Source organism: Microcaecilia unicolor, chromosome 1 (genome assembly GCF_901765095.1).
Source record: "Microcaecilia unicolor chromosome 1, aMicUni1.1, whole genome shotgun sequence".
NCBI lineage: Eukaryota > Metazoa > Chordata > Amphibia > Gymnophiona > Siphonopidae > Microcaecilia > Microcaecilia unicolor.
Genome location: NC_044031.1, coordinates 721,649,005 through 721,721,093, shown reverse-complemented (window position 1 = coordinate 721,721,093; position 72,089 = coordinate 721,649,005). Strand labels below are relative to the sequence as shown.

The following is a 72,089-nucleotide window of genomic DNA, read 5'->3' as shown; positions in this document are numbered from 1 at the left end:
GTAGTGTTATCTAGATTTTCAGAAAGCTTTTGAAAAAGTTCTGCAATATCCTTCTGTGGATTAGGAATTGGTTACTGGACAGAAAACAGAGGGTAGGATTAAATGGCCATTTTTCTCAATGGAGGAGGGTGAATAGCGCAGTGCAAGAAGGATCTGTACTGGGACTGGTGCTATTTAACATATTTATAAATGATCTGGAAATCGGAACGATAAGCGAGGTGATTAAATTTGCAGATGATACAAAACTATTCAAACTTATCAAAACACATGCGGATTGTGAAAAATTGCAGGAAGACCTTAGGAAACTGGAAGACAGGGCATCCAAATGGCAGATGACATTTATTGTGGACAAATGCAAAGTGATGCACATTGGGAAGAATAATCCGAATCATAGTTACCTGATACTATGGTCCACTTTAGGAGTCAGCACTCAAGAAAATGATCTAAGTGTCAATGTAGAGAACACGCTGAAATCTTTTGTCCAGTGTTGGCGGTGGCCAAAAAAGCAAACAGGATGCTGGGAAACAGTAGCGTAGTCAGACAGCCAATTTAGGTCGAGTCTGAGACCAATGTGGGTGTACCAAAAATTTCATGTCTGCTGCCACCGCACCCCCACCCCAAGCAAAACCCAAACTTAACATCCGCCCCCCCCTTCCTCCCAAAGTAAATAATATACCTGTGCTGGCAGGGATCCCCAAGCCCCGCCAGCCGAAGACCTCCTTCCTGCCAAATGAGCTTCTTGTGTGGCCGCCAACACTGTCCCCGAACCGTTGCTGCAAGACACCGGCCTCCGCCTATGCTCAATTTTGTGCATGCGCACGGTGGAGGGGCTTGCAGCAGCTTGGGGACAGTGCTGGCGGCCGCCCAAGAAGTAAGCTTGTTTGAAGGGAAGAAAGTTTTTGGCTGGCGGGGCTAGGGGATCCCTGCCAGCCACATTAAGGGAGATGACATTTTGGGTGGTGGAAGTATTAGAAAAGGAATGCAAAATAATACCAAGAACACTATAATGCCTCTGTCTCACTCACCTCACTTTGAGTACTGTATTCAATTTTGGCTGCCGTCTCTCAAAAAAGATATGGTAGAATTAGAAAAGGTTAAAAAAAGAGTGACTAAAATGATAAACGGGATGGAACTGCTCCCATATGAGGAAAGGATAAAAATGTTAGGGCTCTTCAGCTTGGAAAAATGACTGAGGGGGGGGGGGGGGCTATGATTGAGGTCTATAAAATTCTAAGTGGTGTAGAACAGGTAAAAGTGAATCAATTTTTCACTCTTTCAAAAAGTGCAGAGCAGGGGAACCTCTATGAAATTACATGGAAATACTTTTAAAACAAATAGGAGGAAATATTTTTTCAATCAAAGAATAGTTAAGCTCTGGAACTCAGTACTGAAGGATGTGGTAACAGTGGTTAGCGTATCTAGGTTTAAAAAAGGTTTGGACAACTTCCCGGAGGAAAAGTCCATAGTCTGTTATTGAGATGGACCTGAGGGAAGCCATTGCTTGCCCTGGGGTTGGTAGTATGGAATGGTGCTACTATGTGGGTTTCTACAAGGTACTTGTGACCTTGATTGGCCACTGTTGGAAACAGAATACTGGGCTAGATGGACCACTGATCTGACCCAGTATGGCTCTTATGTTCTTAATGATTCATGACAACGTCACCAGAACGACGAATAGAAAACAGGCTTTCTTCATGATTTGCTATCAGGGATCTACTGTGCTATATTGATAGATTTTATCATATATGATGGGAGGAATAAGACAGTATGTACATCTAATGGAGCAGAGTTCCGCTGGGTGGTTGGCAAGGGTTTTCACGATAAAGACAGTGGTCTTCTCTCCCTCCTTAAGCCAAAACTCAGCACCTTTGTGGGATCCTGTGCAACGCAGCACTAAGAAACCCTTTTATTCAAGTGTGGTAAATTTCTGCACTTAACACCTGTTAATTATTGCTGTTAAAGCACAGTAAGTGCAAAGGCTTTACATTAACTGTTGGGGGTGACCAGCATGACCTCTGTAGTTACTGCACAGAAATTTTCTTTACCCTGCTACTGAAAAGAATCATAATGCCTTCTCTTCAGGGGGCAGTAAGTGCACTAACTGGACAACGGACAGTGTGAAGTAAGTACCATTTACTAACTACAATGTGCTCTCTATACCCATTCTCCACTCATATTTCACCCAGCTTCCCAGCTTCCCTAACAGTACACGCTGCAATGCCAGCCCAGTAAGTTACTGCAATGTACTAACAGGGCAAACTAATATTGCACATCAACTCCTGGACTCTATATATGGCGACTAAAGTTGCACTCAGCCAATTTGTACGTGCAACTTAGTTGTTTAAACAAGCCAATCGGTGCCGATAATTGGCCAATAACAAGCAATTATCAGCACTAACTAGAATTTACAAGTGCAATTTCTTAACTGTATTCTGTAAAGCGGTACACATAAATTTGAATGTGTGGATCCCAAAAGGAGGTGTGGGAGGGGCATGGGCGGATTGTGGCATTCCTAAAAATCATGCAGTTATAGAATATGCCTGATCTGCACCTAAGTTAGGTATGGGCATTTACACCAGGTTTTATTTGGCGTAAATGGTTGTGCTTAAATTTTAGTTGCAGGAACAGGTGCTACGCATATTCTATAAACTGCACCTAAATTAAGGCAAGGTTTACAGAATAGTGCTATGTGCATTTTTTTTAGCACGATATATAGAATCTGGTCTAAACTGCTTAATGCACTTTAGCACAAAGGTCCTTAAGTGTTGTATATGATAATTTATAGGTGGGCAATATATCATGTTTTCCTGCCTTTTAATCTCGCTGCAGTGTTTTGCTTTTTTTTTTTTTAATATAAGCTGTTTTTTCTTGCCTGTGTGCTGTTATTTTTTATTCTATTGTGTTAAAAAAACACATTCCTTCAGTATGCCTGGTTAAATGCAGACTGCAAAACAAAAAAACAAAAGCCTTAGAATATAATTCAAAGTACTTGCTCAGGGTAAGCGGCAGTGGCGTAGCCACAGGTGGGCCTGGGTGGGACTCAGGCCCACCCAAAATTGTGACATTCTTGCTGTGGCTGGTGGGAATCCCCAAACCTTGCCAGCTGAAGATTTTCTCTCCTTGGGCAGCCAGAACTCTTCCAAATGTCAGCCAGTAGCACTTGCCTTGAGCCGACGCCGAGACGGCCCTTCTGCACATGCTCAGTTTTCGCACGTGCAAAAGCACTGAGCATGCATGACCTGCCAGCAGCAGCATCAGTTTGAGGCAAGTGCTGCCAGCTGCCGTTTGGAAGAGTGCTGACTGCTCGAGATGGAGGAGGAAATCTTCAGCTGGCAGGGTTTGGGGATCCCCGCCAGCTCAAGTATTTAATATTTGGGGTTTATGGGCAGGGAGGGTGGAGAAAGGAACAAACCGGAGGGAGGCTGGGGGGGGGGGGATGAATTCCATGTCCACCCACCTTGGGGTCAAGCCCACCCAAAATTGGTCATCTAGCTATGGCCCTGGTCAGAAATTCTGAAAACTATTTGGGTACCTGGAGCAGCAGCAGTGAGACACAATGGGAGTAATTCAGTTTAGTATATCAAAAGATAGTGCCCAGCATTTTGCACACATTTTGATGCCCAAGTGATATTAGGGCACCCAGATACTATTATAAAATAACACACAAGTCAGTATTTACATGCCATTTGGGTGTGAGCATTTGTGCCTGGTATATGCAGGTGTAAATCCACAAACATTATTATTACACTTTTGCACATAACCGGTAATATTCTATAAATTAAGCACATAAATGTGGGACCTGACCATGCCCTTGCTCATATAAACATTCCTTGCAAATATGCACTATGCACCTTGCGCCCACAATTTACAGAATAGTGCTCAGCACACACGCATGAATGTTACATCCATGCACTTTAACTGCTAGTACTCTGTGACCTTAGCATGCAAATGGCGCTTACATTTAGGCACTAAGATTACAGAAAGAGGGGAATGGTCTCTGTGCCAGCCTGCCTACCACGCCTGCACATCAAAAATAATTGCTACTGAGCAGTAAGTTTGCTATCACAGAAGCAAAACAATAACAATTTTTGTCTTAACAATTCTAATGTTGAAAGATCCAACTGGTTCTTTTCAAAACCTTCATCTCTTTTTTAACCCCCTCTCTCCCCCGTCCTATGAGAGATTAAAGCGTCACTAGAAGTTAAAAAAAAAATGAAAACCAAACATGAGTGAGATCCTAGTGGCTAGTGCAGCGGACTCTGATCCTGGGGAACTGGGCTCGATTCCCACTACAGCTCCTTGTGACTCTGGGCAAGTCATTTAACCCTCCACTGCATACAGCCTCTCGCCCCCTACCTGCTGCATCTTCTTCTGCTCGCATCGGCGCAGCTCCCGCTTGCAACGAGTCCACGGTACCTACGTTAGTCTCCATGGGCCCTGCCCTTTACGAACCGCAAGCGGAACCGAGCCGTACCCCCTGGATAGTTCTTCCTCCCTCCTTCCACAAGAGAGACTCGCAGATTCCGGAAGAGCAGCCTCTCCCGAAACAACACCATGAAAGTACTACAATGAGGTTTAAAACCCTCCTTGGCAGCTTTGACACCGTACACAGACCACTTCCGGGCTTCAAGTGAAAGTCTGACTGGTTACCACGCAGTCACCGAACGCTCCTATGTGATTGGCTAACTCTCATCCATCACCCCCAGCAAAAGATCGCAAAAAGGCTCTTTGGCCCCCTCTAGTGGTCTTACTCTTTTCACGAAAAGTTGGCGTTCCGTCCCTCACAACGGGAGGTCTGAGAATAAACCTGTTTGTGGTCTCGCCCATTGACAGTTGTTTTCGAAAATGACCTCGAGGCTGTGCCACAAACTTTTCCTCTCCCACAATCCAGCATATTACTGTTCCCCCTCTCTTACCTCATTGAGGAGTGGCCTAGTGGTTAGGGTGGTGGACTTTGGTCCTGACCAGGGGCGTATCTGAGGTTCGGCGGTGGGGGGGCATGGGCTAGAGTGAGGGGGCACATTATAGCCCCCCTACCGCCGTCAACCCCCCCCACACCACCGTCAACCCCCCCTACACCACCGTCAACCCCCCCTACCGCCGTTAACACTCCCTCCCTCACCCGCCTACCGCCGTCACCTACCCCGAGGTCCGCTTCCTCCGGCTTTTTAAAATATTGCTTCAGCTGGCGGGGGACCCAACCCCCCACCAGCCCAGCCGCGATCTTTAACTTTTTCATCCTCGTCGTGCAGCGCGCTGTGAAAGCTGCATGCATCTTTAGATCCAGTTGGATGGAGTCTGACGTCGCAGCACGTTGTAACGTCAACGTGCTGCGACATCAGACAGACTCCATCCAACTAGATCTAAAGATGCATGCAGCTTTCACAGCGCACTGCACGACGAGGATGAAAAAGTTAAAGATCGCGGCTGGGCTGGCGGGGGGTTGGGGTCCCCCGCCAGCTGAAGCAATATTTTAAAAAGCCGGAGGAAGCGGACCTCGGGGTAGGTGACGGCGGTAGGCGAGGGAGGGAGGGTTAACGGCGGTAGGGTGGTCCGGGGCAAAATCTGCGGGGGCCCAGGCCCCTGTGGCCCCACGCAGATACGCCCCTGGTCCTGACGAACTGAGTTTAATTCCCGCTTTAGGCACAGGCCCCATGTAAGCTGCATTGAGCCTGCCATGAGTGGGAAAGCACGGGGTACAAACAGGGGTGTGCTGGTAAATTTTTAACAACAGGCTCTTTCTCCGGACGTAGCCAGCTCTGCAGTTGGAAGGGCCAGGGGTGGCCGGGGGGGGGGGGGGGGGGGGGTTGTGAGCAAAACTTGCCTCCCTTTCCTACCTCCCTTCGTGCGGGCATGCTAGGCATACCTTTGCTGGCAGCCAATAAATGGACTGCCACCACTCCCAACATCTTGCTCTGAGCAGCATGCTGGAACTTCTTTCACATGCTCGAGAAGTCCCAGCCTGCTGCTCAGAGCTGGAAACAAAGAGTGGGGAGCAGCAGCAGTCTATTTACTTGGCTGGCAGGGCTCAGCATCCCCACCAGCAAAGTAAAAGAGAATTCAGAAGGGGGCCCAAGCCCACATTTTGGGAGCCAGTTGTTAAAGTAGCCATGGAGGGCCCTATTTAACAACCGGCTCCCAAAATTCTTAAAAACTTAACAACCGGCTTTCGCGAGCCTGTGAGAGCCTGCTCCAGCACACCACTGGGTACAAATGTAACAAAAAAAAAAAAAAGTGTCCAGCATCTTCTTGTCACCCCCCTCGTGGATCAGCTATCACCCCCTATTGTCTCATTCCCCAACCCCCAGTAGTCCAGCATCACAAAGTATCCCCTTACTCTTACCCATCTTTTACCACTGTGTTGAGGTGCGGGAACAAACAGGCAGCCAGAGAAGCATGGGGGGGCCTCAACACATGCACACACTGAAGGCTGCCATATGGCTGCCCACTCCATAACAAGAGGGAGTGGGCAGGGACACAGCAGATCTTCAACACCTGTGTGTGTTGTGGCCTTGCCTTTACATGTTCTTTAGCTTCCCTTTGCCTGATTATCCCCACTGATCTGCCACAGGTTCATAATAATGCAGTCACTCCTGCTAAGTGTGTAATCTTTACTCCTAGTGGTCACTGCTTTGCATGTGACCTCTTCTTCCCTTTCAGAGAAGCCCAGGTCTTTCCTGGCCCTGTTGTCATTTCCTGGTTCTGTCTTCAATCTCAGCTCTGATAAATCAGCCCCTGACAACTGCATGTGACCCTCTCCCTCCAATCAAGGGCCACCCTCACTGCTTCGAGTGGCTTTCACTAAGACCTAGGCTCAGGCTTTGAAGCTATTTGGTCCCCTCCCCTTGCCCTCCAGCCTTTATGGATACTTCTTGCTCCTTACTAGGGGGCTGATGCTCAAAACATAACACTAGCATTAAAAATTAAAAGTAATTAGCGCTGGAGTCAGGGTTTTTGTGTCATTACGTGCTGGTACCTTTTTTTTGTTTCCTTACCTGCTCATCCTCCCATATCCTGATGAGCAGCATCAGGAAAAGCAAGCAGTAACATTTTATTACATTTGTACCCTGTGCTTTTCCACTCATGGCAGGTTCAATGTGGCTTACATATTGTGTACAGGTACTTATTTGTACCTGGGGCAATGGAGGGTTAAGTGACATGCCCAGAGTCACAAGGAGCTGCCTGTGCCTGAAGTAGGAATTGAACTCAGTTCTCAGTTCCCCAAGACCAAAGTCCTCCACCACCCTAACCACTAGGCCACTCCTCCACTCCATGTGCAGGGCTGCAGTGCTTGGCTCGCACTGTTGGCTCTGCCAGGCCCTGCCCTGCAACAAGAACTTGACATCAGATGGGCAGGGGATTGGCAGAGTCTACAGTGAGCACTCAAGCACTGTGGCCCCACACACCTGCTACTGCTTGCTTTGCCTGCCACTGCTGCTCATTGGGAGAAGCAGCTGTAGACCTGGAGAGAAAGGAAGGAGGGAGGGAGGGGGAGGAGAAATGATGGACAGAAGAGGAGAGAGACATTGGATGAAAGGGGGGAAGAAAAAGGGAAAATGCTGGCTGGAAGGAGGGGAAAAGGGGGATATTCTGGATGAAAGGAAGGGGAGAGAGGAGAAATGCAGGAAGGATGGGAACAGAAAGAGGGAGATACTAGAGGAAAGAGGGAAAATTCTGGATGGAAGAGAGGCAGAGAGAGGGACAGACAATTCAAGTGGGGAGGAGAGAGAGGGGACATGCTGGATGGAATTGGGGAGGAGAGGGGAAATGCGGAGGAAAGAGGGACAAATGATGGAAATGGGGAGGGGGGAATGCTGGAAGTGGGAAGGAGGGAGGAAATGCTGGATGGAAGTGGGGAAGACGATGGCAGAGGGGAGGAGAGAGAGAGGAAATTCTGGATGGGAGGAGAGAAAGGGGCAGACAAAAGAAGTGGGAAGAAGAGGGGCAGATGATAGAAGTGGGGAGGACAGAGAGGGGAATTGCTGGATGGAAGGAGGGACACAGTCAAAAGAGGGAAATTAGATAGTAAGAAATAATTACATGTGGACAGAGGCAGAAAATAAACTGAAGATGAAAGGAAAAAGAGGAGAGAAAAATAACAAATGAACAGGAATCCTGGCAATAGAGTTAAGAGAAGACGATCAAAGTAGTGGTGTTGTCCTGCATGTCAGAGTCTGGTTTTGGGGGGTTTCAGCTGCAATTTTGTCTACATATTTTATTAGTTTATGGTCTGTAGGGATATTTTCAATGATGCCTTTTTATATATTCCATGGCTAGTAACATGTATGTGGTTACTGTAGGGGTGTGGCTACTGTAGGGTGGAGTCATAAATAGTGACCTTGCCCTTAAGGTAGACCCTGTATGAGTACCGGTACCTATTTTCCTACAGAAAAAGCACTGGCCGGACTAGAGCTGCTCCTAAATGTTCTAATGGTTTCAGTGTAGCAGGGGCATATATAGAGCTGACATTTTGAGGGGGCCAGAGTTAAAATGGGGGGGCACTAACCCCACATCACCCAGCATCGAGTTAACTCTGCAGTTCCCACAGTTCCACAACCCACACACACCAGCCCAACCCAGCATCACTTCACCAGTGTCCCCAAAGTTTTTTGTTTTGTTTTGGGTTTTTTTTTCCTGGAGAGTCTGGATTCTCAGTCTGGACTCTGGAGTGGACAGCAGGCAGGGCAGTGTGGAGCCTGAAGGACTACTGGTGCTGCTGCTGCAGTGGTCGGTGGTGGGCTCTTCAGTGCTCCAGTCCTCCTCCTCTGGTGAGTGGTAACTGGCTGGCACGAAGTTTGCGAACCCGAAGTTGTGAGGCACGAGGTGGGTCACGGTGAGCAGCCAGCCAGGGTGGCAGTGAGGCACAATGAGGCGGTGAGCAACAGGGCGGCAGCGGGAAGAATTGTGGAGTCGGACGGCCGCTAACCTGGACTGGACTAGATCAGGCCAGACTTCGGCAGAAAGGACCGTGTGGACGTCATGTCGTCACAGAAACAGAAGCGTGCAGCCGCGTTGCTGATCTGCAAGGGCGGGATTCTGTTTCTGTGAGTCTGACGTCCTGCACGTTGTACGTGCAGGACGTCAGACTCACAGAAGCGAAGCCTGCCCTTGCAGATCCGCGCTGGAGAACAGGACTTGTTCGGCTGGCAGCACCAGCAAAGGTATCAGTGGCGGCGGGGGAGGGTTGGCGGCGGGAGGGGGATCGAAGGCGTTGGCAGTAGGGGGGTCCAGGCCCCGTGGCCCCATGCAGATAAGCCCCTGCAGTGTAGGTACTGAAACCATTAGCACAGACACATTAAAATATGGTCATTAAGAATCCCACAGAAATTCCTCTCCCCCCATAAAAAGGCTCTCAAGCTTATTTAGTGCCAGATACCTAAATACCAGGTCCACCAACCCGACCACTCTGCCCTGCCTGAGGGGCTTCCCCAACAAAGCTGCCCCCTCACGAGCATCAGCCCAACCCCTTCCCCCACTAAATTAACAAAAAACCCTGGTGGTCCAGTGGCCCCCAACCCCCCTCAGCACCTCCCTAAACTTAGAAAAAGCCCAGGTGGTACAGTGGGACTCCTGGCCAGGCCCAGACCCTCCCCCCCAAATTCATGCCTGGTGGCCTTACAGTGGCTCACCCCCCCTCCCAGATCCCTCCATACCTCTGGTATGAGGGATGCCTACTCCCTCCTGCCTCTGGGTGCCATCATCTCTAACTTTTTCCATTAATTTTATTTATATTTATTTTCAGTACATTTTCTGTTTTCCTACATTTATTCTCTTCTCCAATTTCTGCATTTTCTTATTCTGCTACCCAGGGAGCCCAAACATTCCATGAATAGGGCCACATGGGACATTTCAAATCACTCAAAGAGCTGGTTGAGGGAGAAGTCCCCATGGGAGTTTGGTGAATTTACTGTCATGCTGTAGAACCATCGTCTTGAGTGGAATCTGGGAATCTTGCCAGCCTTGCCTCCTGACTGGCTGTCACATGTGGGGAAAAAAAAACAAGAGTAAAACTTTCTTCACAGACCGTATTTAGCCATGTGTGGAAAGAGAGCATAGCAGCACAACAAAATGAGCCACTTCTAGTCCACAGGCCTTAGTCTGGGCCCTGGGGACCCCCTACTCTTGTTTCAGACTTTTTCTACATTTTTCCAACCTGCTGCTCCTTTTGTCCTGCCATTCATCTCAGGCTTACATCCCTTTTTTTCTGGATTTTCTACAAAACCTTGCATTTTATTTATTTTATACAATTGACAAGGGGAAAAAAAACATTATCTAGATTGTACATTATGAATCAGTATACATTATTCACAGATCTAACAAAGAACAGTGATAACAAAAACAATGCTTACTAAGGAAACACAGTAATGGGGTGGGGGAGGGGGGTACTAATGGTTATAATGCACTGTTAAGTGACATGTTGATGCTGGTTGCGAAGCATTTCTTTTAAGTTACTGTTGGTTCTGAAACAGTTGCCAGCGAGTTAATTATTTAAATTATTTATTGATGTTGACATGCACTATCTATCTATCTATCTATCTATCTATCTATCTATCTATCTATCTATCTATAACGGAATTCAAACATGCGTGGGATAAATATAAAGGAATCCTGTTCAGAAGGAATGGATCCTAAGGAGCTTAGCCGAGATTGGGTGGCAGAGCCGGTGGCGGGAGGCAGGGATGGTGCTGGGCAGACTTATACGGTCTGTGCCAGAACCGGTGGTGGGAGGCGGGGCTGGTGGTTGGGAGGCGGGGATAGTGCTGGGCAGACTTATAAGGTCTGTGCCCTGAAAAGGACAGGTACAAATCAAGGTAAGGTATACACAAAAAGTAGCACATATGAGTTTGGCTTGTTGGGCAGACTGGATGGACCGTGCAAGTCTTTTTCTGCCATCATCTACTATGTTACTATATATATATATATATATATATATATATATATATATATATGAAAACACAATAGCTGAATGTTATCCAGGTCAGTCCAACAAAAGGAAAAGATTGTATACAAATGGAACCTTTAAAAAGTGGCCTTCGCTATCCCTAGCACAGGTTTGCCACTTTTAGCGCTGCCGGGAAGCGGCTGATTTTTCTATTTTGCCAATAATGGCCACGGGCAAGCTTTCCCGTTAGTGCCTGAATCCTTAACTACATCTATTTTCTAAGCACTAAGGGCTCACATGCTAATCGGTTAGCGTGCGGCAATGTAGCTGTGCTAACCGATTAGTGCAGAACACACCTACTCTCCACCTCCAGCGATAAAAAAATAAAAACAATTTTTTAGCGTGTGGGTAGCACATATACATAAAAAGAACTACCGTGGGACACCTGAGTGCATTAGTGCTTACCGCAGCTTTGCGTAAAGGGCCCCTAGAGTTAAGGGCTGGCCATTTTTCGTTTCGATAATACGGTTGGAGCCGGCCAAATCTCAACATCTGGGCCGGCTTTAGAGATGGCCGGCATTGGTTTTCAGCGATAATGGAAACTAATGACGACCATCTCAAACCCGGCGAAATCCAAGGCATTTGGTCGTGGGAGGAGCCAGCATTTGTAGTGCACTGGTCCCCCTTACATGCCAGGACACCAACCGGGCACCCTAGGGGGCACTGCAGTGTACTTCAAAAATTGCTCCCAGGTGCATACCTCCCTTATCATAGATACCACGGGTAGGCTCACATCCCAGAGCCACTACCCAGTCAGTTAACATTCATCCATTCTGCCAGGCACTAGCCACATTCATTCTGGTTTACCTTCCCAGGGGAGGAAAGTTAGGGGCTGAGTTAGAGAGGGCCATGCAAAGCCATTTCTTGAAAGAATTGTGCAACTGTGCCAATAGTTGGAGATCAGAGGAGAGAGGCTGCCTGCAGAATGAAGTCCAGTGACCCACTGCAGACTATAGTGGTCAGGCTGGCTGCTGCTGCTGCTGGATGCAGGAGACAGTAAATGACAAATTGGGATGGAAGGAGTAGCAGCTAACAGTCAGGCCTTGGTTTGAGGATGTTTGCGTGTGCATGTGAGGAGGGGGTGTGGGGAGGAGGGGTGGAAGAGTGCTACATGGTTTACATCACTGACAAGGCACTGAGCACAGTAGTTTTCTGTTCTGGCTCCTGAGTCCTCCTTTACTGCTACAATGCATGAGTTGGTGTCTCTAAATGCTGCGGGTCTGTAGTTTTCCAGGTCACCTCTTGAGCCCTTTTTAAAACATTAACAACTTCTTGCAAGCAAAGTTTTGCATACTTAAGAACACAGGAAATGGTCTTACTGAATCACAACAAAGGTTCATCAAGTCCAATATCCTGTTTCCAGCAATGATAATTCCAGGTCACATGCCTGGCAGACTCCCAAAATGAGTGGAGTGGAATGGGTAGACATGAATCGCTTGTTTACTCTTTCCAAAAATACTAGGACTAGGGGGCACAAAATGAAGCTACAAAGTAGTAAGTTTAAAACAAATCAGAGAAAATATTTAGTCACTCATCGTGTAATTAAATTCTGGAATTCATTGCCAGAGAATGTGGTAAAAGCAATTAGCTTAGCGGGGTTTAAAAAAGGTTTGGATAACTTCCTAAAACAAAAGTCCATAAGTCATCATTAAGATGGACTTGGGGAAAATCCACTGCTTATTTCTAGGATAAGCAGCATAAAATGTATTGTACTGTTTGGGATCTTGCCAAGTATTTGTAACCTGGATTGCCCACTGTTGGAAACAGGATGCTGGGCTTGATGGACCTTCAGTCTGTTCCAGTATGGCAAAGCTTATGTTTTTATGATATGTAATGTTCTAACTAGATCCCAGGCTGCTTACTCCAGGCATAATAACTGGATTTCCCTAAGACTAGTCCCCCTTAATAAAGGGACTTTTCTTCCAGGAGATTGTCCAAAGACCTTTTTCAGACCAGTCACACTAACAGTTTATATACCATATCCTCTGGCAATGAATTCCAAAGCTTAACTGTGTGTTAAGAGAAAAAATATTTTCTCTGATTTGTTTCAAATGTGCTTCTTACTAGCTTCATGACAGGCTCCCTTGTCTTTTTAGTTTTTGAAACAGTAAACAACCAATTTGTGCTTTTACCCGTTCCACTCCATTCATTATTTTATAGACCTCTGTCATCTCTCCCCTCAGCCATCTTTTTCCAAGCTGAAGAGCCCTAACCTCTTTAGCCGTCCCTCATAGAAGAGTAATTCTATCCTATTTATCATTTTGATTGGCCTTCTCTGAACATTTTCTAATTCGGCCAGGGGCAGCAGAACACCCTTTTGGATGGAGGGCCAAACAAATCAGTCTCCAGCCCTGCATCCCAAGCTTTCCAGTTGCTGATGTGGAGTCCTAACATTCCATTTTGTTTATTGGCCACCACTGCACACTCACTGAGCAGAGGATTTCAACATATTGTCCATAATGGCATCTAGATCCTTTTTCTAGGTGGTAACTCTTAGGCCCTGATGCTCAAAGCTTGCAACAATTGATTTAGACTGGTTGTAGCCAGTCTAGCACAAACATTATTAAGGGGTTCTGCATCGCTTTCACTGTTTGCGGTAACAGTAGGGCTACCATATGGCTCCAGAAAGAGGAGGACACGTTGATCCAGTCCGGGTTTTGCTTCCATTGAAAGCAATGGAAGTAAAACCCAGAGAACCAGATTAAGATTCCAATCCAAGCACAGGTTGGTGCACCATAGGAGGCTTATGCCGCATCTCCCCTTTGAGGAAATGGACCATATCCGGATGTGAGGCAATGGAAGAATGAGAAACCTGGCCCTGTAGCACACAAGGGTTGCAACTTGCACCCAAAGAGAGTTGACCGCCAAGCTTTTCTGTAAGCCATCCCACAAGAAGGTCAAAATCACTGGTAAGAAAGCTTGAAATGGCGAGACCACCTGATCTCCACACCAAGACTCAAAAACATGCCAAATGCGTACATACATTGCAAAGTTAGACCGCTTCTTTGCCTGAAGCAATGTAGCAATAACCGAATCCGAGTACCCTTTTTTTCTCAACTTTGACTGCTCAATAGCCAGGCCATTAGAATAAAAGGGGAGAGATCTTCCATTTGAAGAGGCCCCTGGCAAAGAAGTTTGGGAGCCATGGGAAGTCAAAATGGTTTGCCTACCAGAAGCCGGACAAGATCCGTGTACTACAGCCTGTGGGATCAATTTGGAGCTATGAGAATCACTCGGCCTCGATTAAAGCAAATCTGATGAAGTAACCTGCCTATCATAGGCCATAGAGGAAGCAGAGCATCGCGATCCTCAAAGCCATGTTCCCTTTTTCTGCTGAAAAACTGCAGAACTTTGTAATTGCGGCTGGTCATCATCAGGTCTATCCGCAGTCCCCCATTTCCCGACGATCAGTTGAAAGGCTGAGATGGAAAGTTTCCACTCCCCTGGATCCAAGGTGGTCTGGCTCAGAAAATTCGCCTGAACATTGGTCATTCCTGCAATATGAGCTGCAGAAATCTGCACCAGGTGAGCCTCCACTCACCGAAGAAGCAAGTCCACCTCCTCTGCCAAAGCAGGGCTACGGGTGCCGCCCTGCCGGTTGATGTAAGCTACTGCCAACACATTGTCAGACAGAACGCATTCCGGTGTGCCCTCCACCATCAACTGGAAGGCCAGTAGAGCCAGATGGACTGCCCTGAGCTCCAACCTGTTGATGGACCATTGGGCCTCCGTCGTGGATCAGAGACCTTAAAAATACAGAGAGCGGCAGTGCGCCCTCCCATCCTAACAGGCTGGCATCGGTGATCACTGCTGTCCATTCGGGGGTAGATAGAGGAGCACTGCACAACAGATTGCTGTCGCGAAGCCACAGGCCAGACTGAGATGAGCCCTGGGCTGCCAAATGAGACACTGCTAATAATCCTCCAACACTGGAGACCAACTCAGGAGGGACTGCTGCAGAGGCCACATGTGAGCCCGAGCCCACGGGACCACCTCCAGGGATGCAGCCATGTACCCCAAGACCTGGACATAATCCCTGACCCGAGGCATCGACAACTGTCACAAAAGCCGAACTTGACACTGCAGCTTGAGACGCCTTTGCTTTGTCAGAAACACCCTACCACAGGCCGTGTCAAATAGGACCCCCAGATATTCCAGCGTCTGAGTGGGAACAAGGTGGCTCTTGGTCACGTCAATAACCCAGCCCAAGAAGTGTAAGAGGGCTATGCCCTGTGAAGTGGCCAACTCCCCCTCGTGCGCTGATGAGTCTCTGATGAGCCAGTCGTCGAGATAGGGGTGAACCAGGATGACTTCCCTTCTCAAGGCTGCAGCCACCATCACCTTGGTAAAGGTGTGTAGGGCTGTGGCCAGGCTGGATGGCATCACCTGGAACTGAAAGTGAAGACCCAGAATCACAAAGCGGAGAAATCACTGGTGTGGCGGCCAGATAGAAATATGTAGATACGCCTCCTTGAGGTTGTGCACCTTGAGGAACTTGCCAGGCTGAACCACCGCTATGATCAACTGTGGAAGAGGAGGATTTTAAGAAAGCGGTTGACGCCCTTGAGGTCCAAAACTGGACGAAAGGAGCCATTCTTCTTTAGCACCACAAAATATATAGAATAGTGTCCATGATTCCACTTCTGCTCGAGCACGAGAACTACCACCTCCAACCGCAGCAGTGTAGAGTGCATGGCCTCTCACTTGTGTGTCGTGACGCACAGGGAGACCAAGAAATAATCTATGACAGGAGAAGAGAACTTGAACCAGCTCCAAGACCCACTGGTCCATAGTAATCTTGGCCCACTCCTCGTAGAAGTGGGATAGCCATTCCCCTATGGGAAGCGACAAGTGGGTCAAGACCCCGTCATTGTGATGCCCAAGGGGAAGGGGAAGGCTGTCCCGAGGTTCCAGAAGCGTGCTTGTCCATCTGAGAGGACTGCTTCTGCTGATCATGGGACTTGGAGGAAAAGGAAAGGCAACCCGGTTGATACCGCTTGTTATTCTGAAATCGAGATCTCACTTGATCCCCCTTAGCCGATGCATGGGGCTTGTACTCGGGTAAACGCCGAGTCTTCGAATCCATGAGGTCCTTGACTAGCTTCTCAAGTTCCTCACCAAACAACAGCTTGCACTTAAAAAATCAAGTCAGCAAAACCATGAGGAGAGAAGCAGCAGGAAGGACATTTAGAGGCACACTCACTCCAACAGAAACAGTGCCAGGCCGGTCTCCCTTAGAAGATCAGGCAGGAAACTGAAGCCGAACTCACTCTCCTTAAAGGGGCTGACAAGCACTGAGGATAGTGTGAACACCCACCATATAGAATGCCTGAAATAATTAAAGTTTTTTTTTAATTAGGTGGCAATTCTGTGAGGAAGGAAGGGCCGGTGGAAACAGCCAGGGAGAGGACACTGGGGTGGGGAAGGGACCTTGGGTAACCAGGTATACCCCCTAAAGCTGGCACTGCTTAGCCAGAACACCCCCGAGCTCTACTGAACCAACAAAGCCATAACAGGAGCATTAAGCAAAAGAAGCAAGGAGCCTGTGGAACACGTCAGTCTGCCTGCTGGAAACAGAGAATACTGGCTGGCCAAGTAGCATTATGTGCTATAAGGCACAGTTTAATTCAGTGCTCTCTATCTCCACCTGCTGGTAAACGGACACAACCCACAAGTCTATGGATTAATCTGCTGGTGACGCAAAGGAATTAATAATTTAACTTCTTTGTTTTTTGTGGTCCAGACTAATTTGGGTTGCCACTGGGAAGGGAGATGCAGCCTGTGAAGGACATAGGGCCATATGCAGACTCAGTGCAGGGCCTTATTTGTTTGTCATTACAGGTTGAAAAGCGGGGCCATGTGCGAAACACTAAGGGCTGGTCCTTGGGGAGGGATATGTGATGTGACAAGATGCTCAGTTTCTGGCTAGAGACTGTATGGTAGTTCTAGTGTTCGAATTTGCAACACAGTGCACAGTGCATCGTGCCATGTGTAGTCCTGTTTGTGATAAGACTTATCTGTTCTGTGTGAACTAGCGCTGGAAGGTAGACGGTACTTTCTAGTCACTTTGACTTCATCAAAGAGAATCAAAAATTCTCAGAGGGACAAGCAGTTGCCCTGAAAGTCCGCTCAAATACATAGAAAACAATCACCACTGTACTACAACCTGCATGTTACCCAGCTCATTAACTCAGCTTTGACTTCACAAAGGGAGCAGAGTTAGCCAGTCAAATACATTGGCCCTGATATTCAGACCTGCCTCCCACGGTTGGCGCTAAACCCAGATATTCAATGACGGTCCATTTCCGGCCAATTAAAGTGAGACCGGCCAAAGTTATTCTAGCTACTGTGGTGACCAAATATGGCTGCCAAACTTGGCAGGTCAGGTTTATAAAATCGGGAGATAGACGGCTATATCGCGCACTTTAACTGGCTATCTTTAAGTTGCTATCCAGCAATAGCCAGCTATCTGGCGCTGAATTCCGCTGGACAGCCGTTTAAGTGTTGGTTTAGTGGCAGTTTTGTTGTATCAGGCAGATTGTTACTGTTATAAAAAAAGTAGCACCATAGATTTTGGGCTCCTTTTACTATTTATTTATTTGCTGCATTTGTATCCCACATTATCCCACCTATTTGCAGGCTCAATGTGGCTTACATTATGTTGCACTGGCATCATCAATAACAGAGTAAGAGGTTCAGCATATTATTACTATTGGTGTGCAAGGATATCAGGTAAATAGGGTAAATAAAGATAATACATAACATATAAATGAGAGCAAGATAAGATATACTGTTCAATAATGATAATAATAATCAAATTAGAAGGGATCAGTATTGGTTGGTTCTGGTATAGATTAGGAATCAAGTCATTAAGGAGGATTCTTTTTGTAAGTCTCTTTGAACAGGTAGGTCTTCAGTAACTTCCGAAAGGTTGTCAAGTTGTGCAATGTTTTTATAGCATTCAGTAGTTTATTTTTATTTATGTTACATTTGTACCCCACTCATGGCAGGCTCAATGCGGCTTATATGGGGCAATGGAGGGTTAAGTGACCTGCCCAGAGTCACAAGGAGCTGCCTGTGCCTGAAGTGGGAATTGAACTCAGTTCCTCAGGACCAAAGTCCACCACCCTAACCACTAGGCCACTCCTCCATTACCACTAGGCCACTCCTCCACTGTTGCTACTATTGGAGATTCTACATGGAATGTTGCTATTCCACTAGCAATATTCCATGTAAAAGTCGGCCCTTGCAGATAAACCAATGAGGCCGTGCAGGCTTCTGCTTCTGTGAGTCTGACGTCCTGCAGGACGTCAGACTCACAGAAACAGAAGCCTGTGCAGCCTTCTACATGGAATGTTGCTATAGTGGAGCAACATTCCATGTAGAATCTCCAATAGTATCTATTTTATTTTTGTTACATTTGTATCCTGCACTTTCCCACTCATGGCAGGCTCAATGCAGCTTACATGGGACAATGGAGGGTTAAGTGACTTGCCCAGAGTCACAAGGAGCTGCCTGTGCCTGAAGTGGGAATTGAACTCAGTTCCCCAGGACCAAAGTCCACCACCCTAACCACTAGGCCACTCCTCCACTTCCATAATTGTGTATAGAGGTAGGCGAAGCTAGATGCATGTACTGATCACTATGTGGTAGTGATTCCCCTGCGGCAAATATGCTTAAGTCCATAGGAACTGAATGGGCTTTGCTACATTTGCCACACCAGGAATCTATTGTGACTTAGTAAATGGAGCCCTTTCTTTGTTAACTTTTCTACCTGATTCACTTTGGATGGAAATTTAAATTTGGTTAGTTTAAAAATGTATATAGCCCACTTAATTAACCATTTATTTATTCATATCATTTCATATATCACCTTATGTATGAACAGAGTGGTTTACATGACTTCAGCTCCAAAAATTGACTAATTATAGTAATCATCAAGTGAACAGAGACACAGATTCACAAACCACATAGGGGGAGAATAATGGAGTAGAGATTGGCAGATCAAAGAAGGGAAAATATGGAGGAGTTAGCTCATATACTGGTCCCAGATGTATTGCTATGCTAGGGACCTGAAAACACCAATAAAAAAAAAACAGTAGGTCATAAGACTCTTTTTGAAGCTAGCTAGACCAGTATTTAGACACAGATATTAGGGCAAAGAATTCCACAAGGCTGGTGCTTGATTAAAACAAAATGCCGATTCTCTGGTAGAGTCTAATCTCGCTCGGGACAATAGTTATATCACCAGGCGGTTCTGAGTTTGGGATCTCAAAGACTGTAAAGGGCAGTAAGGGATTAATAAATTACCCAAATATTGCAGGAGACCTTTATAAAATGCCTTAAATGTCAGAACTAACATCTTGAACTTGGTTCAGTAAGAGCATAGTAGCCAGTTGGCTGCTTTCAAAAGGGCTTTCATATGATTGAATTTCAGTTATTTAGGTAATTCAACAAAAAAGACTTCCTGTAGTCAAGTCTGCTTAAGACAAGTGCATGGATTAGTTTATGCAGTGATGATTTATCAATCAAGGGCCTCAATTACATAATAAGATATAATGTGAAGAACCACTTCTGGACAACAGATGAAATATGGGGCTGAAAAGAAAATGTAGGATCTAATGTGATTTCTAAAATCTTAATACTCGATTCAGTAGTCAAGGTATGGCCTAAGAGTTAGGGTACTGCTTCAGGGATAGACAAGGAGAAATTAGACCTTACCTGCTAATTTGCTTTCCTTTAGTCCCTCCGGACCGGCCCAGAATGTGACTGATGGGTTGTGCACGCCTTCCAGCAGGTGGAGACTGAGAAAACTGTGACTCTAGAGAGAGCCAATAAGAGCCCTTGCCAGCTAGAGAAAGATCCAGTAATAAAGTACCAAAGCAGAAGGAAGGAAAACAGTAAGGACATTGTCTGTGCATCTGAAAGCCTGAGCAGCCACTGGCACATTGCCAACACAGGGTGCGTGCCACAGAAAAAATAGTGTCCAAATGACATGCGCAACAGGCTACATACTGAGCCACAGATTCTCTTTTTGTGTGTGTGTGTGTTTTTTTAATGAAACTACAACAAACAACACAGCTCTCAAAGAAAAAACATCAGTTAACTCTTGAAGACACAGAATACCTGAAGGGAGGGGGGCGGAGCAAGATGGCGGCGGTACCAACTGCTCGCGTCAGTGAGTAGCCCATAGCTGCTGGAAATTTATAACCTCTCTTGCAAAAATTTCCCCGAAAAAATTTTGCCTTAAAATCTCTTGTTGCAATGCCTCATAGCAAGAGAAAAGGGATCGTAAGGGTGAGGACCCAGCCCTCCCTAACTTCAACACCTGTCCAGCAGTCCATGGAGCAGTTCCTTACGCGGCAATCCACTTTTACAGCGTCAGGAGGTCCCGCTGATCTTTCGACGCAGGGAGGCGCTGAGATCCAGGGAATTGACACATCATTGTCTCCCCCGACGCAACTCCCGCCTTTGCAGCCGGTGGTACTCGAATTTGCGGGTGGATTGTCGACCTCGGAAGTCAGGGAAACAAATCTGCCACTGGGCCAGCAAATTGGATCTCTTCCTGGATCTCCCATGACAACGGAGTCGAAGGGCCTTGAGCCCCTGCAAGGGAAGCCCCAAACATCTAAGGCTTCATCTGCAAAGGTTACGCTGGAGGCAATATGGGAGGTGCTCCAGCGTCTGGACAACTCTGTGAAGACTTCAACAGGCAAGATTGACAATTTATCTGAAAATTTACAGAATTTAAAAACTGCATTTACAACTATGAGTAACGAGTTGACTGAGAAAGTAAATCTTTTAGAAGCTGATTCTGTTAAAATGAAAGAGGTAACATCGAAATTGATTCAGGACAATACACAGATATATAATAGGTTGGAATACTTTGAAAATTACAACCGAAGATTAAATCTTCGATTGTTAAACTTTCCTTGTACTGAGGTGTATTCCCCCTTGGACACATTTAAGAGATACTTGATGGAAATTTTAAAATTTACCTCTGAGAATATTCCTCCTCTTAATAAAATATATTACCTACCTACAAAAAAACCAAGTGGACTTTCACAAACTCCTCAACAGCCTCAAGGAGATCTCAATGTCTCAGAACTGTTGGAAACATCTTTGTCTTCAATAACAAATAGGCAAACATTGTTGGTCTCATTTGTATTCCAGCAGGACTTGGAACTGGTTAGGAAACTAGCTTTAAGGAATTTACAACTTCCATTTTATGGACAAAAGATCTGGGTTTTCCCAGATGTTACTAAATCTACACAAATTAGAAGAAAAGACTTTCTAGCATTGAGACCAGCTACCTTGGCGCTGGGGGGCTACCTTTAATTTAAGTTACCCATGTAAATGCAATATAAAATATTTGGGTGTAAAATATGTTTTCTTTAATCCTGTTCATTTGAAGCAATTTATAGAATTGAAAAAATTGTCATGAAGCCTGTTGGATAGTAGCAGTATTGAGCTTATAGAGAAATGGAATAATTATAAGTGGCTAAAACTGTTAAGCATTTCTTTAGTTTTTGTTGCTTATAGATCTTCCGTGTGAAAACGGCTCTTGTCCCCTCTAATTTGTGGTCTAATATAGGATGCATAATTATGTTTCTGGAACTAAAACATTTTCTGTAATTTTGTTTTATTTTTATCTGATTTTCCTTTTCAAGCGTGACGAAGGCTTGTAATTTAAAAATGATAAATAAAGAATTAAAAAAATAAAAAAAGAATACCTGAAGGGAGGGATCTGCTGAGAGCACCAAATTAAGGTCCCAGCGAGGAAAAGGCCAGCAAGACGGAGGCCGAAGGTTTGCCCCTCACAAAAAAAATGGAGAACATCTGGGTTGCTAGCTAGAGACTTTCCTTGAACACGACCCCGAAAACACGAAAGGGCCGCAATCTGCACCTTAAGAGAGGTCAAAGCCAGAGCTTTGTCGAACCCGTGCTGCAGAAAATCCAAGATTTGTGGCACGGACGCACGAAAGGGGGATATACCGAGCTCCTTACACCACATCTCAAAGATCCTCCTTGTCCGAACATAATTCAGGGAGGTAGTGCGCCAACGAGAGAGAAGCATAGTGGCAACCAAGTTCGCCGAGTATCTCATTGGCGCATTACCTCCCTGAATTATGTTCGGACATGGAGGATCTTTGAGATGTGGTGTAAGGAGCTCGGCATATCCCCCTTTCGCGCGTCCATGCCACAAATCTTGGATTTTCTGCAGCGTGGGTTCGACAAAGCTCTGGCTTTGACCTCTCTTAAGGTGCAGATTGCGGCCCTTTCGTGTTTTCGGGGTTGTGTTCAAGGAAAGTCTCTAGCTAGCCATCCAGATGTTCTCCATTTTTTTTTTTGTGAGGGGCAAACCTTCGGCCTCCGTCTTGTTGGCCTTTTCCTCGCTGGGACCTTCATTTGGTGCTCTCGGCAGATCCCTCCCTTCAGGTATTCTTTGTCTTCAAGAGTTAACTGATGTTTTTTTCCTTGGGAGCTGTGTTGTTTGTTGTAGTTCCATTAAAAAAAAACAACCACAAAAAGAGAATCTGTGGCTCAGTATGTAGCCTGTTGTGCATGATATGCAGACGCATGTCACTGGGACACCATTTTTTCTGTGACACGCACCCTATGTTGGCAATGTGTCAGTGGCTGCTCAGGCTTTCAGATGCACAGACCTTCACAGACCAACGGAAATAAGCTCTTGCCACTCAGGAACAAAAAAACAGCAGCCTGCACTGCCAGAGCAGAGATATCAAAACTATACTTCAACAAGAATTTTATACGGCGATCCTGGACATTCTTCAGAGCAGTACCACCATCAACGGGAACTGTATTTTGCTTGGTGACCACGGAGACCACCGCATCTACAACTGGAGGGCGGAAAAGCTCTTTGTCTGAATCCAGGACAGGATAAAGCCGAACCATAGATCTAGCAAGGTGAAAGGCTGAATCAGGAACCTCCCACTGTGCCTCAATGATGTCTCTAATATCTTGATGCATCAGAAAGGTCTTACCTGGCCGCCGAATACCCTTCACCAGCAAATCAACTTTCCTGGGCTCCGCCGCAGAAGCCTCCTGCTCCTCAAAACGTAAGGTAGTGGAAACCAGAGAAATAAGTTCCTGCAGGTCACCTTTATGAAAATTCTCACCACTGAAGGGTCCTCCCCCTCAGGGAAAGCCTCCTCTCCATTGTCAGGCTGCACCAGATCTTCAGGCAACTGATTCTCGGGAAACAACACTGGCTCTTCCAAGGATGGCATTTCCTGGTCATGCTCAGCAGAAAAGTCTTCATCTGCATCCCAGGACTGTCTGAACTGCTTCGAAGACACTAGGAGGCATATTTTCAAAGCACTTTGGGAGGCTAAGTTCCATAGGTTTCTATGGAACTTTGGGAGGCTAAGTGCTTTGAAAATGAGCTTGTAAGTGCCCCTCCTGAGCCCTCATCACAGGAGCTTCCACAGGATCAGCATTGTGCAGTAAAAAGGCTTGATACATTTGTACCACAAACTCGGGAGGAAAACCTCCCTCAGATGCTGAAGAAACAGAAGCCGAATTTTGAACCGGCAGAGAGACCGGCTCTGCAGGCAGGGACACAGGATTCAGAGGGGAAGACAAAATGGCAGCATTTCCCGCTGAAATTGGAGCCGCTATCGGAGCCGACCTGACCAAACCCACAATGCCCGAATTGGTCTCCCCAGCTTGCAGCGCTTACTTTTTAACAGTCCCTGCCCCTTCATCCGACGATGCCTCCACCGCGCAGCAAAATTTACATGCACCGTCGTGCCAACTCCCTGCCGCTGACAGAGCAGCGGCAGAGCTTTTCTGATATGGCATCTTTTTTTTTAATGCGAACCAAATTAATCTAGCAATAAACAGCGGTCAGCCGCAGCAAAGAGAGAAAGGGCACTATCCTGCCCATTTAAACTACAGAGAAGCAGAGAAGTAAAACCAAGAATTCACTTTTTTTTTTTTTAGCGGCTGCCTCTCCCTGACTCTAAAGCTCTTCCCCTGAAGAGCTTGAGGAAGCTTTCTTTCTGTGCAGAGCTTTTTTTTTTTTTTTTTTAATCAAACACAGCTCAATTGAATGCCAGGGAGGACATGAGGGTGGGACCTGGCCACCCGAGTTTGACACCCCTGAGGCACTAAGAGACCCCCACAGGCCTCTGCTTCCAACCAACAGGCTTTTCTTTTTTTTTTTTTTACTGGATACACAGAAAAAAAGGCTAAACCAAAGATTCAAAACCAACTAAGAGAAATAGAGCAGGAAACGAAAAGTATAAAGGAACTAGTAAAAAAGGCCCGTTTCTGGATCAAATTAAACGGGCGCTAGCAAGGTTTTCCTCCCCAACACCCCCTCCCTCCCTACCCACCGGTTCGTCGTTCTGAAGCCACTGACGCCATAGGGCCGCACCTCGTGAACGCACCTTCATCAGCTTCTTGGTTGTGAAGCCACTGATGCCATTGCCCCGCCCTCGATGCGTGACGCCATTGCTCCGCCCTCGACGTCATCACGTTTGACGCGAGGGCGGGGCCCAGCGACATGGTGTTTTCGGTGGCTTCACCACCACGAACCCTTCATTACGGAAGTGACGTCAGTGTCCTCAGAACGTTGAGGGTGAGTTTTATTATATTAGATGAGACTGAAGGGCTCACCACCTCCACCTGCTGGAGACTGAGATTACTGGATCTTTCTCTAGCTGGCAAGGGCTCTTATTTGCTCTCTCTAGAGTCACAGTTTTCTCAGTCTCCACCTGCTGGAAGCTGTGCACAACCCATCAGTCACATTCTGGGCCAGTCCGGAGGGACGCTAAGGAAATTCCCAGTTATCCAGATAGATTTGGATTTTTAAGGATTAAGTGCTGAAACTGCTGCTTTTTTTTTAACATATTAATGATCTAGAGATGTAACTAGTGAGGTCATTAAAGTTGCTGATGACACAAAGTTGTTAAATCAGAAGAGGATTGTGAAACATTGCAAGAGAACCTTACGAAACTGGGAGGCTGTGTATCCAAATAACAGATAACATTCTTGTCTATCTGGCATCCTTGATAATTCCATACACTCCTTCACACACTCTATGTTCATTGAACGATAACAGACTGGTTATGCCCAATCCTGCTAAAGCAAGGTGGGAATCTACAAGGGCCAGTGACCTTCTTCTTTCTCACACCTGCATTATGGAGCTCACTCCCTCAGTACCTTTGACTGGACACATCCTACTCCTTTCACGGTGCTTTTCAACTCTCTTTTGATATATGACTGCGGTGGGTTCCTGTAATGGGAGCCGTGTCCTCTAGGTTTAGTTTATTTGACTTGCACATCTATACATTTGGCATGAGTGGTTTAATTTCAGAATTCTGTGTTGTTTGTAAGTTCTGTATGCCTGTTCTTTCCTATCTTGTAATATAGAGTTCCTTTCCTGGTGGAGGAGTAGCCTAGTGGTTAGTGCAGTGGACTTTGATCCTGGGGAACTGGGTTCAATTCCCACTGCAGCTCCTTATGACTCTGGGCAAGTCACTTAACCCTTCATTGCCCCAGGTACAAAATAAGTACCTGTGTATATGTAAACTGCTTTGAATGTCGTTGCAAAATACCACAGGAAGGCAGGATATCAAGTCCCATTTCCCCTTCCCTATTTCTTAATTTTTTGTTCAATGTATAACTGCTTAGATTTGTTCACAAAGTAGGCACTATACAAAATTAATAAACAATAAACAATAGTGTAAGTAAGTGCAAAGTGATGCATGTGGGAAAGAGGAACCCAAACTATAGCTATATGATGCAAGGTTCCACATTAGGAGTCACTACCCAGGAAAAGATCTAGGTGTCATCGCTGATGATATGTTGAATCCCTCTGCTCAGTGTGCAGTGGCAGCTAAGAAAACAAATAGAATGCTAGGAATTATTAGGAAACTGTATATTCCTTCCTATACTAGGCCTGTAATATGGCCCTGCTAGCCCTCAGTTCTCCTAGCCTTGCTGTTGTCAGCATCTTCCTGCAGCTGTATGTAAGCTACAGTGCTTTCTCAGCAAATGGAAAGTAGATGTTACATGTCAAGGTCAGGGCCGTGCCAACCCGGTAAGCGGGGTAAGCACGGCAGGGGGGCGCTTGCCTTCAAGGGCGCCGCCGGCCGAGTCTGTGTTGTAAAATTTAAAAAAATAAACCTCTTGGCGCCTATGTGCATGCGCTGCCTTCCCGTGCGCAGCGCTCAGCTATTTGGCACCGCCCCCAGCTCTTCCACGCATGCGCCTGGAGCCTCGCAGGCAGGCAGTCCGAGTCTGACCGTCCGTGTAGTCCGCCGTGCGCCGTCCATCGAGTTATTGAGAGCGAGTCAGCACAGCGAGTCGACGTCGACCGAACTTCGAAGGAGGACGAGGACTGGGTGTGTTGCCGACGCGCGACGCCAGGAGAGGAGAGCCGCTGCCGCATATATATATTATTTTTTGCTGACAACTATGGTAACAGACATCGCCTATTCGCCTTGTTGTTTATTGATTACTGTAATGGCCTGGGCGGCTGGGGCCTACTTATGGGGAAAGAAAGTGCATTTGATTTGAAGGCCCTGCAGGTTGGGGGAACTGGGAGTGAACCAGCCAGCTGGGAAGAAAGGAAAGGCAAGGCAAGGAAATTTCGGGGGGGGGGGGGGGGGGGGGGGAAGAGAACAAGCTAGAATCAGGGAGGAAGGAGGAGGGGAAACTACAAGGGCACGAGGAAAGGAAGATAAGTTGATGGAACACAAAGGCAAAGAGGCAGGAAAAACAAGGCAAGGCAATTTCTGTCTGTTGGGGGGGGGGGGGGGAGAACAAGCTAGAAGGAGGGGAGACTACAAGGGCACGAAGAAAGGAAGATAAGCTGATGGAACAGAAAGGCAAAGAGGCAGACAGGAAAAAAGCAAAGTGAGCCATTACCTCCCCCCCCCCCCCCCCCAAAAAAAATAGATGGCAAAATAAGTACAAAATTTTATGAGCATCTTCATCGTAATACTAGCATGCCTTGTGAAAGGGTCCTTAGTGTTTATTTTATGAAAGGTACAACAGTGCCTATGTTGCTTTTTTTTATCTATTTATTTTTTATTTGTAGCATTTGTACCCCACATTTTCCCATCAATTTGCAGGCTCAATGTGGCTTCCATTTGCCGTAATGGCGATTGCCATTTCCGGGTAACAGAGTTACAAATGGTATAGCGTTAAGGTACATACATACATGATGACATTCATGGAACAGATCATGGTATATTTGTATACCATGTGCATACATACATGGTAAAGAAGAATACATTATGGTATTGCATAAAGGTTCCTGAGTAATAAAATGGATTGTGACATACATTAGGTCATCTGCTATAGAGAGATTCTATTCGACATGAGGTTTAAAGTGGTAGAGCTTAAATATAGGTAGCAAGGAGGGTAATCAATCATGTGATAGGCTTTCGGTTTTGTATGGATCTTGTGTAGTGTTATTTAGTGTTTAAGATGGATGATTATGGTATGCCTTCTTGAAAAGATCTGTTTTCAGTAGCCTTTGGAAGATTGTTAGGTCTTGCATTGTTTTTATGGCCTTCAGTAGTGCGTTCCATAGCTGTGTGCAGATGTATGAGAAACTGGCTTTTAGAAAATTGAAAAAAAAAACGGGGGGGGAGGGGCGGGGGCGCCAACTGATAGTCTGCAGGGGGGCACCACAGACCCTTGGCACGGCCCTGGTCAAGGTGACACTTGGGAGGAAATGAGGCTATGCGGCCCATATATAGCAGATACAATTGGATATAACCTTGGTGGTGATGAGAGACTGAGGACCCTGCGAGCCCAAGATGTGCCAACGGAAATATGTGTTCAGAGAAGGAGGACACCAGGTGTTTTATAATATTGGAGTGGAGGAGTGGTCTAGTGGTTAGGGTGGTGGACTTGGGTCCTGAGGAACTGAGTTCAATTCCCAGCACAGGCAGCTCCTTGTGACTCTGGGCAAGTCACTTAACCCTCCATTGCCTACCACATTGAGCCTGCCATGAGTGGGAAAGCACAGGGTACAAATATAACAATAAAAAAATATTTACTTGTGTGCTATATGGTTATTTGCACACTTTACTGATAACAAATTAGCCAATTGCCACAAACTGTGCATGTGAACACAAGTAGGAAAGGATGATACAATGGAGAAAATTGCCATTTTTGTATATTACTATATTGTGTGATAGAAGGAAACAGGAAGATCCATATATGACCATGTTAGTTTAGGATAAATCACATGATTTAGGATAAACAAAACTAGGCTAGGAAAGTTTTTGCTGAGCAGTTTGGTTATTCAGTCTTTGCATCTGGCTTTTCTGTGTGACAACCTGCTCCAGAGAGAACAATTATTTTGTATTAGCTTAGTGAGATACCAATAAAGATTTGTACTGGTTGCGTCTATATCTAAGTCTGATTGTTTCTCTTATTCCAGCCTCTAGGGCTGAAGTGTTTTCCCCTCCCCAGGGGCAAGGGACAGGATTACACAAAACACATGGAAAACAAAAATGAGAATGTTATAATTTATGACTTTGTATCGCTTAAGGGTGCAACAACACCTCAAATACTGTGTGCAATTCTGGTCACCAAATCTCAAGAAAGATATAGGTGACAAAAATGATAAAGGGGATAGGATAACTTCCCTATGAGGAAAGGCTATAGCAGCTAGGGCTCTTTAGCTTGGAGAAGAGACAGCTGAGGAGAGATATGATAGCGGTCTATAAAATACTGAGTGGAGTGGAACGGGTAGACGTGAATCACTTGTTTACTCTTTCCAAAAATACTAGGACTATGGGGCACACAATAAATCTACTAAGTAGTAAATTTAAAATAAACTAGAGAAAATATTTCTTCACTCAACATGTAATTAAACTCTGGGATTCATTGCCAGAGAATGTGGTAAAAGAAGTTAGATTAACAGGATTTTTAAAAGGTTTGGATAATTTCCTAAGAAAAAAAAAGTCCATAAGCCATTATTAAGATGGACTTGAGAAAATCCATTGCTTATTTTTAGGATAAAGCAGCATAAAATCTGTTTTTACTGTTTGGGGATCTTGCCAGATACTTGTGACCTGGATTAGCCACTGTTGGAAACAGGACACTAAGGCCCTCATGATCAAAAGCAAACTGCGGCGCTAGAGGCTATTAACGCCATACTAGCACCAGAGTTTGCTGCCGACCCATGATCAGAGCCCTCGAGCGCCTGAAACAATGCACTCGAGGGCTCTTAGCGCAAGTAGCATGCAAATGCATGCTAAACAGGTCTCTTAGCGCAAGTAGCTTGCAAATGCATGCTAATCAGCGCTTAACGCATTCATCCCCAATGATCAGCGTCCAGCGCACCAAAGATTGGGTCGCTGGCCGCGGCAAAATCAACGCCAGCTCCGAGCTGGTGTTAGACTTTGCGGATCATTGGGGAGGAATGGTGATCCCTGTCCAGCATGCAGTTGCATGCTGGCAGGCCCCCGTCCCCCCCCAAAGCAAACGCGAACGCTCCCTTATATGGTCTGTAGCCCCGCCCAGCGCATCCCAGGATGCAATGGGCGGGGCTGGGCGCCGCCATTTTGCGACGGCGTTGACTGGAAGAGGAGGGAGGCAGGCTGTGTCCCTCCTCCAATGAAAGGTAGGGGGGCCGGGAGAGGGGTTGTCACCACGGACCACCAGGGATTGAAAGGAGAACTCTGGGGGGGAGGAGTTGGGGTGGGCTGGAGGTCCACCGGACATCCAGCCCCCACCCCCCATCACTGGGTGGGAGGGTGGGAGAGTTTTTGGCCGGAGGCGGCCACTTCACAATTTCTGGGGGTTTGGGGGGGCTGGAGACCCACCGGATCTCCAGCCCTCCCTGAACATGGAGGGAGTGGGATCGTCGGGGGGACCGGAGGTCCACCGGACCTCGCCATCCCCCCCCCCCCCCCCGTCGCTGGGTAGGAGGGTGGGAAAGGGTTTGGCCGGCAGCGGCCATGACGTTTTCTGGGGGTTTGGGGGGGGGGGCTGGAGACCCACCGGACCTCCAGCCCCCATTGTTCGGGCCTCAGGGCAGGCTGTTTGACAGGTTTGGGCTTTTGACAGCCCAGACCTGTCAAACAAGTGTGGGAGGATTGTGCTGAGCGCATGCTCGGCACAATTCGCCCGCACTTCTACATGATAATCAAAGATAATTGCGCTGCTTAGATTTGCATGCATTATCTTTGATCATCTATGCAGTAAAGCCCTGCGCTGTTCCAGCGCTATTTTTAGAGCGCTGTTTGGAACAGCGTGGGGCTTTGGATCATGAGGGCCTAAGCATGATGAACCTTTTGGACTGTCCCAGTATGGTAACACTTATGTAGTTTCAAGTGATGATTCTCAAGCCATTCTCCAGAGCAATGTTAACTGATGATAAATCTGGATGACTAGGGTTGGTGTAGGTGATCAACTGAATGCCATCTGCAAAGAAATGTACTACTATGCCAAGTTCCTGTGTGAGGAAGGTTAATGGACTTAGATTAAATAGCAAGGGACATACAACTCCACATGAAAGTAATTGTAAAGTTGAATCTGCAGAGTTATGAGAGACATAAAAGCAGTGGTCAGAAAGGATCGACTTAAACCAATCCAGGACAATTCTCAAGGGTTATAATCAAACATACACTGTATAACATAAAAACATGAAATAAAAAAAAACAATAAAAACAGAAAAGAGAACAATCTCTGAAAACCACAATATGTGACTGCTAAATATCTTTAAAATTTTTTAAAGTCAGGTTATATCTCAAAGGCTTGCTGAAACAGAAAAATTTGCAATTTCTTTTAAAATGTTTATTACCATCTCTGTTCAAAGCAGAGAATAACATGCAAATTCCATAACTTTGTCACTACTATACTTTATTACTTTACCTCACCCATTTCTATTCTTCTATCACCTTCTCCCACTACTCCAACCAGAGTTACACCTAATCACACTGACCACCCTTCAACATCTTCTGTCCTTCTGTGACTGTTCTCTTGTGCTTGACTGCTTAAATATTTTAAATTTAAATGCTTTACTTTTTGTCTATTAGATTGTAAGCTCTTTGAGCAGGGACTGTCTTTCTTCTGTGTTTGTACAGCGCTGCGTACACTTTGTAGCGCTCTAGAAATGTTAAATAGTAGTAATAGTAGTACTATATAAAAATAGATGACCTATATTCCTCTAATTTAACAGAGTAAAAGGATAAAATATCTAACAGATACATCAAGGCTGATGTTAGTATTCTTGAAGGATGATGAAGATGTAGGCTTGAAGAGATTGCCACAGAAACCTCATTGTTTAATATTTTAAAAATTAACATTAAAATCTTATATTGAATGCTCTATTCTACTGGCAACTAAGAACAGGAGAAATATGATCAAACTTTGAAAGTGCATTGAGGACACAGGCAGATGCAATCAGTAAAGATCTTAATATAGATTTAAGCAATTTATTTATTACATTTGTACCCCACACATGGCAGGCTCAATGCGGCTTACAATATAAAAAATTACAAGTCATAAGAAGAATATACAGTTTGTGGTAAACGTAATATTAATGGGGTTAATGGATAAGTAAATTGAACAAAGGAGGAATTAGGTGGAGAAGGAAATGAGCGTTAGGAGGTAGGCGTAGGAAGATGGAAAGGAATAGATATGGGATAGTAATAAGGATAATAGGAAACATGGTCAACGTATAACGATCGTCGGTAAGAATCATGTCGGCAGGCTTGAGTTAAGTTGAATCGTTAGGGTAGGCTTTCTTGAAGAGATGGGTCTTCAATGCTTTTCTGAAGGGAAAAAGGCCATTGATTGTACGGATGGATCTTGGCAGAGTGTTCCAAAGCTGGCTACCCAAAAAGAAGAAATTGGATGCATAAAAGGATTTGTACTTAATACCTTTGCAGTTGGGAAGGTGTAGATTAATCCAACAAATAAACTTTCACAGTAAATGCAGACAAGTGTTTTATAAGTACATAAGTACAGTGGCGTAGCAAGGGCGGGGCGGTGGGGGCGGTCCGCCCTGGGTGCAACCGGTAGGGGGTGTCGCAGTGTCGCCATCAGTTGAGTTCCCTTCCCCACTTATTCCGTGCCCTCATGCACCTTCCACTTCCGGTCTTCCGCGATGTGCTTCCTTGCTCTAATTCCAACCCCTCACAAGTACTTGAAAGGACTGTCCCTTTCGACGTGCCCTGCTGCTGGATGAACTACCCACTACCAGCAGCACTGCAAGGCCGAGGAGGCGCTGAACAGCTTCGTGCCGCCCGAGGACGCCCCCCCCCCGGCAGCCGGGCCAGGAACAACGGCCTCGCAGCTGCGGATCTGGACGCTGTTCGAGGATCCCTACTCTTCCCGGGCGCGGGCGGCCAGGGTGAGTGGCGGAACGGGGGAGGGGGGTTACGGAGGACTGAAATAGGAAACATGAGGGGCCCAGGAAAGGAACAGGGTTAAGAATGCCAGATTTTTTTTTTTGGGGGGGGGGAGCAGTATCAGGTGAGAGGAGCAGTGCACCGAGCACTGGGGAAGGGAACGAACAGAGTTAGGGATGCCTGCTGTTTATGCTCAGCAAATAAGGTCGGGGATGGAGTGCCACTGTATATTTAAGGATGTTAATTAAGGGTGGCACAGAGGCAGGTAGGATTTTAGTAGCACTAGAGGTGTATACTGTTAGCTGGTTCAGCCAAGAGGTGAGACTGAAGCTCTTTCCACCTTTCCAACACCTCACAAGCACTGATCTCTACCTGGTAAGGAAACCCTCTAGTCTGTTCTTTTATTTTTAGCTGAAATGTTTTTTTTTGCTCTGGCCATTCTTGGACTGGCAGAAGTGGGAAATTTAGAGTTGCATCAGCACTGCAATTACTTCCTGTTCACAGCAATAAGAGTGATGGATAATAATTATACAGATTTCAGGTCCTGTGTTTGTCTTCTTAGATAGGCTATCTATATATGAAGGTGCTATCGATATTTTCATCAAAATATTTTTAGTATTTAATCTCTGTTATATGGTGATTTTGAATGGAATTCTGGTTTTGATTGTCTTTGCTGGGGGGGGTGTTAAAAAAAGGTTGGGCCCGGGTGTCAAGTATGCTAGCTACGCCACTGCATAAGTATTGCCATACTAGGACAGACCGAAGGTCCATCAAGCCCAGCATCCTGTTTCCAACAGTGGCCAATCCGGGTCACAAATACCTGGCAAGATCCCAAAACAGTACAACACATTTTATGCTGCTTATTCTAGAAATACGCAGTGGATTTTCCCCAAGTCCATTTTAATAATGGTCTATGGACTTTTCCTTTAGGAAGCCATCCAAACCTTTTTTAAACCCCACTATGCTAATTGCTTTTACTACATTTTCTGACAACGAATTCCGGAGTTTAATTACATGTTGAGTGAATAAATATTTTCTCAGATTTGTTTTAAATGTACTACTTTCTAGCTTCATTGCGTGCTCCCTAGTATTTTTAGAAAGAGTAAACAATCAATTCACGTCTACCCATTCCACTCCACTCATTATTTTTATAGACCTCTTTCATATCTCCCCTCAGCCATCTTCTCTCCAAGCTGAAGAGCCCTAGCCACTTTAGCCTTTCCTCATAGGGAAGTTGTCCCATCCCCTTTATCTATACTTTTTCTAATTCCACAATATCTTTTTTTTTAGATGCGGTGACCAGAACTGAACACAATATTCGAGGTGTGGTCGCACCATGGAGCGATACAAAGGCATGATATCCTCATTTTTGTTTTCCATTCCTTTCCTAATAATACCTAACATTCTATTTGCTTTCTTTGCTGTCACAGAACACTGAGCAGAGGGTTTCAAAGTATCATCAACATTGACGCCTAGATTCATTTCCCTGCCGGTGAATCCTAATGTGGAACCTTGCATTACATAACTATAATTTGGGTTCCTCTTTCCCACATGCATCACTTTGCACTTGCTCACATTAAACGTCATCTACCATTTAGATGCCCAGTCTCCCAGTCTCGTAAGGTCCTCTTGTTATTTTTCACAATCCTCTTGCAATTTAACAACTTTGAATAACTTTGCGTCATCAGCAAATTTAATTACCTCACTAGTTACTCCCATCTCTAGGTCATTTATAAATTTGTTAAAAAGCAGCAGTCCCAGCACAGACCCCCGGGGAACCCCACTATCTACCCTTCTCCATTGAGAATACTGACCATTTAACCAGCGGTGATCCTAGCTGGCATGACACCCGGGGCGGATCGCTGATGCACTCCCCCCCCCGGGTGCACGCTGCTGGGGGGGGGGATGCCGCAGCGCGCGCCTGTCAGCTGAGTTTGCTGACTTCGTTAACTTTGCTGCAGCTCCCTCTGCCCCGGCCGGAACAGGAAGTAACCTGTTCCGGGGCAGAGGGAGCTGCAGCGAAGTTAGCGAAGTCAGCTGACAGGCACGTGCCGCGGCATCCCCCCAGTGGCGTGCACCCGGGGCGGACCGCCCCCCCTTGGTACGCCACTGCATTTAACCCTACTCTCTGTTTTCTATCTTTTAACTAGTTTTTAATCCACAATAGGGACCCAAGGGACAGAGACAGAAATCTTGAAATCCTGACTGCATCCTTCGAATGGAAAGGCTACAACCCCAAAATAATCTCCAAAAATATTGCCTCCTCCCTCAAAAACCCCAGGGAAAATCTGCTACAATACAAAGAATAAAAAGCCACAGACAGAATCCCCCTTATAGTGACATACAATCCATAGCTGGAAAAATTAAGAACAATCATAAAAGATCTTCAGCCTCTACTCCAAGAGGATGAATTACTGAAAGAGTGGAGGAGTGGCCTAGTGGTTAGGGTGGTGGACTTTGGTCCTGGGGAACTGAGGAACTGAGTTCGATTCCCACTTCAGGCACAGGCAGCTCCTTGTGACTCTGGGCAAGTCACTTAACCCTCCATTGCCCCATGTAAGCTGCATTGAGCCTGCCATGAGTGGGAAAGCGCGGGGTACAAATGTAACAAAAAATAAATATTCCCAGCCCCACCAATGCTGGCCTTCCGACAACCACCCAACTTGAAACACAAGCTAATCAGAAGTAAACTCCCAACACAGACTGAAAAAGAAGAGAAGGGCACACATCCTTGCAATATATCCAGCTGCAAGCTATGCCAAAACATTTCACAGGACCCCACAGTCATTCACAAAGGAAAAATATTCAACATAAAGGAATCTTTCACATGCTCATCTTCCAATGTGGTATATATCATTCAGTGTAAAAAATGTAACGAAGGATAATATATTGGAGAAACAGGCCAGATGCTAAAGACAAGATTTAATTTACATAGACATCACATGAACAATACTGGTGCCAGCCGGGTTCCCACCCCTGTGGGCCAGCACTTTACAAAACCAGATCACTGTACCAGTGACTTCATAGTAAGAATCCTGAAAGGTAACTTTAAAACAATACAGGAACGTAAGACCTTTGAAGTCAGAATGATTGAATATTTTGACACCCAACAGACAGGACTTAACAAAGATCTGGGTTTTCTAGCCCATTATAAACCATAAAGTTGTATTGCTCTGTTTATCACCCTTCGCTCACCTATCCACCCCTATCCTGTTAGACTATCTCTGAAATGCTTTGATGTTCCCATGCATACCTCCTACCCACCCCCACCCTGTTAGACTGTCAATGAAATGCTTGGATGTTTTACTTATATATACTGTCATCTACCACATTTGCTTATTTCCAATCTGACGAAGAAGGGCAACCTTCGAAAGCTAATCAAGAAATGTATTAAGTTATGTCCAATAAAAAAGGTATCATCTTATTTTCTTTTCCATGTTTTCTTTTGTTTGATTTATTTATTTATTTGTAACACTTATACCTCGCACTTTCCCACGTTAATTACCTTTAAAAGTGGACTAACACGGCTACCACACCACTCCAATCCACAATAGGACACTACCTCCTATCCCACTAATTTCCTCTGGAGTCTTTCATGAGGTACTTTGTCAAACACCTGTTGAAAATCCAGATACATAATATCGACTGGCTCACCTTTATCCACAGGTTTGTTCACCCCTTCAAAGAAATGTAATAGATTGGTGAGGCAAGATTTCCCTTCACTAAATCCATGTTGGCTTTGTCTCATTAATCCATGCTTTTGAATATCCTCAGTAATTTTGTTCTTTATAACGGTCTGTACCATTTTGCCTGGCACCGACGACAGGCTTACCGGTCTATAATTTCCTGGATCACCTCTGGAACCTTAAAAAAAAAATTGGCGTTACATTGGCCACCCTCCAATCTTCTGGTACTATGCTTGGTTTTAAAGGAAAATTACATATTACTAACAATAGTTCCACGAGTTAAGTTTTCAATTCTATTAGTACTCGGGGATGAATACCATCTGGTCAAGATTTGCTACTCTTCAATTTGTCAAATTGTGCATTACATCCTCCAGGTTTATAGAGATTTCATTTAGTTTCTCTGACTTGTCAGCTTTGAATAGCATTTCTGGCACTGGTATCTCTCAATGCGCAAAGCAAGGAGTAGGAAAGTTAGGCTCTTCCAAAGAACCGAAGGAGACATATATAAAAAAACAAATCTTTATTCCAAATTAAGCACTGACAAACTTGACTCTGACTCGACACAGCTGTGTTTCGGCGCCAAAGCACGCCTTCATCAGGAGTCTTCTGAAAAACTGTGGATAGTGTATATAATGAATTGTCAGCTATATGATGATGTTAAACCAGATATGGCTAAAATCCAGTGTCTCTGCTGGAGAGAATCTCCGTAGCGCGCGAGTGTCTCTGATGTGTTGCTGTGTCGAGTCAGAGTCAAGTTTGTCAGTGCTTAATTTGGAATAAAGATTTTTTTTTTTAATATACGTCTCCTCCGGTTCTTTGGAAGAGCCTAACTTTCTTACTCCTTGCTTTGCACATTTCTTTGCGTAGGAATTCAGTGTACCTTCACCCTTGTGGTGGTTCTTCTCCACTGGTATCTCTCACAAGTCTTTCTCGGTGAAAACTGAATCAAAGAATTCATTTAATCTCTCTGCTTTGTCTTCCCTGATTGCCCCCTTTACCCCTCGGTCATCTAGCAGTCCAACCGATTCTTTTCCCGGCTTCTTGCTTTTAATATACCTAAAAAGATTTTTACTATGTGTTTTTGCCTCCAACGCAATCTTTTTTTCAAAATCTCTCTTTGCCTCCCTTATCAGCGTTTTGCATTTGACTTGCCATTCCTTATGTTGTTTATTATTTTCAGTCGGTTCCTTCTTCTTTTTTCTGAAGGATTTTCTTTTAGTTCTAATAGCTTCCTTCACCTCATTTTTTAATCACGCAGGCTGTCGTTTGCTGTTCCTTCCTCCTTTATTAATACACGGAAATGTTTAGCCTGGGCTTCCAGGATGGTATTTTTGAACAGCATCCACACCTGATGTAAATTTTTGACCTTCAAAGCTGCTCCTCTAAGTTTTTTTTTCACCGTTCTCATTTTATCATAGTTTCCTTTTTAAAAGTTAAATGCTAACGTATTGGACTTCCTGTGTGCACTTACTCAAAAGCAAATATCAAATCTGGTCATAATATGATCAGTGTTATCGAGCGGCCCCAGCACCATTACCTCCCGCACCAGATCATGCGCTCCACTAAGAACTAGGTCTAGAATTTTTTCTCCTCTTGTTGGCTCCTGTACCAGCTGCTCCATAAAGCAGTCCTTGATTTCATCAAGGAATTTTACCTCCCTAGCATGTCCTGATGTTACATTTACCCAGTCAATATCGGGGTAATTGAAATCACCCATTATTATTGTGTTGCCCAGTTTGTTAGCCTCCCTAATTTCTGATAACAAGGACAAGGAAATAACAACTGTACCTGGCTGTAACTCACCTTGAGCTACAACTAAAAAGAGTGTGTGCCACATCCTAGCAAAGTAAAATACATAATTAAATACTTATTTTTGTGTGTTATCTCTTTTCTTTGTTGAAGATCTGTTTTGTTGTAAGCCACCTTGAATCCAAAGTGAAATTAGGCAGAATGTAAATCACAGAACAGAACTGAGTTTATTTGCTTCCATTTGTTTTTGTTAGATTTATTCAACAGATATGGCAATAGGATATGGCCTTAATTAAATTACCCCCCCCCCCCCCCTGGCTTATAATGTCCCTATTTGAGCAGCCGATGCTCAAAGCTTGTTTGCTTACAACGTTTGATTTAGGCTGGTTGCAGCCAGTCTAGGTGTATTCGGCATCTAATACACAAACAGGTTCTGTACTGATTTCACCATTTGAGGTAGCAGCTGCCAATAATCTTAGTATTAAAATGAGCATTCTGTGCAATGCACAGAAAGGACCACCTATCTTTAACGTTCAAACTTCTCTGGCAGGTCTGGAGCTGTCATTGCATGAGGGTGACTTCTCTCAGTGGAGCAGTCTGCTTACATTTGCAAATGTATGGGAAATGGTCCATGTGTGTGTGTCCCGCACGTAAAAGTAGTGTTAAAAAGTTGACGTGAACAACAAAAAAGAAACTCTATGGTGCCCGCACACAGGTTTGCTTCTTTATGACAGCAGTATCACAAAGGTTGTTGTAATCACTTCCTCGCTATAAATTATTTATTTATTTAGATTTTGCTTACACCTTTTTCAGTAGTAGCTCAAGGTGAGTTACATTCAGGTACTCTGGATATTTCTTTGTCCCAGGTGGGCTTACAATCTAAGTTTGTAACTGAGGCAATGGAGGGTTAAGTAAAACACAGTCACAAAAGCCTGCACAGCAAAGAAGCTGGTATAATAAAAAACACCGGGCTTTTAAAGCGCATTTGACACATGATGCATACCTATGATGCAGTTATCACTTTTTTTTGTGGGCATGCGCAGAACATTGACACCTATCTGTGCTGCACACATGTGCTAGGTGCTTTCCCTACCCGGCTACCTGCAGAATTTCCGTACATTTCATTTGCATGCGATTTTCTTTGAGCATGATTGCTGTTGCAAAACTGAAAGCTCAACCGCGCCTATAAACACACGCGGCACGTATTAGGGACTTTTGAGCATCTGTCCCACAATTATTTATTTAAGTTGGAGTATTTTCGTTTCAATTCTTCTAGTCACGAGTCATTCCCAGCCTATCTGCCAAGTCTTGCCTCCGCCTCCGCGCGCCAACAGCGGCCCTTCCCATCCCCCCTCCCTCCCTCTCTCCGCGAGCCAGCGCTTCCGGCAGTCTTGAAGAAGTCTCGACTCCTTCGGCTCGAGCACAAACCCCCCACTTCCCCAGCAGCAGCGCGCGCCGTGCCCGGCCGCTCGCTGGCTTTCCCCGACGTTTCACGCTCCCGCAGAGGGGAGCCCGAGGGAGTGACGTCACAGCTGCCGCTGTCCGTGGGCTATGGCGCGGCCGAAAGCTTGGTGGAGCAGCCTAGCTAAGCTGTTGGTGCCGGGCCGGCGCGAGCCTCCTCTCTACCTGAGCGACGCCTGCAGTGCACTTGACTTGTCGGACGAGGCGCCGGAGGAGGACACATTGCACAAGTTCAACAAACTACGGGTGGTGGTGTCCGAGGACGTCCCCTCCGTGAACGGGGGACAGCACGCGGCGACCACCTCGCCTCCCTTCTCTTCTTCGTCCGACGATTCCCTACTGGAGCATCCCAACGAGCTGCGGCCGTCGCCGCTGTGTGGTGGCTGCCGGGCGCGGGGGGAGCAGTGCAGCCGCAGGACAGCGCGGAACAGGTTGCTGGTGGCCGGGACGCTCTATTTCTTCTTCATGCTGGGGGAGCTGGTGGGTGAGTTCTGCGCCTGGTTCTTTCCCTTTTCCACGTTAGGGTTGTACGAGTCGGATCAAAATATTAATTATGTAACGCTATAAGGTGTTTGCAATGCTGTACAGACATATGTAAGAGGCAGTTCGCGCTTCGTACAGCTTACAGTTTAATCACGATCCCCAGAAACCAGGTTGTGTGGGAGCTTTGCTACTGAAAAAGACTGGTTAAAGTCCAGAAGGCCAGGATCCACGTTTTACCCGAACCCCAGGAGCAGGAAGACTGAGGGAGGACTTGCTTTACTAACTTTTTCTAAATGCACATTATTGCCGATTAATGCAAGTTAAAGTATAGTAATGTGCACTGATTCTTTAACACGAGTTAGTAAAGAACCCTAAAAGTTAAAGTGTTCTACAAGATGCTTCAGAGAGGACAAGAGAGTACAGGCTACATTTAACTGACTGGAGAGGGAGCATAAAGTATTTGTTGCAGCCCGCTGGAAAGTGCACTGTTGAGATTTGGCCTTGGAGGGAGAGAACAAAGAGAAGAGCTAGGACTTGTTTGGATGAACTGCAGGGAACAAGCGTTTATAACCGTTTAATACGCAAGTATTTTTTTTTATTAAATTCTAAATTCTCTGTGGGAATATGATTGTAAGTATGCATTTTCTAGTTTTAGGGATTAGATGCTTCATTTATATACTGCAATCATGTTATTTTGCCTCATTTGTAAACATTTGCAAAAGAAAGCTCACTTTCTGTGTGTTTCTGTACTGACTAATAGGAGTGTGGTTATCAGCTCTACATGAGACAGTAATTGTCATTTGATTATTACATTTCCTCATTACTTTGCTCAATAGTAGTCATCTACTATTGAGCAAAGTAATGAGGAAATGTAGTTATCTAATGTCATTGGTGGGGCCCTACTTGGAGTATTGTGTTCAGTCTTGGAGAATAATAGTCCTAATTATGGTACAGGTACACAAAATATATGCAACAAAAACAATTTCAATAAAATATTTACCTCATAATAATAATATTGTGATAGTGTGCTCAGTTCACAATTGCAGTTCACTTATGCAGTCATATAACATAATGCATAAGACCAACCATATGGCATGCGCTGGATTTTATTGCAATTGTTTTATTACATATATTTTATGTACCTGCACCATAATTAGGATTGTTTTTGTTATGAACTTTGCTCCCTTGCATTTTACTTCATTAGGGCCCTGTTTAAGCCATGCTAAGGGCGCTAGCATTTTTAGTGCACGCTAATAATTAGCACGAGCTAAATGCTGTCGCCCATAGGAACATATAGGCAAAGGTAGCATTTAGTGCGTGCTAATAACGCTAGCGCGGCTTAGTAAATGGGGCCCTTAGTGTTCAGTCAGGTCCTCAGTATATCCACAATAAATATTCATGAGATAGATTTGCATATAGTGGAGGCAGTGCATGGAAACCTTGCTGGTGAATGGAGTAGCCTAGTGGTTAGTGCAGCAGACTTTGATCCTGGGGAACTGGGTTCAATTCCCACTGCTGCTCCTTGTGACTCTGGGCAAGTCACTTAACCCTTCATTGTCCCAGGTACAAATAAGTACCTGTATATAATGTAAACCGCTTTGAATGTAGTTGGAAAAACCACAGAAAGGAGGCATATTAAGTCCCATTCCCTTTCCCCTCCCCCCTTTCATTGTTGGTATCCTGAAAATCTGACTGGCTGAGGTGCCTCCAGATCAGATTTGAGAACCACTTCTCTAAGGTATAAATATCCAGGTCTTCAAGTCTTCTCTTGTACAGCTTTTGCCTCAAATCCCTTACCATTTTTGTTGCCTTCCTCTGAACCACTTCGTTTTATGTCCTTAGCAAGATATGTCCTCCAAAATTGAACACTAAGGGCCCCATTTACAAAGCCATGCTAGCATTTTTAGCACATGCTAAAGTTAGCAGCACTAATTGCTAGAGTCACCTATATGTTCCTATGGGCGACTTGGTGTTTAGCTCGTGCTAATCATTAGCATCCGCTAAAAATGCTAGCAACCTTAGCACAGTTAGAGGAAAAGAGGGACAGGGGAGATATGATGTAGATGATTAAATACTTAAAAGGTACAAACAAATTTGTTTCAGACTGGGAAGGAGTAGAAACAGAGGACATGAATAGAGATTGTAGGGAAGTAGATTTATGAGTAATATCAGGAAATACTTTTTCTCAGAGAGGGTGATGGGTGCCTGAAATACTTTTGTGGAGACAAAAACAATTATGAAATTCAAAAAAGTGTGGGATAAACAGAGGATCCCTTTACAGAAAGAGGATGGAATCATTCCATCTTTACACTTTAAGCAAGGCACAGAGGGGTGTAACCTGCATAGAGCAGCAGGTACAAATCTGGCTGCCTTTTTGGGCAGATACGATGGGCCATACAGTCACTTATATTACTATGACAGTTTTTTGATGTCATAAAACCTCATGTACAGTTCTGATCAGAAGCTTTATGATGAAATTCAGAACTTTTTTTTTTTTAAATTTCAGGTGGATATGTTTCTAATAGTCTTGCAATCATGACAGATGCACTTCATATACTAACTGACCTCAGTGGTATTATTCTGACATTACTTGCTTTATGGCTCTCTGCAAAATCTCCAACCAAAAGGTTTACCTTTGGATTTCACCGCTTAGGTAGGTGTGACCTTTGCTTTTTATGCTGTCATAAACTGTCAGTAATAAAGGTCAAAGCTGCATTGTAAAATAGGTTGTGCCAGGAAAGATGTCTGTGTACTAGCTGTAGAAAATATAAAGTCTTTGTGCTTTTAGTATCTGTATCTCACAGGTTTATAATCATTTTCAAAAGCATAAGTAAAATAGAGAAGGATGCAGGTTGAACTGTAGTATTTTCAAGTTTTTCTCATTAGGATGCTTAGACCATCCATCCATCTCTCAGCACCTGGGGACATCTACTACTTACATAAGTACATAAGTATTGCCACACTGGGACAGACCAAAGGTCCATCAAGACCAGCATCCTGTTTGTAACAGTGGCCAATCCAGGTCACAAATACCTAGCAAGATCCCGATAAAGTTCAATACATTTTATGCTGTTTATCCCAGAAAGAGCAGTGGATTTTCCCCGAAGTCAATTTAATAATGGTCTATGGACTTTTCCTTTAGGAAGGTGTCCAGACCTTTTTTAAACCCCGCTAAGCTAACTGCCTTTACCACATTCTCTGGCAACGAATTCCAGAGTACACATTGCATGAAGAAAACTTTTCTCCGATTCGTATTAAATTTACTACTTTGGTGGGGAAGTGTCAGATGGTAGGGAAAATAGCTGGCAAAATAATCCATTTTGTAGTAATGCCAGGGCCTTCTTTACTTTCTCTTCCTCTTCTAGGTTATTGGTATTCCTGGCTGGAGATGGATGACTAGATCTCTGTTGGGAGGAAGAGTGGGAGATTTTTGGAAGGTAGTCTAATAGGTGTGTGGAGAGTGGGATAGCCACAAGAGGCCAGATTAGAAGAAAGTCAAGTGGGGAAAGCGTGCAGAGCATCGCCCATGGAATTATTTCTGACTCCTCTTTTACTCTGATATGGAAGGAAGAGAGGAAGGATGGTTTGAATGGTGCAGTGTCCAAACATATCAGCTTTGGAAAGAATAATAAAATTAAACAAAGTGTGATGATGATCGTTAGATGTCACTGTAGATTTCAAAGGAGAGAGTTCATAGTTTAACCACAGGGTGTCACTGTCTCAAGGGGGAGTAAAAATAGAATCTCGTGGCACATTATGTGCTTCAGTCACTAGGTGCCACTTTTTCAGCAATCATTAAGAGTGGAGGAGTGGCCTAATGGTTAGTGTAGTGGATTGCAGACCTGGGGAACTGGGTTCAATCCCTGATGGTCAGTAGTGGGTTGAGATCCTGGAGAACCAGGTTAATTCTTTCTGCAGCTCCGTGTGAACCTGGGCAAGTCACTTGAGTGAAGAAATATTTTCTCCAATTTGTTTAAAATGTACTACTTTGTAGCTTCATTGCGTGCCCCCTAGTCCTAATATTTTTGGAAAGAGTAAACAAGTGATTCACATCTACCCATTTCACTCCACTCATTGAGAATACTGACCATTTAACCCTACTCTTTCTATCCCATGACTCTCCAATTTCCTTTAGAGTCTTTCATGAGGTGCTTTGTCAAACGCCTTTTGAAAATCCAGATACACAATATAAATTGGCTCACCTTTATCCACATGTTCGTTCACCCCTTCAAAGAAATGTATAGAATGGTGAGGCAAGATTTCCCTTCACTAAATCTATTTTGGCTTTGTCTCACTAATCCATGCTTTGAATATGCTCTGTAATTTTTTTTCTTTTTAATAGTCTCCTCTACCATGTTGCCCAGCACTGATGTCAGGCTCACCGGTCTATAATTTCCCGGATCTCCTCTGGAACCTTTTTTAAAAATCAGCGTTTCATTGGCCTCCCTCAAATCTTCCGGTACTATTCTTGATTTTCAAGATAAATTACATATTACTAACAATAGTTCCGCAAGTTCATTTTTCAATTCTATCAGTACTCTGGGATGAATACCATCTGGTCCAGGAGATTTGCTACTCTTTAACTTGTCAAATTGCGCCATTATATCCTCCAGGTTCATAGTTTTCATTCAGTTTCTCTGAATTGTCAGCTTTGAATACCATCTCTGACACCGGTATGTCTCCCAAATCTTCCAAGGTGAAATGGACCATAGTAGGCCCTTCTTTCCCCACTTCCCTCTGCCATCTTAAAAGCATAGGCACTCGCTGGAAACTTGCAGACCTCTGGCCTTGAAGAAGACAGATTCAGTCAGAAGGAAGTACTGCCACAATTTGAATATTTTTTTTGTTTAACTTTTTTTTTTTTTTTTTATTCAAAGTCAATACATTACCAACATTCAAAATAAAAAGTCTTTTATTAACTGTCCCCTTTCCCCTCTTAACAGTTTGCTTTTATCAGTCGCCCACCGCCCCTTATTTCAAGTATATCATATGCGTGGGATAAACATAAAGGAATCCTGTGCAGAAGGAATGGATCCTCAGGAGCTTAGCCTAGAATGGGTGGCAGAGCTGGTGGTTGGGAGGCGGGGCTAGTGCTGGGCAGACTTATACGGTTTGTACCGGGGCTGGTGGTTGGGAGGCGGGACTAGTGCTGGGCAGACTTATACGGTTTGTGCCGGGGCTGGTGGTTGGGAGGCGGGACTAGTGCTGGGCAGACTTATACGGTCTGTGCTGGGGCTGGTGGTTGGGCGGTGGGGATAGTGCTGGACAGACTTATACGGTCTGTGCCAGAGCTGGTGGTGGGAGGCGGGACTGGTAGTTGGGAGGCGGGGCTAGTGCTGGACAGACTTATAGGGTCTGTGCCAGAGCTGGTGGTGGGAGGCGGGACTGGTAGTTGGGAGGCGAGGATAGTGCTGGGCAGACTTATATGGTCTGTGCCAAAGCTGGTGGTTGGGAGGCGGGGTTGGTGGTTGGGAGGCGGGGATAGGGCTAGCCAAACTTATACGGTCTGTGCACTGAAGAGGACAGTACAAATAAAAAAAGTAGCACATATGAATTTATCTTCTTGGGCAGACTGGATGGACCGTGCAGGTCTTTTTCTGCTGTCATCTACTATGTTTACTATGTTTGTTTAGTTGCCGGTGCCTTGTAATTAAGGTAAATTGGCACTGGCCACACTTAACATAAGCAGACTTAGCAGTGAGGTTCATGTTCATTGTATGATTGAAATTAACACTATACACAATTAGCAAGTAACTTCTAATTTGCAAAGTAAAAAATACAAGGAAGAAAAAGGATGAATGACCAGCCATATTTCTTCATCAGTCCTAAAGAAAACCTCCTGTACTTAATTGAACATTAATTTTTTTAACAATTTTTTTGTAGCTGTATTAAAAGTCCAATTATTAATTTCTTCAGGTACTTAGCTGAAGCTAACGCTGCTAAGCTCTGCAGCATGGCTGTTTCACTCTGGCTTCATCAGGTGCATTTTTATCCTGCAGCATTATCAGTAGTAACCTTTCTTTCCCTGCCGTTTAATGTATGCGGTTTCAAGGAGGAAGTAATGCCAGTGAAGAGAGTTGTGTTACGTAGATGAGTCAAATTAACCCATTTGGAGACTTTGCCCCTGGGAGTAGCCATTAAAAAATTAAATTACATTAACATATACTTCTATACTGCTAATCCCATAAAGTTCAAAGAGAAACTAGAAAGAGTAACCAATGTGGGAATCACATCGGAACTTCTTAAAAAGCATTGTCTTCAAATTTCTCTGAAATGAAGGGAAATTAGACAAAATATTAAAACATGGCATCCAGGGCCAGCTTAACATAGGACCAGGTGAAGTTGTGGCCCAGGGCGCTGGAGATAAAGGGTGCCAGATGCCTGAGCCTATGATGTCGCTGACCCTATAGGTTAATCTGGCCCAGAGCTTACCTAGCGGTGTTGCATGTGCAGGGAAAAGAGAAGAGCTGTCAACACCCTTCCTTTCTGTCTCAGACCACTTTCCCCCCGTCTGTCTTTTAAAGGCAGTTTTTCCCTTGCAAATACAGATGGCATTTCACCCAATGCTGCCCACATCAGCCCTGGCATCTTCCTTCTGTCACACCCCGTCCCCTCCTTTGACATAGCTTCCTGTTTCCACAGGGACGTCAGAGGGAAGACGGGCTGATGCGGGTAGCATTAGTTGAAAGACTTTTGGTCTTCAGGAGGGGAAAATTGCCTTTAAAGGTAGGCCGGGGGTGGGGGGAGTGTGCCAATGGGAGGGCGCCAAATCAAACGTTGGCTCTGGGCGCCATGGTCCCTTGAGCTGGCCCTGATGGCTGCAATTCTTTCCAAATCCCATACCATTTTTGTAGCTTTTCTTTGCACCGCTTCCAGTCTTTTTACATCTTTAGCAAGATATGGCCTCCGAAACTGAACACAATACTCCAAGTGGGGCTTCACCTACGACTTGTAGAGAGACATCAACACCTCCTTTCTTCTGCAGGTTATGTCCCTCTCTATGCAGCCTAGCATCCTTCTGGTCACTGCTGTTGCCTTGTTGCATTGTTTCTTCACCTTCAGATCCTCAGACACCAATACCCCGAGGTCTGTTTCCTGAGTCAAGCTTACTAATCTCTCCCCTCCTATTTGGTATCTCTTTTTTGGGTTTCTGCACCTAAAGTGCATTACTCTACACTTCTTGGCATTAAATTTTAACTAGTGTGTACTCTACTGGGGTATAGGTAATATACTGGTTTTACTGTTTTGAATAAATCCTACCCACAAAACCACAACTAGTTGAAAAAAATAAAATAATGAAAAATTATTGTGCTCAGAATCTGGGTATCCCATACTGTGCCGGCTGACCATTCAATTATAGGGTGTTACCTTTATTCACATCATTGCACTCCCTACCGCCTACCAGTGGTGTCCAATTGTGATATTTCTCGTTAAATATACATAGATAACTCTTAGCATATAGCTAGTTTTCATACTATAGTTCCAACATCCACGGAGTGTGGGATACTTATCGCACTCCTAAATGGATGATTCAGCTCGTTACAGGGTCGGCACCAGTTTCTGTGTGCTTGTGCTGTAAATCAGTGGCGTAGCCAAGGGGGGGGGCCCGGGTGAGCCAAGGCCCACCCACTTTGGGCTCATGCCCACCCAGTAGCACACCTATGATGTGGCTGGCAGAGATTCCCAAGTCCCACCAGCTGAAAACTGTCCCTTCTGCATACCTTGTAAATAGTAGATGTTCGCCTGCAGCAAGCAGCGACTGATACAATACCGTTCACTCCAGACCCACAGCCTTATTCCCGCCTATGTGGAAACAGGAAGTTGCTTCAGTGGGAAGGCTGTGGGGCCAACATGAGCAGTGTATATTATTTGCTGCTCGCTGCTGGTGAAAATCTGCTATTTAAAAGGTATGTGGGAGAGGGGGATGTTTGACAGACTATATGGCATGCAGGAGAGAGAAGGAGAGACTAAATTACCTGTGGGACGGGGTGGGGTTCTTCTGCCCACCCATCTTGGGCCCAGGCCCACCCAAAATTGGATGCCTGGCTACGCCCATGCTGTAAATTCCTCATAAACTCAAAGATGTTTCTAGTCTTTGATGTTATACCGTAATGCTGGTAGTTCCCGACATGCGTGCATGTTTCGCCCTAAGCATCCTCAGGGGAACAATGGACTGTGATGAGAACAGCTTCGTCTCCACTCAACTCAACTGACAAAAACGCCGGTGCGGAGAGATTAAATGAATTCTTCGTTTCGGTCTTTACTGAGGAAGATTTGGGTGGGATACCGGTGCCGGAAATGGTATTCGACGCTGACGAGTCGGAGAAACTTAATGAATTCTCTGTAAACCTGGAGGATGTAATGGGGCAGTTCTACAAACTGAAGAGTAGCAAATCTCCTGGACCGGATGGTATTCACCCCAGAGTACTGATAGAACTGGAAAAAGAGCTTGCGGAGCTATTGTTAGTAATATGTAATTTATCCTTAAAATCGAGCGTGGTACCGGAAGATTGGAGGGTGGCCAATGTAATGCAGATTTTTAAAAAAGGTTCCAGAGGAGATCCGGTAAATTATAAACCGGTGAGTCTGACGTCAGTGTCGGGCAAAATGGTAGAGGCTATTATTAAGAACAAAATTACAGAGCATATTCAAAAGCATGGATTAATGAGACAGTCAACATGGATTTAGTGAAGGGAAATCTTGCCTCACCAATCTGCTACATTTCTTTGAAGGGGTGAACAAACGTGGATAAAGGTGAGCCGGTTGATATTGTGTATTTGGATTTTCAGAAGGCGTTTGACAAAGTACCTCATGAAAGACTCGAGAGGAAATTGGAGAGTCATGGGATAGGAGGTAGTGTTCTATTGTGGATTAAAAACTGGTTAAAAGATAGAAAACAGAGAGTAGGGTTAAATAGTCCGTATTCTCAATGGAGAAGGGTAGTTAGTGGGGTTCCCCAGGGGTCTGTGCTGGGACCACTGCTTTTTAACATATTTATAAATGACCTAGAGATGGGAGTAACTAGTGAGGTAATGAAATTTGCTGATGACACAAAGTTATTCAAAGTCGTTAAATCGCGGGAGGATGGTGAAAAATTACAAGAACACCTTACGAGACTAGGCGTCTAAATGGCAGATGACGTTTGTTAGCAAGTTCAAAGTGATGCATGTGGGAAAGAGGAACATGAATTATAGCTACGTCATGCAAGGTTCCATGTTAGGAGTCACTGACCAAAAAGGGATCTAGGTGTCGTCGATGATGATACGTTGAAACTTTCTGCTCAGTGTGCTGCTGCGGCTAAGAAAGCAAATAGAATGTTAGGTATTATTAGGAAAGGAATGGAAAACAAAAATGAGGATGTTATAATGCCTTTGTATCGCTCCATGGTGCGACCGCACCTCAAATATTGTGTTCAATTCTGGTCGCCGCATCTCAAAAAAGTTATAGTGGCATTGGAAAAGGTGCAGAGAAGGGCGACAAAGATGATACAGGGGATGGGACGACTTCCCTATGAGGAAAGGCTAAAGCGGCTAGAGCTCTTCAGCTTGGAGAAAAGGCGGCTGAGGGGAGATATGATAGAGGTCTATAAAATAATGAGTGGAGTGGAACGGGTAGATGTGAAGTGTCCACGCTTTCCAAATATACTAAGACTATGAGGCATGCGATGAAGCTACAGTGTAGTAAATTTAAAATGAACCGGAGAAACATTTTCTTCACTCAATGTGTAATTAAACTCTGGAATTCGTAGCCGGAGAATGTGGTAAAGGCAGTTAGCTTAGCAGAGTTTTAAAAAGATTTGGGCGGCTTCCTAAAGGAAAAGTCCATAGACCATTATTAAATGGACTTGGGGAAAATCAACTATTTCTGGGATAAGCAGTATAAAATTTTTTGTACTTCTTTTGGGATCTTGCCAGGTATTTATGACTTGGATTGGCCACTGTTGGAAACAGGATGCTGGGCTTGATGGACCTTTGGTCTTTCCCAGTATGGCAATACTTATGTACTGCCACACTGGGACAGACCAAATGTCTATCAAGCCTAGTATCCTGTTTCCAACAGTGGCCAATCCAGGTCACACACACCTGGCAAGATCCCAGAAAAGCTCAATACATTTTATGATGCTTATTACAGAAATGAGCAGTGGATTTTCCCAAGTCAATTTAATAATGATCTATGGACTTTTCCTTTAGGAAGCTGTATACATTTCAGGGAAGCTAGTTGGTGGGCTTAAATTGGGAGGGAATATGCTGAGTTTTCTTTTAGACTGTAAAGACATCAGTGAGTTTCCTCTGTGAGAGCAGGTTTAATCTTTGCTGCTGGGACAGCAATTATGTTTAAAAATATTTATATATTTGGATTATTGAGAGGGGTGCTTAGGAAAAAAAATTGTCATTTTATTTAATTTCATGTGCTTGCAGGTTTTTTTTTTTTTCTTTTTTTCATTTTGTTTTCATACATTTTTGTTTCAGGCAGTGAGCCCTTCTGTATTTATGGCTGGCAGGTATGCTAAATGCTGCTGTCCGAAGTCATCTCCTTGGCAGGGATGTCAAGCCCAGCCATCTGAGGACGTCTTCTACACAGTCCCACATGTGCTGAACGAGCAGCAAGTACTTCATTCAGCAGGTATGCTTGCTGCTAATGCTGTCTCTTCTACGCATGCTGAGTTCTGAGCATGTGTGAAATAGTCCTGGCTGAAGTGCACCTGCTGAATGAAGTGCTTGCTGCTTATTCAGCACATGTGGGACTGTGTAGAAGATGTCCTCAGATGGCTGGGCTTGACATCCCTGCCAGCAAAGGTAATATTTGATTGTGGGGGGGGGGGGAGAGAATTTCTGGCCCCCTCAGTCCACCTTTGCGAGCCCTCAACAATGGACTTCTGGCTGCAGATGTGGCAGGGGCTGCTGACCAAACAAAAAAAAAATTACTTGTAACAAATCGCCTCGTCCCTCCTCCCTCTGTCACCTACTGGTGATACCTTTGGTGTTTTAGTGTTGAGATAAGAACGATCACCCTTTGCTCCCAGTCCTGTTGCTGCCTGGGTTTTGTATGTGCCCATAGAAACATAGAAACATGACGGCAGATAAAGGCCATATGACCCATCCTGTCTGCCCATCCTCTGTAACCCCTAATTATTCCTGTTCCTAAGCGATCCCACATGCTTATCCCATGCCTTTTTAAATTCTGGAACAGTCCTCGACTCCACAATTTCCACCAGGAGGCCATTCCACACCTCCACCACCATTTCTGTGAAATAGTACTTCCTTAGGTTACTCCTAAGCCTATTCCCTCTTAACTTTGTCGTATGCCCCCTCATTCCTGAGCTCTCCTTCATTTGAGAAAGGCTCTCTTCCTGTACATAAATGCCCTTGAGATATTTAAACGTTTCTATCATGTCTCCTCTCTCCCTTCTCTCTTCCAGCATATACATGTTGAGGTTCATAAGCCTGTCCCTATAATTTTTTGCATTCAAGACCGCTTACTAATTTCGTAGCCGCCCTCTGGACCGACTCCATCCTGTTTTTAAAATGGCAAGACTGATTCCTAGCAGTAGTTTTGGCAGTACTACCGCTAAGTGTCAAGCTGTGAACTAAGACGTGTATTTGAAATCTCTGAAACCAGGATATGTGGTGTCATGGAAGCTAAATTTTGGACATGCAGGATCTCTTGAGGCCAGGTTTGGAACTATAGAACCTGGAATCTCTGGTTGGGCTGTCAGGCGCAGAAGCAGAAACGGCCAAAGCTGGAGTCTTTTTGGAATTGGAATCTGCAGAATGAGAGCCCCCGAAACCAAAGACTGGAATACTAGGAGCTGGAGGCTTTGAAACAGGGCTTGAAGCCACAAACAGGACTCTTTGGAGCAGGTGGGGGCACCCCAAACTAGGGTTACCATATTAGTTGAGACAAAAAAAGAAGAGACAAAAACTAAAATGCCACCCCGGTCCCTAAGAAAGTCAGATTCTATAAATAGTGAAAATACTGGCAAAAGGAGTAGCCTAGTGGTTAGTGCAGCGGACTTTGATCCTGGGGAACTGGGTTTGATTCCCACTGCAGCTCCTTGTGACTCTGGGCAAGTCACTCAACCCTCCATTGCCCCAGGTACAAATAAGTACCTGTATATACTATGGAAACTGCTTTGAATGTAGTTGCAGAAACCACAGAAAGGCGGTATATCAAGTCCCATTTCCCTTTCCCCCTTTCCGTAGTCTAAATACAAAATTAGAAAAGATGTACGTTTCCAAAAAAGCAAACATTCTTGAGCAGCATGTCCCCCTCTCCTCTCCATCCCCTTCTATCCATGTGCTGCATTTCCCTCTTTCCCTTCCCTCCCATCCACGAGCAGCTGCCTCCTTCTCTCCCGAACCTACCTTGCAGCCCTGGTGTTCTAGTGACTTCTTTGGGGCAGGAAAATGCCAAGAAGAGACCATGCTCACTCATGGCTCAGATCCTACACTTGTATCCAGATTAGTTACATCAACATATTGTCCCTGTCTGCTTCTGAAAATAGAGAGTGGCATGCTGACATCACCACTTCTTTGCTGTTAGGACGAGATGACCATGTTTGTTTGTTTGCCTGCTTGCATAACATACTATAAAATTGTGTAAAAAATAAAATCTCAAAATATTCACACTTTTTTATAAAGGTGCAGAATAATTAAGGAGTTGAAAGAAACATTTGTGAAAATTCTTTTATATCTTGCCTTTCTCTAAATTTTAAGGGACTCACAACTGACATTCATAATATAATACGATAAACATGCAGAATGTTTGAATTTTTTTTTTTTGCAGCTTTAATCACATACTCATTGTTTAATCTTGCATGCACATTTTTCTGCTTAGCGTGCAAAACTGCAAATTCAGGTTCTAGAATAGTGCCAGTTACACACACAATCTAAATTGATAAATTAGATGTTAGCATTAACTACCAATTAACTATAATTGGAGTTAAGCCAGTGGCGTTCCTAGGTCGGCTGCCACCCGGGGCGGATCACCGCTGCGCACCCCCCCCCCCCCTGCAGCATCAGCATACCTGGCATCATCACATGCTGCTGGAGGGGTGTTGGGAGCAGCCGCGCGGCTGTCATCTCCGCTGGCTCCCTCTGCCCTGGAATAGGAAGTAACCTGTTCCGGGGCAGAGGGAGCAGGGAATCAGCGCGCAGCTGCTCTCTGCACCCCTCCAGCAGCATGCACCCGGGGCGGACCACCGCCCCACCCTTGGTACGCCACTGAGTTAAGCAGCACTAATTTGCAGTTATACACTTAACTGTAATTCTGTAACCTTGGCATGGAAATCCTTTACCATGTAACTGGTAGGTGGGTGTGAATGTGACAGGCATGGGCAGGTCATTGGCATGCTCAGCACTTTTACATTAACCCCCAGATTCTATATATATGGCGCACAAAATTATATGTGCAAATTTGGGTGCATGCCCAATTTACATGTGCAATTTGAGTAATGAGCCCAGTTAATGCTAATAATTAGATGCTAACAATTTGGATTTATGTGTGCATCTTAACACTATTCTAGAAAGATGCATGTGTAAATTTTTGTGTGCAACTGAAAATGGGGCATGACCATGGGAGGAGCAGGTCACGGGCGTTCACTAAAGATGTGCACGGTATTATAGAATTCGGGGGATCCGTTCCTAATTTAGGCGCAAGGATTTACACTAGATTTCAATTAGGGTAAATCTTTATGCACAGTTGGGTGCGGACCTCTGCGCTATTCGCTGTTCTATAAATGGTGCCCCTCGAAGTGCCGTTTATAGAATAGCACTCATCGCTCATTTTTTTTCGGCGCCCAAATTTTGAGCACCACTTATAGAATCTGGACCTATTGAAAACTGACAGTTTAACGCCCACCCTCTACATTTACTTTCGGACATTTGCACCAGCCATTGACATGGTGTAAGTGGCTGAACTTAAATGTTGGTGCATAAATACCGACATATGCTAGTAATCTTTCACTTTCCACTGCAACTGCTCCTGATGCCTTCAAACATGCCGTAATTACACCACTCCTCAAAAAAACCTTCATTGGACTCACCAGCCCTTCCAACTATTACCCCATCTCCCTCCTCCCTTTCCCATCCAAGAATATTTGAACATGCTGTTCACTGCCATTGTTTTGAGTTTCTTTCATCTCAAGCTATTCTTGATCCACTTCAATTTGGCTTTCACCTTTTACGTTCAACTAAAATGGCCATAATTGCTAAAGTCTCCAATGACCTGTTCTTGTTGGTTTGTTAGAGGTCAATGATTGCTTTTCAATGTGGTTAGGCCATAGAGAGACTTAACCTATAGACTGCTTTGAAAATTAGCCCTTGGGTGGCTCATTTTCACTTTAATATTCCATTATCTCTTGTTTGGCCCGTTTGTCTGTCCTAATTAGATTGTAAGCTCTGTCGAGCAGGGACTGTCTCTCTACATGTTCAAGTGTACAGCGCTGCTTAGGTCTAGTAGTGCTATAAAAATGATAAGTAGTAGTAGTAGTTCTTGGCCAGATCCAAAGGTCTCTATTCTATCCTCATCCTTCTCAATCTGTCTGCTGCTTTTGACAGTATTGATCATCACCTACTGCTTGATACGCTTTCCTCACTTGGATTTCAGGACTCTTCTTTCTCGGTTTTCTTCTTCTTTCCCCCATCGCACTTTTAGTGCATGCTCTGATGGATCCTCCTCCACTTCTGTCCCACTATCAGTTGGTGTATCTCAGGGCGGTGGCTTGGGACTTCTTCCCCATCTATATTTCTTCCCTTGGTGATCTGATCTCATCCCATGGTTTTCAGTATCACTTTTATGCTGATGACTCCCAGATCTACCTCTCCACACCAGAAATTTCAGCAGGAATCCAGGCCCAAGTATCAACCTGGCTGTCTGACATTGCTGCTTGGATGTCTCGCCACCATCTGAAACTAAACATGGCCACGACTGAGCATCTTATCTTTCCCCCTAAACCCACCTCTCCTCTTCCTCCATTCTCTATCTGTAATGCTCTCACCCTCCCTGTCTCATCAGCTTGTAACCTTGGGGTCATCTTTGACTTCTCTCTCTCCCCCATCCCTCCCTCCCTCCCTCCCTCCAGCAAATCACCAAAATTTGACCCATCCTTTCTGAGCACACTATCAAAACCCACACGATTTGCAGATTTCAAATGAATTAGAATGAAAGTGCTTGCTAGGGGGAAAAAAAAGGCTTTAACAGTTTAGCTTCATTTATCATTCTTAACACTGCTGGGAGTTTTTCCGTTCAGCAGATCATGCAACTGAAAATGACGGTGTGAGTTTAGGCAAAATATGCAATACTATTAACAACCAAGTTTTGAGTAAAGAGGAACATCCGCAGAAAGGACCAACTGGATGATGGTCAACACTTGTTAATCTTGATTCTTCAATACTATAGGTCAGTGATTCCCAAACCTGGTCCTGGAGGCACCCCAGCCATTCAAGTTTTCAGGATATCCACAATGAATATTCATGAGAGAGACCTGCATGCAATGGAGGCAGTGCATGCAAATCTCTCTCATGGATATTCATTGTGAAAAACCAGGTTTGGGAATCTGTGGTATAGGTAACCAATGTAACTCGACTAGAAGCTGACCAAGTTTCTGTTTTAGTTATGGTGAACTTCTCTTGCCCAGTTTCATCAGCTGAAACTGACTGTGTGTTTTCAGTGGAAGCTGAAAATTTGTGGTTTGTCCAGTTTGTTTTTCCTTCCTGGAGTGGAGTAGCCTAATGGTTAGTGCAGCAGTTTTGATCCTGGGGAATTGGGTTCGATTCCCACTGCAGCTCCTTGTGGCTGTAGGCAAGTCACTTAACCCTCCATTGCCCTAGATACAAATAAGTACCTGTATATACTATGTAAACCACTTTGAATGTAGTTGCAAAAAACACAGAAAAACGGTATATCAAGCCCCATTCCCTCCCTTTCCTTCACCTTCCAAACAAGAGTTGCCTTAATTGTAACAGAATATGATTAGAGAACCAGGGTTCTAGAACAGAGGAGGAACCAATGAGAGAACAGCCTTAACTATTTCAATAATCAAAGACTTAATTAATAATGTGTATAGGGAGTAGTCTCAGAGTAAAAACTCACCCAAGCAAGGAAACACCAAAGTGATTTATACCTCTAAGTGTGAATAAGCTTCTCAATCATTGATCTACTCCACAACTTTTTAATTTTTCTCAAATGAGCAAACACCCAGTGCTCTAAAATTGAACTCATCTTCACACTTAATAGTAATGCCTAGTCTCTCATTGGCCCCCTCGACATAAAACTCACACTAGCACCCCTTAATGGTACTATGGAAGTACTTTCTTATATGTAAAATCTCCAATCCCCTCGGCAATTAAAATGCCTGAAAGTGTCACTCTAAAGCGGGAAAGGAGGAAAATTCCCTAAGGCACTTAGCTTATGTAAAGGTGGAACGCTGTGTACCTCGTCCTTCAATCCAAGATCCCCTCTTGTAACAGCATTCAACACTCCCTCCGATATATCTTTCAGACAAATAGCAGACGCTGGAAAAGTCACAATCCTTTAATCATTCCCATGCGCTGCTGAAAATCCTTTATAATCTTAATAATCCACGCTTAACCATTCCAAATAATATTCAATAACCAAAGAGTCCACACCAAACTTCTGCAAGTTCGACTCTGCAGAGTTTTGTATTGACTTCATCAGGAACTCCAGAGATATGTGGATAAACTGGAAATGATTGTAACAGAGGCATGAACTATATAACCAGCAGTGGAAACAAGAAAATACCATTAAAAAATGAGAAAGTTCAATGGATAAATGTGTTTTATTCAAATTTTATTAGTAAATAAACTGCCTCATTTCTTGGTGCTATTTTCTTGTTCCTCCGCAGCGTGATTGTGACTTGGCTTACCAGATAACTTGGCCCCCCTTAATGTTATAAACATAGGCTACTGTTAAAGATGGGTTATTTTAACATAGGATCTCATTGTATAAAATGGAACCCTGTGCTAAAATCAGGCTGGTGGTTATACCACTAGTCATGCTAACGGTAGCCCACATTTATAAATTATTGCAACTCATAAGGGCGAAATTAATAGAGTCTTAATAGTAGAATCCATAGTAGTGGTGTAGCCACAGGGGGCCTGGGGTCCTCCAAGGTCTGCTGGTTTGGCTGACGGGGGTTGCCAAACCCCGCCAGCAGAAAGCTTCCTGCAGCAATATTTGCCGCCGTGCTGCCTGCCCTGCTTTCCCCCTCCCCCATGCGCATGCTCATTTTTAGTGATATGGAGCATGTGCGAGCTTCGCACGTGCTCAATTTCACTAAAAATGAGCATGCGTATCAGGGCGGGAAAACAGGGCAAGCAGCGCGGCAGTGAATATTGCCACAGGAGAGCTTCTGCTGGCGGGGCTTGGGGACTCCTGCCAGCCCAGGTATGTGGGGTTGCGGCAGGAAGGCAGGGCAAAATGTGCTCCCCCATAATAGGCTCATGCCCCCTCCCAAATTGAGGTCTAGCTATGCCTCTGATCCATAGTATAACTGATAGAGTTGTTAATGAGAGTGTATAATTTCAGTAACACAGTATAATGCAGAGCTTCAGGAGTCACCCTGTCTCCCAAATAACATAGTAACATAGTAGATGATGGCAGAGAAAGACCTGTATGGTCCATCCAGTCTGCCCAACAAGATGATGTGCTGCTTTGTGTATACCTGACTTTGATTTGTATCTGCCATTTTCAGGGCATAGACTGTAGAAGTCTGCCCAGCACTAGCCCCGTCTCCCAACCACTAGACCCGCTTCCCACCACTGGCTCTGCCACCCAATCTCCGCTAATAGAGGGGGTTTGAGAGGGAAGGGAAGAGGGCAGGGTTCAGATAGGGAGAAAACTGTTGACCATGTTCTGACTCCCTCAGTGTTAGCAGATACCAGCAGTCCTGGTTTTGTCCACTATAGAAGTGATAAGTAGTAGTAGTAGTACACAGATCATTCAAGAGTGGTGTTAAGACATTGTAGCCCTGCAGCTATAGGAAACAGCTGAGATTAGCAACTTTTCTCAGGACTTCCAGTCTAGTTGAAAGGCTTGGCTCTGAGCTCCTGCCCCGGCTGTCTTTTGATAAAATGCATTTTTTTTTTCTTCATTCCATGGAGAAGGGGCAACTTTGGTACATGCTTCAGGATGAAGTGTGCTTTTATATTATGATAAATTAAAATTATACTGATTGAACAACATCTCAACAAAAAATGAAATCTGTAAATGGAGACATCCCTTTTTTAAACTGATTCTTATTAATGTTTGTATTCCCCTTCACAGAGGTTTTATCAGCCGTTGCTAGCGTACTGCTGGTGTATATCCTCACTGCATTCTTGTTATACGAAGCTGTTCAACGCACCATCTTCAAGGACTATGAAATTAATGGTGACATTATGCTCATCACAGCTGCTCTTGGTGTTGCAGTAAACATCGTGTAAGATTTAATTTTGTTTTTTTTCCCCCTAATCTCTTAATTTTTTAAATCGACAATGCCTTCTGCTGAAACTGAAATCTGATCTGGGTTATCTTCAGTGAAGAATTGCTGGGGTATGTTTGATTTTTCTATAACTCATGTTTCATAATTTATTTCCCACTCTCCCCCCTCCCCCCCCAACAAAAAACGTACAACATCCTGGATTCTTGTAAATCAAGGAACGGGACACATCCTTGGTTTCCCTACCCTGGTTTGTTTTTTTTTTTCTATTTTTTAATGCCTTGCTCAGACCATTGCTTTGGTCTCTTGAAGTGGGTTCTGAATAGTGACGCTGGGCGTACTTGAAAGAAAATGTTCTATAGTTAAGTGGCATCGCTTTGTTTTTTCTTTTTCCTACAATGGAATTGTTATAGAAAAATACAGCCACAAGGATTTTCACACTTGGGAGAGCTGCCTTCTCTGCTAAGGTGTTTTAATTTTTATGTTCTTATTTTCAGAAATAATTAAACGTTTGTTAGATAAGAATAGCTATACTGGGTCAGACTAATGGTCCATCTAGTCCAGTATCCTGTTTCTAGCAGTGGCCAATCCATGTCACAAGTAACTGGCAGAAACCCAAATAGTAGCAACATTCCATGCTACCAATCCCATGCGACCACTGCAGCTCTCACTTTTGTGCCAGTGGTCTCTGGTATCCCAGGAGTATCTGCAGTGTCTTCCATGGCTTCCCAAGGTTCGACAGAGCATGAGTTGGTGGCTTCATGGCTCTGCCTTGCGGAAAGGGGGATGCCCTTGGTGCCCCCGCAATGGCTGATGGTGGTCACAGATGCCAGCCTGTCAGGCTGGGGAACCCATTATCTCCACCTTCATGCTCAGGGGCAGTGGAAGCGGCATGGCCGATCAACTGGCTAGAGCTCCAGGTGGTGCTGAATGCTTTACAGGAATCATTGAGAGACAAGGCAGTCCGGGTTCTGTCGAACATCACGATGGCAGTAGTGTACATCAACCGTCGGGCCCTGGCAGACAAGGTGGGATGACTCATGGAGTGGGCAGAGCTTAATGTCCTCGGTCTGTCAGCGGCTCACATCGCAGGTTGTTGCGACATTCTAGCAGACTTTCTCGGTCGTCATCTCCTGGACTCAGTCAAATGGGAGCTTGTTTCAGCGGTGTTTCACCAGATTTGTCTCAGGTGAGGCACTCCGGAGGTGGATCTCATGGCGTCCCATTTGAACTCCAAAGTTCCCGTGTTCTTCAGTCATTGTAGAGAGGAGGGCTCTGCTGCAACGTTGGCCGGAGGCGGTTTTAGGATTGCATGCCACAGGGGCCAGGTTATTCTGGTTGCTACAGATTGGCCGTGGCATCCATGGTATGCAAACCTGGTGCGGCTGCTGGTGGCACCTCCGTTTCGCCTCCCGGTCAGTCCTAGTCTCCTTCACCAGGGTTCGGTGCAGATGGAGGTTCCCTTCTGCTTTGGTCTTACGGCCTGGCTCTTGAGTAGTCAAGTTTGAGGAAGAAGGGCTTTTCGGATGTGGTGATAGCTACCTTGCTGCTAGCCTATAAGAGGGCCACCTTGACTGCATGTTCTCGGATGTTGAGGACCTTTGAGACGTGGTGTGCAGCCCATGCTTGGTTGCCATTCCAGGCTTCCATGTCTCAGCTGTTGGCCTTTTTGCAGGAAGGGCTACAGAAGGGTCTTGCTTATAATTCGCTTTGAGTGCAGGTGGTTGCTTTGGCTTGCTACCGAGGAAGGGTGTCGGGCTCTTCTCTGGCTTTGCACCCTGATGTGGTATGATTCTTGACAGGTTGCTTTGGCTTGCTACTGAGAAAGGGTGTTGGGCTGTTCTTTGGCGTCACACCCTGATGTGCAGTTCTTGAGGCGAGTTTTCCACCTTCGTCCACTGCTTTGGTGGCCTTATCCGCCCTGTAACCTCAATCTTGTTCTCAGTGCCTTGTAGAGGGCTCCTTATGAGCCTCTGCGGATGGCTTCTGACAAGGACCCTACCCTTAAAGTGGTGTTTTTGGTAGCCATCTTTTCTGTTCGCAGGGTGTCTGAAATTCAGGCGTTATCGTGCTGGGATCCTTTCCTGCAGTTCTCTGAGTCGGGCGTGACTTTGCGTACAGTTCCTTCCTTTTTGCCAAAGGTGGTTTCAGTGTTTCATCTCGATCAGCCTCTCTTCTTTTTGTCCTTTCAGAAGGAGGATTACCGAGCCGAGTTCGCAGCTCTTTGGCTTTTGGATGCTCGGAGGGTTCTCCTTCGTTATTTGCAGATGTTGAATGATTTCCGGCATTCAGATCATCTCTTTTGTTGCTGGCCCTCAGCAGGGAGACACGGTGTCTAAGACAATGATTTCCCGGTGGATTAAAGAGGCAATTGTTTCTGTGTATATTGTGGAGGGCCGCACCCTTCCAGAGTCATTGAAAGCACATTCCATGACTTCGTGGGAGTGTTTTTTCCCTGGATTACATTTGTAGAGTGGCTGCTTGGGCTTCTCTGCATATTTTTTCGAAGCATTATCGGGTAGATGTGGCTGCTAAATCAGATGCTTCCTTTCGAGCAGCGGTTCTGTCTCGGGGTGTGGTAACTTCCCGCCCTGACTAGGAAGTGCTTTGGTACATCCTGCTTCTTTTTGTAGCAGGAGATGAATCCAAGATCCTGCCCTAAAATTTCTCTGGATGCAATGACGTAACCAGTATATATGCTGGACCATTCTACTTTTAACCAGTTTGGTAAAACAATTGACTTGTGTTGGAACACTCATGACACAGATATATTGCAGAAACATGGCCCGTGTCATAAAATTTGTTCCTTCGTACCAAGGGAGTCTTTTACTAAGCCGTGGTAATGTGTTTAGCTCGCAGTAGAAATCAACTGGCTGTAAACGCCGAGACACCCATAGGAATATAATGGACATCTCGCTGTTTACTACCAGCTGATTTTCTAGGTGAGCTAAAAATGCTATTGCAGCTAGACCCCCTAATTCTTGGGGCACAATCTCTTCTGTTCAGATGCTGGTCTAACACTTTTTTTTTCCTTCTGTTTGTTTTGCAGAATGGGATTTTTGTTGAAACAGTCAGGCCACCCTCATTCTCACCATCCTCCAACAAACACTTCTGACACAGGTGTGGGTCAGAATCCCCGGCAAGACAGTCTGGCAGTGAGAGCAGCATTTGTTCATGCTCTGGGAGACCTGGTACAGAGTGTTGGTGTCCTTGTAGCTGCTTATATTATTCGTTTTAAGGTAGGATGTCCCTTTTATATGTAGTGTGCTTGTTGACGTCCAGTCATATCTGATGGAAGGTTCAAATGAATATTTGAAACTTACCTTTATAGCAGACTTTATTTTTGAACTGGTCTACCTGATTTCTGGATTTCCAGCCCAGGCAGGGCCCTTCCCAAGTCCATATAACTTTCTGATAATGATGTAGTGCGTAGGTCATCACTTGTGACACAGTGGAGTCCCCCCCCCCCCACCCCCCCAACTCTTCTTTTCACTTTTTTTCTCTTTGAAGAACATGCATTTTGACATCAATGCCTGTACTCTTTTGTCCAGTAGAGGTGATGCTTCGATTGAATAATGCTAGACTCTCTTTTTTTCCTTGAGGGAGGGAAGGAAGTGTGTCTTGAGCTGGACAGCACAGGGAGAATGGATTGGGGGGGGGGGGTTTCACATTTTACTTGAAGATTTCAGCTGAATGTTTCTCTAAACTGTCTGTCCACACAGGCATACCCCACTGCACTCACCCTACAACAGATCTCGTTGATCCTGTCAGATTGTGATAGTGGAGGTTCCCAACCCCTGCAGACAAAGGCTGACCGGGACCATGGGTTTTAAATAGCCAACGATCATAGGCTGTCATGTAAACAGCTTCTTTGCAGTAAGTCCCCACCAGTGCCAAAATACCCTGCTCCTGTTTGTCTCTCATTCCTCCGCATTGCCACTCTACCCAAGCTGACTGAACCCTACACCATACGGTAAATCTATTGCTTCTTTTCACCCTTTCATCCCCCCCCCCCCCCCCCCCAATCTTGTCTCACCAACACATACCTTTACACACACCCTTTGCCTATCCCATACCCCGCTCCTCATCCTCATCACATTGCACATAAGGAGAGAGTACCAGGAGCCAAGGAGCAGTCTGGATAAACTAGTACCAGGGTCTCCACAGATGAAAGACAAGAGCTGTATATGTCAATGGTGTAGCTATGTGGGACCATGAGGGCCTGGCCTCCCCCCCCCCCCCCCCATTTCCTCTGGGCCCCTGGTTTTGCTGGCAGTGTCCCCAACCCCCGCCAGCTGAAGTGTTGCCCAGCGCCTGTCTCTGGCACTTTCTCTGTCTTCCCTCGTGTCCAGCACGCTCCTTTTAGTGAAACTGAGCGTGCAGGACGTGAGGGGAAGACAGAGCAGGGCAGGCAACGCAGCAGCACCGGAGACCAGCACTTGACAACACTTCATCTGTGCGGGGATTGGGTATTTGCTGCAGCAGACCAAAATGTCCCGTCCCCCCCCCCCCACACCTTGGGCTCTGGCCCCCTCCCACCGCGAAGTCTGGCTACACCCCTGGCATATGTTATATTATCTAAATCCCCTCTTTTTTCCATACCATCACACATGCAACACACTACCCTGCATGTCGGGAAAACTCACACTCCCCCTTTTCTGTTCCCCTCGCCTCTACCCAGATCATTGCCTCAACCACCACCACCACAGTCTCTATATCTCTCATCACCTGTCACACTGTACATATTGCCCCTCCCTCACTGCACACTCTACACACCTGCTGTCACTCACCACCTACTGCTGGATGAAGGAAGTGCAGGAGGATTGGGGCAGCTTGTGCCCAACATTGCAGGTACACTAAAGATCGGGAGGAATAGTGGAGGTACCTGATAGAGCCCCAATACTCAGCTCAAGAAGATGCGAGCGAGGGCTGGGGACAAGAGTGTGGGATTTGAGAGCATATCAATGAGTGATGGTGACAAAGAAGGGGCTATTGTGAGTTGGCTAGTGCTAAGATTAATGAACAGTTCTGATGCCGAGTTTCAGTATGTCCATGCTAGTATTATGATAGTATAAATTCAGTACTCATGATTTTACATTGTTACTTAATGGCAAAAAATGCCTCCCCACCCTAAAAAAGTGCCCTATGTTGATACAACATACAGAGAATGAAATTAAACCCTAATCTGATAAATACATTAAAATTAATGTATTTTTTAACTGTTTTACCTTTTTTAGAAAGGCTTTTACATTTATTTTTCTCCTCTGGTGCTGCTGTTTCTCTGAAGTATTGGGGGGGATGGGAGGTGATGCTTCCTGTATATGGTATCTGATTAGCTCAAACTGTGCTAGAATTTCATTTATAACCTCTTGCCCCTGTATAGTTTGCTGTGAAAAGTCAAAATCTTTCAATCAGATTGAACTGTGCAGACTTCTGCAGTGATCTGGGCAGAGGTGATTAGCCCCCCCCCCCCCCCCCCACCCTTAAAATTGAGAATAATGGTTTAAACTATTCTTCAAATATAAAGTATTAAAGTGGACTCTGTGTAAGTATAAATTTTCTTTTGCCTTTTAGCCAGAGTATAAAATTGCTGATCCCATCTGTACATATGTATTCTCATTACTGGTGATTTTTACAACCCTGAGAATCATGCGAGACACCATATTCATAATACTTGAAGGTAAGCTGTGCACGGGTTTTCTAATACAGCAACTATCCCACCACTGGAACTAAAATGTGATGTAGCAAGTTTGCTAGTAGAGATGAGTGCATGTTTGTGGCTGAAATGTGGTAATGCAATACAAACATTTTTGGTCACCAGTTTCCAGATGAATGCCTCTAGTTAGTTATGTTGCTTGGTTATCTACCATAATTTTATTTGTTACATTTATATCCCACATTTTCCCACCTATTTGCAGGCGCAATGTGGCTTACATAGTACCGTAAATGCGTTCACCAATTCCGGTATGAACAAATACAGTAATGTTGTGGTAGAATAAGGTTCGTGTGTACAGACACATTAGGGAATCGTAGAGAGGAAGAGTTATTATATGTCCATTACGAGCTTTGATTTCGTTGTGTTGCAGGGTACAGACATTTAAGTTGGGTCGGTAGGGTATGCCTTTTTGAACAGGTTAGTTTTTAATGATTTCCGGAAGTTTAGGTGATCATAAGTTGTTTTCACGGCTTTTGGTAATGCGTTCCATAGTTGTGTGCTTTAGGAAAAACTGGATGCATAGGTTGATTTGTATTTGAGGCCTTTGCAGCTTGGGTAGTGGAGATTTAGGTATGTTCGTGTTGATCCTGTTGTGTTTCTGGTTGGTAGGTCTATGAGGTCTGTCATGTATCCCGGGGCTTCGCCGTAGATAATTTTATGAACCAGGGTGCAGATTTTGAAAGCAATACGTTCTTTGATTGGGAGCCAGTGCAGTTTCTCACGGAGGGGTTTGTCGCTTTCGAATCGCGTTTTTCCAAATATAAGCCTGGCTGCCGTGTTTTGAGCGGTCTGAACTTTCTTTATAATTTGTTCTTTGTATCCTGCATAAATTCCGTTGTAGTAGTTTAAGAAATTTTTAATATAGATTTTTTTTTTAGTAACATTGATATAAGGAATTGTATCTTCTAAACTGGTATTTGTTAACTTGCAGGTTTTGCCTGTTTTTGTGAAACGCTCTGAACCCTCTGGGTTATTGCAGTCAATAAGAAAACAGTATAATGTAATTACTGAATGTAATTTTATCACAAACAGCAGGCACAGGTTTTGGGGGTTTTTTGTGTGTGTTTTTTTTTTTTTAATAATGTATTTTAATGTGCTCATTATCAGAATAAAAGGTAAAACATCTATCTGTTTTGCTCTAACGTGGTCTTCTAAAGTGATTCATCCGATATCCCTGTGATCAGTGAAATTAAGTGTGGTTTTATTTTCCTCAGGTGTTCCATTGCATTTGAATGTGGATCGTATAAAAGAAGACATAATGAAAATTGAAGATGTGCATTCAGTAGAACATCTTTATATTTGGTCTCTAACTACTGGAAAATCGACCGCAATTGTACATTTGCTGCTCAGTAAGTAAGACGCCAGTGTGACTATTGGATCTTGACATTATAAACTATAGAAACTTGCATCATTGTTCATAGCATCCCATATGCCAGGCTTTCCCAACCTTTTCTTGTGCCTCCACAGCTAGTCAGCTTTTCAGGATATCCACAGTGAATATATAGGTGTGTTGTCGGTGTGGATATCCTGAAAACCTGACCAGCTTAGGTAGGTTTGAAAAGCCCTGGACTCATGACTACTGTACTTGTGCATTGCTTTAATTTGGAATGACTGTGTATTTGAACTTACGATTGCAGTTGTTACGGTTTCATTTAATAAAATGTTGCCGGACCACTGTTTAGTAGCACATAAATAAGGTGATGGGCCCAGTCACTCCAGATTGTGTACATTATAAATTTGACCACCGTAATCTGTTTATCTGCTCATACAATTCATATGAATAAGTTGGTTGGCAGTTCATTCAGCTGCTTCTTCTCTTAACAGCCTCCTTTGCATAACATACATACATAGTAAATTTTAAGGTTGCTACTCCCAGTGTATGGAATTCCCTTACCTCCAGCTGTTAGATGTGAGACACATTATTTGTATTTTTGTAAACTTGTAAAGGTAAGGCTATACACAATATCTTTCTTAGTATGATTTTTGTTATAATTTAATGTTCTTATTTTGTAACGTTTGTGGGTGGGTGGGGGGAGCTCCGACTTTTGTTGTAAACCATTCAGAGCTGAAGGATGAGACAGTATATAAACATCCTGATAAAGATTATTATTATTTAATGTTTTCAGAACATTTGTCTGGCTGTTTCAGCATCTTTTAAGTGTTACGCTCTGTTTGTATTGTACAGATCCTGGTAGCTCATCTAAATGGGAGGAAGTCCAGTCCAAGACCAGAAACTTGCTGCTGACTACCTACGGACTGTACCAGTGTTCTGTGGATCTGCAGACTTACAGACAGGAAGTGAGCAGCTGTGCAAGCTGTCAAAATTCTGCTGCCTAACCTAGTTCACTGAACTGCTGCCTTATCACTACACCCCAGTCCTGTTAAAGACTTGAGCAATAAATAGCAACTACAGAAACTGAAGGATATCTCGTGACAAGAGATCCCACTGAAATAGCCGGTATAAACCGGCAGCACCCACTCCTTTCATGAGTTCTATACTGCTTTCCCTCTGCAAAGTATACATTCTTTCTGTCCAGTTTTACACAAACACTTAAGTAGGTTAAGTGGGAGAAACAGAGGAGGGGTCTGGACCTACCTTGTTTACAGAACAAGACCCAAATTTGCACAACTTATGCATAAAATTACACATTGTTAGTGATATACTGTCTGTATTCTAAAGTGACCAGAAATTCAGTATTTAAGTGAAAAGCTTGAACCCATCTACATTTTAGTGCAAAGGGAGCAAAGCTTACTGCAGTCACCTATGCCCAACTATTTTTATAGTGATTCTAAAGCATAAGCTGTATACTGGATGTACATAGGGCTGTACAATGACGAGCAGTATTGAAGTACAGTAAGACCCGTTTCAAATGGCATACAATCCAAATGGGTGCTCGAGGCAGTGGGAGATAAGACTTGACCAAAGTCATAAGTTGCCAGTGGGAGACATGAGACCAGTGAGAGACATGAGGTTTTAACTCCTAGTTCTCGGCCTTTGCTGTAACTGGTAGGTCGCTCCAGTAGTCCAGTTCTGTGCTCCTAGTATTTTAATGGTAAAGCACATTTTAAAATAAGCCAATTCAAATGTAGCCACTCCTTACAAACCTCAAATTTTTTCAGTCTGTACAGGTGCTTTCTGTGTGGCGTATGGGGTGCCCCACAGGATGGAGAAGAGGTAAACACATGCAGGAAAGTAGCTGAGCAGCCCTGCCTTAAGAGCGGGACTGAACTGGCAGAGTGACAGGCTCTAAAAATAGAGAAAAAGCACTTTAGAGGCAAGAAACCTTCTGTGATGGAGACCCTGTTTTGTCTTTGTTGTTACCACAGTCCACTACAGATTTACTTGTCAGTCTAGGAAACATAGCAATACGTTGCACGTTGTATTACAGCAGTACGGAAAGTGTATGCAGCCTACCTTAGTATTCTGGCATAGAAATGGTCGTCATCGCGGAGTCACCTCAAGCCACTGATGGTATTAGCAGATTCCAGGACAGAGTTTCTGTGCTACTTCTGGGGGCTACTGCACTGCTGCCCTTTTGTGGAGTTCACAGCATTAATAGAACAGATTTCTGCTCAGCTTCATGATTTTTCTTGTGTGAATTTTTGTCAGACTTCACTATCATTTAGTGATTCTTGTGTTGGGGTAGCATGTGGGACACCTTTAGCATGGTCCTAGGGCAGGTTTTTACAGGAGGAAGATGTTCATTAGTCTTTAAAGACCAGTATTTAACACGTGAAACACATTCTAGTGAAAACAAAACAGTGAAACATGCATTTCAGGGCTTAGAATTTATTGCAGCTGAAGGCTAGATTCTTTCCTGTTTTAGATACTTTTACAAACTTCGTTCTCTTCAGTATGTATGTTTTATAGTACTCTGGGCTGATTTCATTTCTCTGCTGGGCTGCTTGCTACCATTTTAGTCTGATTCAGCCATCACTGTTGCGGATTTGTCAGGTGATCAGGCTGAATGTTTTTTTTTTCCCTGTTCTCAGTTTGTAAGATGGAATTGTGCTCAGGGAAATCATTTTAAATATGGGGTATTACATCGTGTGGATTGTAAAACATGGGGAAGGTGCATTCTAGTCCCCAGACCTGGAGAATAATTGGCTTTGTGCTGTACAGCTGAATACAGTTTACATTCCCTAGTATGTAATTAGTATCACTGTCACAGCTGAAAATGTCCTTTGATCAGAAGTAATCCCACCCTCTTCCCTCCATAGACAGAGGTGCATTTAAAACCGATGCTGGTCTTTGCATAGATTTTTACTTTGTAATCACAACTGGCCTCATTATGCCGAGTCGGAATGCATTCAGGCTGGTAGTGTGTGTGTGACTCAGTGAAAAACATTTTGTTTAGAGGCCCACCTGCAGTACACCTGAGATTTGTTTGTTTAAATCCGCTTTCAGGATCTGCTTTCAACCTGTTACTGTGGCCAATTTATAGTATTGCTTGGTTTTTGGAGCAAAATATGCACTGGTTGACAAAAATGGCAAAGTCTTTCTCTGTTAAGGGTTTCTAGTATTTCAGAAGCTTTGAGGGTTGAAAAGCCTCAGCATCAACACTGTGCACACAGCTCAGACTTTCAGTGTGGGGGGAGGGGGGCACCTGATAATTTTGTGAAAAGATCTTTTTTAACTCCCATATATTTTGCAACCTGTGGTGAGTTAAAGGTTTTTGTTTCTCTTAAATGCTATATTTGAAGAAGATGATGCTGAAAAGCAGTATATAGTAGGCAAGGCATGGCAGGTCTGTCATATGGAACATGGAAAGGGCTAGATATCAGATTTATTCTATAATTTGATTATACCACAAGGCTTCTAGTTGACTGATTAGGCAGTGCTCTGTCTGGACAGGATTGATCTAATTGTAGGAATTTGTGGGTGTGTGTGTTAGCATTTATAAGGTATTAAGAAGTATTCAACATTCCAAACTACTATGGTCATGAAAACCTGTTTTTCCCTCTTAACTCGTTTGTACCTCTGTTTCATTTCAAACCTGGGCTGGAATCTGGTACTATGAACCTTCATTTGCAACTACCTAGAGGTAGTTCAGTATTGCAGTGCTGGCCTTGGGTTGGAGGCTACACACCATGGCTCCTTCCAGAAAGAACCCTGTAATCAAGGGCCCTGAATCCAGACACTAGGTGTCACCCTTGAGCCAGTACCAAAAGTTCCCCTGCCTTGGGGCTGTGAATGCTACCTCCACAGAATTGTCATCCCCCTCTGACTTGGGAGGTGAAAGATTTGTGCTTGGGACTTGAACTGGGGACCTTCCATATTACAGCACACAGCACTTTTCACCTGAGCCACTGGGCTGGCCCAACCAGGTTATTTCTAAGCAATTCTTGTCTATTGTTTCCAGTCAGTGAAGTTGCTTGGAATCTGAGACAGTGTTTGTACTATTTTAAGGTGTTCCAGTGGTATTTTGGGCAACTGTATTACTGCTGCTGTGTGTATGTATGCACACCAATAGACATATGTTTTTTTTATAGTGGTCAGCTCTCATACTGCTACTGTCATGACATTATTAAACCAGAATGATTAGAAATATGTTAATAAACCAGAGGTAGATACTAGCCATTGTGAAACAGTCAAGTCTGTTCTGATGACTGGTTCAGTTTGAATGCAGGTGGCTTATAGGTGTGGGGTGGAATCTAGTGAAAACTTGCCCAAGCAGCCTGTGCACATCTGAAGCAGTATTTTTTTTTACATACTAAATGGCAGGGCTTCTGTGTTTTGTTTTGTTTTTTAAATAGTACTATGGTTTATCTGGTAATTGCTAATTGAATTAAATCTTCTGTATTTTTGTACAAGAATAAGGAACCCTAATTAGCTGACATCTGGATCATTTTCTCTGTGACTGGAGAAGCAGCTATTGATATTTCTGTACCATTAAATTTCTAAAACTACATTTTAAAACTGCAAATTGTAATCTTTTAAATAAACATTTTTATTTAAACGATTGTGTTTCAGTTCTTATATGTATTTTTTTTTTTAAATAGGAAACGTTTATAATTCTTTTGGAAGATGCTTAAATACCACATTGAGCCTGCAAATGGGTGGGAAAATGTGGGATACAAATGTAACAAAAAAACTCTGGGAGTAACTGCGCTAAATTATGTAAAATAACAGCCAGCAAACATAGCGGGTAAAAATGATGAATTGTGAGATAAACTTATCAATGATAGAGGGAAAGAAGACCTCAGACCAGTGACACTTTTTGATCAGTAAGATCACCACATTACAGTCACTACCATGTAATCACTGGTACCAGCCTCCTCCCTGAATGTTTAACTTGTGCGCTTAAACATATAAATAAATGCTATATATCCAAAAAACATAACCACAGCTACTTATCTTTATTGTTGCAAACTTAAGGGCCTCCCCAATGGTCCCATTTCGCCAACTGGGGCGTCATCAGGGAGAGAGAGCCCCGCAACATCCAACTGTGGGGAAAAACCGGGCAAGCTAACAACGCTGCCGAGAAAAAATTTTTAATATGGCTGGGAGTCTGCAGCGGAAATCTAATGTTGTAAAGATTTATTATTTTTATTACTGTTACAAAAAGATGCCTTGTACATTTTAGTTCCAATATGTTGTGCTGATGATAGTGCAAAGTTCTTGGTTACCCTGGTTTTATTCTTGTCTGGCTCGAGAAGAAACTGGGAGTTTTTAAAGATGTTACTACAGCTGCAAAAAGTACAACTTTAGAAATATAGATATTTTATTTTAAAAGAGATATAAGGACACAACTTAAGAGCATAAAACAAACATTATGTAGTATTCTAAACCACCATCATACAAATATTTAAAAGTTGGCCCATAAATTTCAAAGCCGAGGAAAACCTCTCTTTTAAAGCTTTCATAAACAGAAGGAAAGAAAAGAAAAAGGGGGGACAAGCAAAACCCTTGAAGGGAGAGAAGAGGTACCTCTCAAGCCTTCAAAATATAGGAACGCTGTAACTCCAGCAATAGACTGCAAGTGGTCAAAGTTTATTTCTGGTGAAAATATACCTAAATTCTCTCTAAAAATCGCCTGGGCTATTAATGGGTTTTATTAAGTCTAGGGTAGGCTATTAATGGAGGCACCATTTCTGTCCAGCACCCTGCTCCCTTGTGGTAACCAGCATTGCTCTCCTCCACTCTTCACCCCCCCCCCCCCCCCCCCACACACACACGCAAACACTCACGATGACTGGATAGCTCTTCTTATCTTTCCTCACAGTTGTGGTGCCTGTTCGGTATAGAGCCTTGAGCACTTGTGCATGCTTAAGGCCCGCACTGACCCAGAACCACAAGAAAAGGTAAGCAGAGGGATCTGGGGGGGGGGGGGAGGTGGAGGTGGAGGTGGAGGAGAGCAATGTCAGTTACAACAAATTCCAGGGGCTGGGCTGCTATTGGAGGAATCTACATTTGGCTTTTAAAATGAAATTTACAAGGTGTTTTGCTGCTGAAACAGAGGGGTGGGCTATTAGAAACAATATGGTATCTCAATTTTTTGCAGCCTCTTATGCATAGAGGAAACTCCAGGATCCTTCCAGAAAGCTGCAAGAACCAACCTGGCAGGACTGACACAGAAACACACTAATGCAATACGAGCTTTAGTGCAACCTGGAATTACCTTATTCAATTTGAAACAAAAAAAAAATGGATTCCATGGAACCAGTTTCCAGTATAAACTGCAATTGAATGCTTCTCCAATGGGCCTGTGCTTTGGGATGCCACACTAGAACTCTGATGCCTATGTGTTCTGAACTTTGATTAGCATGTGCCCAGGGGCTGGCCCCATTTTACATACATCTCTCATTTATCTCAGTTATTCCACTAATGGGCAAATGATCAAAAGCCCCGTGCTGTTCCAAAGAGCGCTCTAAAAAATAGCTCAGGAGCAGCGCTGGTCTTTACCGGACCTAGGCTCAGAGATAATTGTATGCAAATTTAAGCACGCAATTCTCTCTGATCATGGGGTTGAAGTACAGGAGGAATTGTGCCTGAATGAATCTTCCCACACTTGTTTGACAGGTCTGGGCTGTCAAAGGCCCAGACCTGTCAAACACAGGGGCTTGAGGTCCATGGGACCACCAGACCCCAACTACCCCCCCCCCCCAACAAGCAAAACGGGTGCTGGAGATCCAGGGGGGTCTCCAGAGCCCCTACCCCCCCCCCAGCATCCCTCAGATGTCCCTGGTGGCCCAGTGGGCTGCGGGTCAATCCTCCCCCCCACACCTGGTGGTCTAGAAGCCCCCACCCCCCCTACCTTGT

At 44.5% G+C, this 72,089-nt stretch overlaps 2 protein-coding genes across 3 annotated transcripts in view; one reads left to right on the top strand and one right to left on the bottom strand.

Moving 5' to 3' along the window:
• The window catches only part of LOC115459798 (biogenesis of lysosome-related organelles complex 1 subunit 6-like), a 20,383-nt gene extending 13,980 nt beyond the window's left edge, over window positions 1-6,403 (bottom strand). The window contains exon 1 of one of the 2 annotated variants that reach the window (XM_030189579.1): window positions 6,344-6,403. In XM_030189579.1, coding sequence (XP_030045439.1) covers window positions 6,344-6,347 — 4 coding nt within the window. In that variant the 5' untranslated portion in view covers window positions 6,348-6,403. Of the gene's footprint in view, window positions 1-4,356; window positions 4,631-6,343 lie in introns of those variants that run through there. The other variant, XM_030189578.1, reaches the window with a different exon arrangement.
• Window positions 6,404-39,092: 32,689 nt separating this feature from the next.
• On the top strand, window positions 39,093-69,371 carry LOC115459797 (zinc transporter 4-like). The gene is made up of 7 exons (XM_030189577.1): window positions 39,093-39,672; window positions 42,178-42,324; window positions 57,957-58,110; window positions 61,160-61,349; window positions 63,685-63,790; window positions 65,041-65,175; window positions 66,012-69,371. The coding sequence occupies exons 1-7, from the start codon at window positions 39,279-39,281 to the stop codon at window positions 66,161-66,163; spliced, it is 1,278 nt and encodes a 425-aa protein (XP_030045437.1). The 5' UTR covers window positions 39,093-39,278; the 3' UTR covers window positions 66,164-69,371.
• The last annotated feature ends 2,718 nt before the right edge of the window (window positions 69,372-72,089 follow it).

Excerpts from the sequence above, each read along its gene's own strand:
- LOC115459797 (XM_030189577.1), top strand. The coding sequence starts at position 39,279 with ATGGCGCGGCCGAAAGCTTGGTGGAGCAGCCTAGCTAAGCTGTTGGTG. Across the intron at positions 39,673-42,177 it reads CATGCTGGGGGAGCTGGTGG|GTGGATATGTTTCTAATAGT; the intron begins GTGAGTTCTGCG and ends TTTAAATTTCAG. Across the intron at positions 63,791-65,040 it reads CATATTCATAATACTTGAAG|GTGTTCCATTGCATTTGAAT; the intron begins GTAAGCTGTGCA and ends TATTTTCCTCAG.